Here is a 72,089-nt window from a genome sequence, read left to right as displayed (position 1 = left end):
TGGTGGTGAACCTATGGTACGTGTGCCACAGGTGGCACGCAGAGCCCTCTCTGTGGGCACACGCACCGTCGCCCCAGTCCTAGGCCTTCAGCTGGGTTTTATAAAACCTCTGCCGCCGTCTGCAAAAAAAAAAAAGGGTTCAATCAATCAATTTCAACTTCTCGCAGGGAAAAAAATGATCTCGCAAAGTTGGAATTGATTGATTGAACTTTTTAGTCCCACACAGTCTGCCGTTACCACGGCAGCCATGCCCACCCAATGGACCATGCCCACCCAATTGGCGATACCCAGGTAATTGGCCACACCCACCCAATTGGCCACGCCCACCCGCACCCGACGATACATAAGTGGGTTTTAGGTTGCAGATTGGGCACTTGGTCTCTAAAAGGTTCGCCATCACTGACTTAGACCAAACTGGCTCTATCTCCTCAAATCCATTCGTGAGCCTCACAAGCCTTCTCTGAATCGACTCCCATTTCTTTAAATCCTCACTCTCTTTTCCAGATTGGTAACTTTTCCCTTGTCTAAAGTTTGCTCTTCTTTTCCAGCTAGATCCTAATATCAATCTTGTTAGGAGATTTTTATTCCAAGTAAAGGGAAGAGGAAGGAAGAATTAAATTAAATCAAATGATTTATTTGACAATAATCGTAGGCTGCCCCCATTGTGAATTAACAACCCGATTAGGCTAATTCTCCTAGCATGGGGCTGCAGCTTTTTTTTTTTTTTTTTTCAATTTTTGAGAAACCTGCAAAGTTAAAAAAAAGAAGAGAGATGCATTTTAATAGACCCTTTTTCACTCCAGAATAAACTTGGGAAGAGATATTAGCGCTGCAGTTAATACGCTTTGCCAAAATTGGCAAACAGATACACAACACATTCATACACAGGCTTCCCCAGCTTTCCTGTTCTTGTTCATAATTGTATTAACAGTAGTGTTTGATTTACAACCATTATTGGAAACTAATCAAAAGTAACTAATCAAGGAGAGAAGCAACCTGGAACTAAGGAGGAATTTCCTGACAGTGAGAACAATTAACCAGTGGAACAACCTGCCTCCAGAAGCGGTGAATGCTCCAACACTGGAAGTTTTTAAGAAGAGACTGGACAGCCATTTGTCCGAAATGGTATAGGGTTTCCTGCCTGAGCAGGGGGTTGGACTAGATCAGTGGTTCTTAACCTGGGCGATATGCCCCCCCCCCAGGGGGCGATTTCATTTTTCAGGGGGGTGATGGAACGAAAAGGGGGCGATATGGGGGCGATGGAGCGAGAAGTTTTGGGGACACTTTTGAGACTTTTTCGTACAGTGAATCGCTGTATATCTGTCGTACAAAAACATCAGATCGCTCGCTATTAGTGGATTGAATTGTGTTTTCAAATGTTCGTCCAGCTAGCTTCAGTACAGAACGCCGTACATATGTGAAGACGCATCGCTTATCTTCATGCGCGTTGTGCAGCAGCCTCTACCCATACAGTGGCACGCCATTGGCCAGAATATGGGAGATATGGGAAAAAGACTGGAAATAAATTATTTGCATCGATATGTCCTGATGACAATTTTAAAGAAAACAAAACAAGTGTTTGCATAAATTGAAGAATTATTTCCTATGTTGCGATTGAGAGGTTATGTTGGGGGAGGGGGGCGATGACAACTTCCTCATTGGCTCAAGGGGGCGATTCGTTCAAAAAGGTTAAGAACCACTGGACTAGATGACCCCCAAGGTCCCTTCCAACTCTGTCATTCTGTTGTTGCTGTTATATTTAATGACCATTTCAACGGCACTACAAAAAGTGGCTTAGGACCACTTTTTGTACACTTACGACCGTGATCCCCAGGGTCACATGATCCAAATCCAGACCCTTGGCTACTGATACATATTTATGACGGTGGCAGCGTCCCGGGGTCACGTGACTCCCCTTTTGCGAACTGACAGTAAAGTCCGCGGGGAAGCCAAATTCACTTAACAACCGTAGCAAGAATGGTCATAAAGTGGAGCGAAACTTAATAAGCCACTCACTTAGCAAGAGAAATTTTGAGCTCAATTGTGGTTGAAGATTATCTGTCATTTGCCTCTCCCTCACCCCCCCCCCATAGTAACTCTTACCCATTTCAGTTACATGTGTTCAGGAAGCAATTAACAAGATCCTACAAGAAAAGCATCTCAGTATTGTTGGCCTCCTTCCCAAATATCTCACTTTACTTTCCCAATGAAAAGGCTCTGATGCTCGTTCCTTTTCTGGGCTCCTTCCGAAGCAAAAGGAAAAGCTGTGCTAGTCTGAACAGGGACCTGGGTTTGGCTTGAAGTGACCCCAATGACATCTTCTGCTTGCGGAACTGTTTTCATTCTGGGGGAAAAAAATCTCGTTTGGTGTCATGTGGTCAAGGTGTCTCAGGACAGTGATGGTAACCCTTGTAGAACATAGAAAAACAGTCACCGGGAGACGGTGAGTTCTAGTCCCGCCTTAGACATGAAAGCTGGCTGGCTGACTTTGGGCCAATCACTAAGAGACAGTGAGTTCTACTCCCGCCTTAGGCATGAAAGCTGGCTGGGTGACTTTGGGCCAATCACTAGGAGACAGTGAGTTCTACTCCCGCCTTAGGCATGAAAGCTGGCTGGCTGACTTTGGGCCAATCACTAGGAGACAGTGAGTTCTAGTCCCGCCTTAGGCATGAAAGCTGGCTGGATGACTTTGGACCAATCACCAGGAGACTGTGAGTTCTAATCCTGCCTTAGGCATGAAAGATACAGAATAGGAGGTACCTGGCTCAATAGTAGCAACTGTGAGAGGGTTCTAAGTGTCTAGTTTGTTATTGTTGTTGCTGTTCAGTCGCTAAGTCATGTCCAACTCTTCATGACCCCAGGGTCCACAGCAAGCCAGGCCCCCTTGGCCTCCACTGTCTCCCAGAGTTTGCCCAAATTCACGTTCATTGCATCGGTGGCAACCTCTAACCATCTCCTCCTCTGCCCTCCCCTTCTTCTTTTGCCTTCCGTCTTCCCCAGCATCAGGGTCTTCTCCAATAAACCCTCTCTTCTCATTAAATGGTGGCCAAAGTATTTGAGCTTCAGCATCAGCATCTGCCCTTCCAAACAACAGTCAGGATTGATTTCCTTTAGGACCGACTGATTGGATCTCCTTGCCGTCCGAGGGGCTCTCGGGCGTTTTCTCCAGCACCACAGTTGGAAAGTGAGGTGTCCTAGTAAACCATTAGCTAAGTCTGCGGCAGCTGCCAAAAAAGCTAATGCAGCCCTAGGTTGCATCAACAGAAGAATAGTGTCAAGGTCACGTGATGTGGCGCCACCACTTTATACTGTACCGGTGAGATCACCTTTGGAATACTCTGTCCAGTTCTGGTCATCCCGATACAAAAAAGATGTTGAAACCTAAGAAAGAGTGTAGAGAAGGGCAACAAAAGTAATAACAGGTCTGGAGATTAAGCCAGGGGTAGGCGACCTTGGCTCTTTTATGACTCGTGGACTTCAATTCCCAGAATTCCTGAGCCAGCCACGCTAAGGGGAAAGGGAGAGGTTTCCAAGCTGAGCCATGCTGGCTCAGGAATTCTGGGAGTTGAAGTCCACGAGTCATAAAAGAGCCAAATTTGAAGACCCCTGGTTTAAATATTTAAATATTTTTTCTTCACGGTCACGTGATCAAAATTCAGGCATTTGGGCAGGGCTAGGCAACCTTGGCTCTTTTATGACTCGTGGCCTTCAGCTCCCAGAATTCCTAAGCCAGCATGGCTCAGCTTGGAAACCTCTCCCTTTCCCCTCAGCATGGCTGGCTCAGGAATTCTGGGAGTTGAAGTCCACGAGTCATAAAAGAGCCAAGGTTGCCTACCCTGGGTTAAACCATAGGAAGAACAACTAAGAGAACCAAGTGTGTCTAGTCTTTGGCACCACTCCTGTGATCATGTGATCATAACTTGGGCCCTTGGCCACTGGCTTGCATTTAGTACCAGCAATAGCATCTAAACTTATAAACCACTTCACAGTGCTTTACAGCCCTCTCTAAATGGTTTATAGAGTCAGCCTTTTGTCCTCAATAATCTGAGCCCTCATTTTACTGACCTCAGAAGGATGGAAGGCTGAGTCAACTTTGAGCTGGTCACGATCAAACTGCTGGCAGTCGGCAGAATCAGCCTGCAATGCTGCTTTCTAACCACGGTGCCACCACAGCTCTTCATAGCAATAGCACTTATATACCGCTTCACAGCGCTTTACAGCCCTCTCTAAGTGGTTTACATAGTCAGCCTCTTGCCCCCAACAATCTGGGTCCTCATTTTATGACCTCAGAAGAATGGAAGGCTGTATCAACCTTGAGCTGCTGAGACAAACTGTCAAACTGCTGGCAGCCGGCAGTCAGCAGAATTATCCTGCAATACTGCATTCTTTTTTTATATATCAATCTTTTTTATTTATTTTTTTTTCATCAACATATGTTAATTTTTCCAATCAACAGTTGTCTGGAGTTTGCTAAGCTAATACATGTTCAATTCCTAATCCTTCATTCTTTTCTCTAACCAAGAATAAAATAAATTCCAAATTTGATAGTAGTCTGTATCTTCTTTGTCTTTCAGCCTCATAGTTAGTCTGTCCATCTCTGCACATTCCAATATTTTTGTGATTATTTCTTCCTCTGATGGCAATCCTTCATTCTTTCAGTGCAATACTGCATTCTAACCACTGTGGCACCAAGGCTGTTTTACAACCAGTTGCAGATTTGCAATCTTTTGGGCCAATTTCCAGCATCAAAACATCCATTAGGGTAAACTGGATTCACTTAATGACTGCAGGATTCACTTAACAACCATTGTAGAAATGGTCATAAAATCAGGTCTGACTTGCCTCATGACCACAACCACTTAACAAACAGAAATTCCAATCTCGGTTGTCCTTGTAAGACAGTCAAGGTCTATATGTATTCAATTGTATGTTTACAGGAATTTGGTAAATGTTTATTTTCAGCGCTAAGGCTGAATTAAGTACAAAGGAGGAGGAGGAGGAGGAGGAGGAGGCACAACCATGACAAATGAGGGTGCTGATTGCTGTAAAATAAATGATGCTGCAGAAGGAATTCAGAATAAAAAAAAACGATGCTCCAGTTAGGATTCTTGTACCAACTTCGCCCCCATGTGGTAAAAAGTAATTTCAATTTACAAACTGCTGATGTTGTTTTTTCCCCCCATACTAGAGGCTTTTCATTTGCATGCACGTCCCAAAGGAAAAGGGGGAAAGAAAAAGTGTAGCAAAAGGGGGGAAAAAGAAAGAAAAGGCATTGACTTCTGACTCCCTTTGGTGCAGTAGCAGATAATAACACCAAACCTCAACTTTTTACTTTTGTGTAATAATACAAACTAGCCATTTCTATAACAACGAACCTATGTAATCGGCAAAACCCCAAATCAAAATTTCATTTTTCCCCCCACCTCAAGCACAAAGTCCAAAAGGAGAAACAAAGTTAATTGTGTTCTTTTCTTTAATCAAAGCAGTCAATTTGGCCATCTCTGCTAACTCCCATCAACTTTCGCAGCCATTCATCATCCATGGTGGAAATCAAAGCCTCCTTCCATTTTTGTGTATATAGTTAATCTTGCTGCCGTCAACATATATAACACCAAAGTCCCCAAAGGTGCTTCTCTAAGAGGCAGCTGGACAGTTTTTACCTTGAAGACATTTCACTTCCCATCCAAGAAGCTTCTTCGGTTCTAACTGGATAGTAGGGAATGGAAGGATTTATACTCCTTGCAGACAGCTGGTCATTTGCATTCTTTTAGAGAGGCCATTTGGAGGATTACCTGTATCCCCAGGATCACCTGAGTAGTGCAAATGGGTGTGGAGCCTTCCTGGCTGCAGGATATTTTTCTGCCCTGGGTCCCTAAAATGAAAAGGTGGTGAAGATGACCATGATGATGGAACACATATAAAAAAACAAGGAGCTTTCACAGATTAATAGAGTTGGAAAGAATTTTGTTGGTCTTCTACTTCAACCCACTGCTCAAGCAGGTGACCTTAAACCATTCCAGAGCACCACAACTGCTGGAGGCAAAGCCGTTCCAGTGATTAATTGTCAGGAAATTCCTCCTTAGTTCTAGGTTGCTTCTCCCTTTGATTAGTTTCTATCTATTGCTTCTTGTCCTGCCTTCAGGTGCTTTGGAGAATAGCTTGACTCCTCCTTTTTTGTGGCAGCCCCTCAGATATTTCATTAGACTAGATATACCCAGTTTCTGCAACTGTTCTTCATATGTATTAGCTTGCAGTTTTGATTGACTTGTTGTTAGTTGTGAAGTCATGTCGGACCCATCACGACCCCATGGACAATGTTCCTCCAGGCCTTCCTGTCCTCTAGCATCTTCTGGAGTCCATTTAAGCTCACGTCTATTGCTTCAGTGACTCCATCCAGCCACCTCATTCTCTATCGTCCCCTTCTTCTATTGCCCTCAATGTTTCCCAACATTAGGCTCTTCTCCAGCGAGTTCTTCCTTCTCATTAGGTGACCAAAGTTCTTGAGTTTCAACTTCAGGATCTGGCCTTCTAAGGAGCAGTCGGGGTTGATCTCCTCTAGAACTGAACGGTTTGAACGCCTTGCAGTCCAGGGGACTCACAGGAGTCTTCTCCAGCACCATAGTTCAAAGGCCTCAATTCTTTGGCGCTCAGCCTTTCTTATGGTCCAACTTTCACAGCCATACATTGCAACTGGGAAAACCATGGCTTTGACTATACGTGCTTTTGTTGGCAGGGTGATGTCTCTGCTTTTTAGTATGCTGTCTAGATTTGCCATAGCTTTCCTCCCCAGGAGCAAGCGTCTCTTAATTTATTGGTTACAGTCCCCATCTGTGGTGATCTTGGAGCCCAGGAAGATTGACTATCATTGTTATTATCTTGACATTTTTGACCATGGTCTGGGGACCCTCTTCTTTGGGCCCATCATCAAAACAGATAAGAAGAACAATGCTACAGATTCTCCAAAGCCAATCTTCTCTTGATTAAACTGTTCAGGTGAACTTTGCAAAGTCTTAGATGCAAATGAAAATGAAGGTGTAAAACAAAATCCTGAATGTTTTAGTGCTTTCTGGGAATTAAAAAAAAAATCTACATATTGATGGGATATGCTCCTGGCCTGCAGGATGAAAAAACGAGCAAGGAACTCATCAAAATGAAAGAACGATGCAAAAGGGAGGAACTGCAGATCTTTTAGAAACGAATGCGGAAATTAAATTGGAATTTATTGGCAGAGGAATGCTTAATATTTTGCTCTCTTAAGGATCATTTTAAAATTAAGCTTTCTGCCATTGAGGTCAGCAAGGGATATGGTGGTAACATACGTGTGTGTGTGTGTGTGTGTGTGTGTGTGTGTGTGTGTGTTCTTATTAAAAGAATGTCTCCAAATTTGGGGGCCTTTTTTCAGTTTTTGAGATTTTTAAAAATAAAATGGATCCTTCTTATTTGAAAGGAAAGAAAAAGAAGGATCATTCTGATGTTATTCAGTGATCTGTGACTGAACTTCTGTATGGGTAGTCCTTGACTTACAACCTCAATGGAGCCCCAAATTTCTGTTGTTAAGTGAGACATTTGAATTTTGCCCCAGTTTACAACATTTCTTGCCACAATTGTCACTACCATTGTTAAGCTAGTTACATGGCTGTTAAGTGAATCTGGCTTCCCCATTGACTTTGCTTGTCAGAAGGTTGCAAAAAGGGACACAGCACCCGTCATAAATATGAGTCAGTTGCCAAAAGTCTGAATTTTGATCACGAGACCACGGAGATGCTGCAACGGCCGTTAAGCGTGAAAAACGGTCATAGGTCATTTTTTTCAAGTGCTATTGTAACTTCAAACGGTCACTAAGCTGAGGACGACCTGTGGGCAAGGAAGAATATTTAGAAAAAAGGAACATGTCGTGTGCTAGATCAGTCTACTACTCAACCCCAAATTTACATAAACAAATGGACTTCGCTACGGCGGTTTGCCATCCTCGGAATATCCAGAGTGTTTTCCTCCAAGTGCTGGCTCAGCTGAGGTGTCTGCGGAGATTCTCAGTCATCCAAGTCGTACCTGTCTCAAAGGTGCTTTTTCAAACGGCAACCGGACTGTTTTTTCCTTGAGGAAGAAGAAGAGATTTTGCTTCTCAGCCAAGAAGCTTCATTAGTTCTGATGGCTGACTGGGTGGGGGGTCGAGGGGGAATGGAAGGATAAGTACTGACAGTTGAGATGCGATAGTGGAAGCTGCTCACATCGGACGTTTTTGCTTTGACAATAGATGGAGATGCAACCACTTTCTTCTTATGGTTTACTCCTAGAGTTAGAGTTAGATGATGCTAGTGGGAGGAATGGGCATGAGAGTTTAGCTAGACCTAAAAATACTGGACCTAGTTTGTGAACCAAGGTTATTGAAATAAGAGATGATAAGAAATGGCTGGCTGAAGAACTGGAGGGGAAGCCTGCATTTCAAACTAATTGGAGAATGTGATTTATGACTGTGAATTGCAGGAGGGAATTGTGCTTTGATACTATGTGCTCAGGGGAGGGGAGAGGAACCCAGCCACATAAGTCACTTTTTTCAGCACCGTCATAACTTCAAACGTATCCTCGACTTATGACCAGCTACTTAGTTTAGTGACCGTTTGACGTTCCGATGGATCTCAAAAAGAGGACTTATGACCAGATCAAAAATTGTGAGTCAGCCCCCACGATCACATAACCACACATTAGCCACTCAGCAACAGTGGTAACTCTGAGAGGGATCTCAGATTCCTAGTGGACAATTGCTTAAAGATGAGCCAGCCATGTGCTGCGGCTGCCAAAAAAGCCAACACAGTGCTGGGCTGTATTAACAGAGGGATAGAATCAAGATCACATGAAGTGTTAATACCACTTTACAATCCCTTGGTAAGGCCACACTTGGAATACTGCATCCAGTTTTGGTCACCACGATGTAAAAAAGATGTTGAGACTCTAGAAAGAGTACAGAGAAGAGCAACAAAGATGATTAGGGGACTGGAGGCTAAAACATATAAGGAACGGTTGCTGGAATTAGGTATGTCTAGTTTAATGAAGAGAAGGACGAGGGGGGACATGATAGCAGTGTTCCAATATCTCAGGGGCTGCCCCAAAGAAGAGGGAGTCAAGCTATTCTCCAAAGCGCCTGAAGGCAGGACAAGAAGCAACGGATGGAAACTAATCAAGGAGAGAAGCAACCTAGAACTAAGGAGAAACTTCCTGACAGTTAGAACAATTAACCAGTGGAACAACCTGCCTCCAGAAGCGGTGAATGCTCCAACACTGGAAGTTTTTAAGAAGAGACTGGACAGCCATTTGTCCGAAATGGTGTAGGGTTTCCTGCCTGAGCAGAGGGTTGGACTAGATGACCTCCAAGGTCCCTTCCAACTTTATTATTATGATTATGATTATGATTATTATTACACCCCATTTGCAGTGCCGTGATCACATGACCGCATTTTTTGATAGTTTTGCTGAAAACCAGCAGTTACTTTTATTTTTTTGGGCGAAACTGCATCCACGGCAAAGCACTGGTTTGCTTAACAACTGTGGTGTTCGCTTAATGACCGTGGGTTCATTTAACAACCATGATGATTTGCTTAATGACCACCACGAAACAGTAATAAAATTGTTCACATGAACCACCCGTTTTTACAACCATTACGACTTACGGCCATAATGGGCGGTTAGTAACACCCTTGCAGAAAAAAAGAGAACAACTGAAGGAAGTAAATCAAAACCATAAAGTTATGGTTGCTACTCTATGCAATTCTAGTCTGACATCCAAATTAGAAAGAGTTGTTCAAAAGCATATTTACATTTTAAGGCATGGCTGAATTCAGCATAACCCAGAGGTACAAAGTACAGTCCTAATATTATGACATTGGTTATTCCTAAATATCTATATCAGTTTAATAGCTCCATAGTTGATAAATATTTATCTGCTGTCTGCTCCAGATACAGCTGAGGTTTTGCTGTTCAACGTGAAGATGTAATCTGGAAAGAAGAGCATTTCAACTAGAGGAAGTTTATATTCTAATTCAGTGGTTCTCCGCCTGTGGGTCGGGACCCCATTTGGGGTCGAACGACCATTTCACGGGGGTCGCCAAATAACGCAGTCCGCCATTTTTTCCCCCTTTTCCTTAGCTGTGCTATTCCCTTTTATTCTATTGGCTTTTGAAAGCCAATAGAATAGACTCTCTTGAATAGAGTCTAATTCTATTGGCTTTCAAAAGCCAATAGGAATTGTCCAGGCTGTCTCTGCCTGCTGAGCCTGCCAAAAGTCCCATTCTGCAAACGGTGCTGCACCAGTTGAGTAGTCCTCGACTTACAACCGGTTGAGTAGTCCTCGACTTACGACTGGCTGGGGGGTCGCGGCATTAAAAAGGTTGAGAACCACTGTTCTAATTACTTGCTTTGGATATAGCCTTCATTACAGCCAGGCTAAATTTCCCTTAGGATCTTATTATAAATCAATGTTCCAATTTATCCTTCGCAAAATGTTTCATGAATTGCACTGGTGTATTTTACACGATCTCTTTTATACCACCAAACATGTTTTCTTTGCCATGAATATGGAAACAGCTTCTGGAATCAGACAGATTTGAGGTCTATGAAACTCCACTGTTTGTGAACCTGGAAGTATCAGACGCAAAGGTATTTTCAGGCCTTAGAAATAATTCTTGTATCTGTGTTTCAGATACAGCAGGAATAGCATAAATCCAAGAATAGGGATATGTGGATCAGATGAAATCCAATACACAGGGGGATTGTTGTACTTCTATCAAATCTCTGCCTTTTCACTTTAAAAAAAACACTGCAGAAATCTCTTCGTATGTTGTTATATCCTTTTTACCTACCCATTTCTGTACACAGCCCTCTTAAATAAATGGAGTTTTGCCCATCGTATCCCCTACTACAGCTAGTCCTTGACTTACAACCACAATAGAGCCCCAAATTTATGTTGTTAAGCGAGACATTTGTGAAGTGAGTTTCGCCCCATTTTACAACCTTCCTTGCCACAGTTGCTAAGTGGTTGTTCAGTTAGTAACACAATGTGGTTAAGTGAATCTGGCTTAGCCATTGACTTTGCTGATCAGAAAGTCATAAAAGGGATCATATGATCCCGGGACACTGCAACTGTCATAAGTATTAGTCATTTGCCAAACATCTGAATTTTGATCATGTGGCCATGGGGATGCTGCAAAAGGCTGTAATTTTGATTGGTCACTAAGCGAACTGTTGTAAGTTGAGGACTACCTGTGTATACTATTAATATTTTTTTACAGCACTTAGCTCTAATATAGGGGAATCTCCCTCCCATCCCAACTTTTTCAAAGCAGCTTTCCCAACTGAATGCACTTTTGTGTTATTTATTATGATTTAATTTATTTATCCAATTTATTTGCTGTCCGTCTCACTGTCAATCCACTTTGGGAGGCTTGCAACCTCATAAAACAGCAATATAAAAAGATTAGGAGGTTAAATCTTGGAAAGCAAGAATGGCGCCCTCTAGAGGCGGATCCCAGCATTTCATTGTGAAAAAACTTTAAAAAGTAAGATTTCTCCTTCATGTCAATAAAGTGAGTCCACTTGACACACGGGCCAAAGAATTGAGGCCTTTGAACTCTGGGGCTGGAGAAGACTCCTGCGAGTCCCCTGGAATGCAAGGCGATCAAACCGGTCAGTCCTAGAGGAGATCAACCCCAACTGCTCTTTGGAAGGCCAGATCCTGAAGTTGAAACTCACGTACTTTGGCCAGCTAAGGAGAAGGAAGGACTCACGGGAGAAGAGCCTAATGCTGGGAAAGATGGAGGGCAAGAGAAGAAGGGGACGATAGAGAATGAGGTGGCTGGATGGAGTCCCTGAAGCAGTAGGCGTAAGCTTAAATGGACTCCAGAAGATGGTAGAGGACAGGAAGGCCTGGAGGAACGTTGTCCATGGGGTCGCGATGGGTCGGACACGACTTCGCAACTAACAACAAGTCAATCAAAACTGCAAGCTTACACATATGAAGAACAGTTGCAGAAACTGGGTATGTCTAGTCTAATAAAATATCTGAGGGGCTGCCACAAAAAAGGAGGGGTCAAGCTATTCTATTGACCCCTTATTGGTTTAATCATTTCTGCAGGATAATTCGGAGTTGCTGCGGTGGAAATTGTATCATCTATTCGTATTCGTGGGAATCTTCCAGGTAGTAGGTCCCACTGAAAGATTAAAAAACACTGTCAATCTTGAACCAGCAGGTTTGGTCCACTTCTGCCTGCGAAAAACTCAGCACCTCTGGGCTCCGGGCACCTTGGTGCTCTCTGAGCTTGGTTTTCTTGCAGACGTTTCATTACAGAACTAGGTAACATCATCAGTGCATTACTCGGCCGGCCGGCCAGCCAGCCAGCCAACTAGCCAGCCAACTAAACAGAAATTAATTCAGAAAATTTAATTGATGCAACATGCTCCAAGTTGACTTGAATTTCCAAACCGTTTCACCTCAACCAGTTGTCTGATGGGTAATCTGACCTGAACCGATGATTCAGAGCTAAACCAATCAATCCACAGCTCCTTTTGGTTTGCACATCACTTTTAAGGTACGTTTGCTTTAATTGTGAGTTATTAAACACACCAAGTTTGCAGGACAGACTTCATTTTGGAGCAGGGATAGGAAACCAAGGAATGTACAGTTCTTGATGGGAGCAGAGAGGGGGCAAAGTATACCCAGGGCTTCCCCTTCCCTTGTGAGTTTTGTTTCTTTTTCTAAGACTTTTCCTAATGGCTTACTTTCCCACTGCCTATGTCAACATGTCACAAAACCATGTACTTATTTTGGGTAGTATGGGTCAAAGGGGACTTCCTGGATCACCGAAAGGAGTGTGAGATCTGCAGAGCTGGCTCAATGGGGTCATTTTCTCCATAAATGAACTCCAGCTCTGTCCATCTAAAGCCAATTGAATGGGGCCGATAGTAATAATAATAATAATGATGATGATGATAAAGTTGGAAGGGACCTTGGAGGTCATCTAGTCCAACCCCCCTGCTCAGGCAGGAAATCCTATACCATTTCAGACAAATGGCTGTCCAGTCTCTTCTTAAAAACTTCCAGTGTTGGAGCATTCACCGCTTCTGGAGGCAGGTTGTTCCACTGGTTAATTGTTCTGAATGTCAGGAAGTTTCTCCTTAGTTCTAGGTTGCTTCTCTCTTTGGTTAGTTTCCATCCGTTGCTTCTTGTCCTGCCTTCAGATGCTTTGGAGAATAGCTTGACTCCCTCTTCTTTAGGGCAGCCCCTGAGATACTGGAACACAGCTATCATGTCCCCCCTCGTCCTTCTCTTCATTAAACTAGACATACAGCAACCGTTCTTCATGTGTTTTAGCCTCCAGTCCCCTAATCATCTTTGTTGCTCTTCTCTGTACTCTTTCTAGAGTCTCAACATCTTTTTTACATCATGGTGACCAAAACTGGATGCAGTATTCCAAGTGTGGCCTTACCAAGGCATTGTAAAGTGGTATTAATACTTCACGTGATCTTGATTCTATCCCTTTTTTTTTCAAAAAGCAGTTGGACTCATGTTTCTCCTAAAAGACCTTTTGCTTCTCATCCAAGAAGCTGAAGCAGGAAAAACGAAGTCTAGCTGCCTTTTGAAAAAAGCACCTTTGGGACTAACCCATGACCTGAATGGCTGAGAATCTCCACAGACAACGGGGGTGATATAAATAACACACCAGAAGATCTCTGAAATTTTGTGATCACTCCACCAAGCAGAAAGGTTTGAAAAAGCCTGCATCCAGTTTTGGTCACCACGATGTAAAAAAGATGCTGAGACTCTAGAAAGAGTGCAGAGAAGAGCAGCAAAGAGGATCAGGGGACTGGAGACTAAAACATATAAGGAACGATGGCTGGAATTGGGTATGACTAGTTTAATGAAGAGAAGGACGAGGGGGAACATGACAGCAAGTGTTCCAATATCTCAGGGGCTGCCCCAAAGAAGAGGGAGTCAAGCACCTGAAGGCAGGACAAGAAGCAACAGTTGAAAACTAAACAAAGAGAGAGGCAACCTGGGATTAAGGAGAAATTTTCTGACAGTGAGAACAATTAACCAGTGGAACAGCCTGCCTCCAGAAGTGGTGAATGCTCCAACACTGGAAGCTTTTAAGAAGAGACTGGACAGGCATTTGTCAAAATGGTATAGTTTCCTGCCTGAGCAGGGGGTTGAACTAGATGACCTCCAAGGTCCCTTCCAACTTTATCATTATCATTACTACTACTACTACTACTACTACTACTACTACTACTACTACTACTATAGGGTTTCCTGCCTGAGCAGAGGGTTGGACTAGATGACCTCCAAGGTCCCTTCCAACTTTATTATTATTGTTTCTGAGGGGAAGAGTGCCAGACTGAAGATTTTTGGAAAGGGTGTGGGGAAGTTGTTTTGTCTTATTTCTCTACAGGAGACCTAGCCATTTTACATTTTATCGGCTCCTTTGGCTGTCCCTGTCTGGCCCATTTTGGATTGCTTTAATTTTGAAAGCGGTTGCCTTTTTTTTTTTTTCAATTTACGTATGTCCATGCGTGCATGCCTATGCACTTTCACAGCCCTGTTGGTTCAACCCTCCACAACAATCCCAATTTCTCATGTGATCCCTTGAGAAAATTAATTGCCCATCCCTGATCTACAGCAACAATCTGGGTACTGATGTTAATTGAATCCTTCAGGCTGTGGATCAGGCTTCGCTTCCACAGACCAGTTTTGAAAAGGATCAGATGTCCGTTAAAACTGAGCCAGAACAGGATTCTGGGAAATGACCATTTCTCTCAATAAAGGAGAATATTTGTAGGGTTGAATTCTGGAGACCTTGGTGCTCTCCGAGCTTGGTTGTTTTCTTGCAGATGTTTCATTTACCCAAATTAGGCAACATCATCAGCGCTAGTGACAATTTCTCTATGCACGCACACAAAATCCACATTTTAAATTTAAAAAAAAACCATGATCTATATTGTTTCTAAGCTGGCAAGAGAAATTACCTACATGATTACAGGTAGTTCCCAATTTACAGCCATTGATTTAGTGACCAAAGTTACGGCACTAAAAAAAAACACCTTATGAACATTTCTTGCACTTATGACAAAAACAGCATCTTCAGTCACTTTATCAAAACCTGGGCACTTGGTAATGGGATCGTGGGATTGCCATTTGCGATCTTCCCAGTCAGCTTCTGACAGTCAACAGGGGAAAGCCATACTCATTAATGACATGAAAATAGAATAGAATTAGGAATAGAAGCTGGAAAGGACCTTGGAGATCTTCTAGTCCAGCCCCCTGCTCAAGCACCAGAGCCAATACTATCTCATACGACTGTCCAATCTCTTCTTAAAAACTTCCAGTGATGGAGCGCCCACGATTTCTAGAGGCAAGCTGTTCCACTGGTTAATTGTCGTGTTAGGAAGTTTCTCCTTAATTCCAGGTTGCTTCTCTCTTTGATCAGTTTCCAATCATTGTTTCTCGCCCTTCCCTCTGGTGCTTTGGAGAATAATTTGACCCCCTCTTCTTTGTGGCAGCCCCTCAAATACTGGAATACTGCTATCATATCTCCCCTATTTTTTTTTCTTTAGACTAGCCAAACCCAAGTCCCGCAGCCGTTCTTCGTTATGTTTTAGTCTCCAGGCCTTGGATCATCTTCTCTGAACTTTTTCCAAAGTCCCAACATCTTTTTTGTTGTACGGTGACCAAAATCTGTTGCAGTTAAATGATGGTTGCATTAACAACCATGTTGCTTAGCAACAAGAAATTCTGATTCTAATTGTGGTGGTTCAGTCGAGGAATGCCTGTATTCCTCTGTAGCCTTAACTGATCCATTATAGCCAATCCTAGTATTTTCATACATTTGCTCAAAGACTGTTCCAAAAGCAAATCCTCTGATCCACTAATTCAGAGGAACATACTACAAATACCAAGCAAGTGACAGGTCTAAGTGACAGGTCAGCTAACCATCAGTTCAGGTCAAAGTTGATTTCAGCCAAAAGACCAGCATAAAGGAAAACAATTAACAAACTGAACTAGCCACTGTATTTTTTTCCTCCTTTCCCCCATTCCTGATAGGACTTACCCAGCAGAATGTGAATCGATGGAGGCCAGTTTACCTATTTGATGGACAGAATGATAAGAGAAAATATAAATGCCTAAACAGGTATTCCTCGACTTACGATCACGATTGAGCCCAAAATTTCGACTGCTAAGTGAAAGAGTTGAGTTTTGCGCCGTTTTTTTGACCTTTCTTGCCACAGTTGGTAAGTTAATCACTGCAGTTGTTAAGCTAGTAACGTGGCTGTTAAGTGAATGTGGCTTCCCCATCGATTTTCCTTGTCAGGAGGTCGCACAAGGTGGTCACATGACCCCAGGACACTGCAACCATCGTTAAGTACATGCCAGTTGGCCAGTGTCTTGAACTTTATATCACATGACCAGGGGGATGCTGCAACTGTCCCAAGTGTTAAAAACAGTCACGTCATTTTTTCCCCCTGCCGTTGCAACTTTGGTCACTAAACGAACTGTTGTAAGTTGAAGACTACCTATATTACTTTATCTCTATTAGTCAAATAGGACTCTACAGGTAGTCCTTGACTTACAACCAGAGTGGAGCTAAACATTTCTGTTAAGTGAGACATTTTATTAGGTGAATTTTGTCCTATTTTACAACCTTTCTTTGTCCACAGTTATTCAGCGAATCACTGCCGTTGATAAGTTAGTAACTTGGTTCTTAAGTGACTCTGGTTTCCCCAATGACTTTGTCGGGTCACAAAAGTTGATCACATGACCTTGGGGACACAGCAATGGTCATCAATATGAACGGACTCCTAAGCCATCTGAATTTTGATCACAATTATGGGAATGCTGCAAAGGCCGTTAACTGTGGAAAATGTACAAGAAAAAGTGATGTCGCTTTTTTCAGTGCCGTTGTTAACTTTGAACGGTCACTAAATGAATGAACTGCTGTTAAGCCGAGGACTACCTGTACTTAGTCCAGGGGTAGGCAACCTTGGCTCTTTTATGACTCATGGACTTCAACTCCCAGAATTCCTGAGCCAGCCCTGATGAGGGGAAAGGGAGAGGCTTCCAAGCTGAGCCATGCTGGCTCAGGAATTCTGGGAGTTGAAGTCCACGAGTCATAAAAGAGCCAAGGTTGCCTACCCCTGACTTAGTTCTTCTTAGCATGCTTACCCAGTGGTTAAATTGGCACAACCACTTACCTCTAGCAACAGACAACTTCCTCATCTGAAAAGGAAGTTTGGACCTTGCTCCACAAAAGACAGAAGATCCCGTCCCCCTTAATCTTATTCATGGATGCTTAACACTGCCCTCTCTTTTCGGAGCAAGGCATCGAGGACAGCATAACCAAACCAAGATTTGAGTCCTTCTAACGTTGGGCACCAGCCTTAGCGTGAAGCTCTCTATTGTCTTTGTAACCCAGTTTAGTGAAGAAGGGAAGTGGTGTGAAGAACTGGCAGTAGCCTGAAGGCTAGAGGGAGGGCGAGGGGAGAAATAAAAGAACGTCACACTTGCTAAGTAGGTATTATTTATTAAGGCTTGTATTCTCCTAGAGGAAAAAGTTAATCTGATGCTGTTCCATTACTCCTTACATCAGAAGTAACAGACAAAGCTATATGTTCTAAATACAAGTCTAAATGATACAGCTTAAAACTTTCATTTAAATTGGAGGTCCTCTTGCGTAAATATTGTTTTTCAGAAGATATCTGCTTTCTAATATAAGTAAAAGATTCTCTACAATTAAACACGTGCAGATTCAATGTGCTAGAGCAACAGGCATGAGCACCAAGAATTCATGCTAAATTTTTTTTTTTTTTGAAAACTCCGGTTGGTGGCCACTTCTTCCGACAGCTTCCTCATTCCACAAAAACATGACAGAAGATTCATTTCTTAAAACAGTTGTTTTTACTCATCCAACAGAAAAAATAGGCACACGCACACACAATCAATTTTAAACATCTGAAGCATAATCCATCATATGAGTCTGAACTAAGATTCGAGATTAAAGCTCACCATTATTAATATAAAATCCCAAAGTGACTTCCTCAAGGGAGTGAGTGGTGGGGGGAAACGGAGGGGGGGGGATCGATTAAAAGTAATGAATTTAATAATATTAAAAAACGGGGGAAAATTAAAAGCCACATTTCGCCCAAGCCCCTGAAATTTAAATGGTTAAAAGCTACAGATAAAGCAAAAAAAATTATGGTAGGAAACTTGTCAGCTTTTTTTTTTTTTGCAAGATATGATACAAAGCAGATGTTCACTAATGTTCACCAATTATAGACAAAATAATTTAAGATGTAAAGTACAATCCATGAGGAATATTTCTCATGCAATATCCACACAAAAAATAATAATAACTGCAAATGATGAAAATGTACAATTGTGTTTGTGTGAAATCCCATCTATACTTCTTGCATGCGAAATTACCCCTGTGAATTAATGCCTTTTTGATTTTCTGTAAGGCAGGCAGAAGTATACTTTCAAAATTTTTTCAAAAATAATGAATGTGATAGATAAAATTGAACTTCATAAAATAACCTGAGCTTGCTAAATTAAATGCCAATGTTTTGTGACACAGGTTATTTCTCAAAAAATAAAAATAAAAACCCCAACCGATATTTGTGTTTCTACTTGCCATAGGAATCAAACCGACTGTGGGAATGGTGAGACAAGGGGATCTGTGGTACGTAAATATAAAAGCAATGACTTTTCAAATTAGAAACATAATTTGTGCTGCAATTAAAAGTCTTTGGAAAAAACGCTAAATATTTTCAAAATCTTCAATTGCAGATGAACTTGTTTAACCAACTTAAATTTTTTAAAAAAAAAACAAGAAACATCTTTATTAATGGATTCTACAGCATTTTACATAGAAAAAGATTACAACTTAATGCATATTCAGCTGGGCAAACAAAAAACAAAAACAAAACCCAACCCCTCCCACTACAGTGTACTTAAAAAGATGCAAGATTTGAATTTCCCCTGCAAAAAAGAGATATTGGAGCTGAAAGCTTTATAATCTCCTGATGCCAGAATACACAGCACCAAGGCATTTTAAAAAAAAGATTCAATTTTTCATAATCAAATTTAGTATCAGTTCTAGTATATATATATATATATATGTATATATATATAGCAAACCATATATGCTTATTCTTATTGTTTATTTTGATTCTGACGTTCCTGCAAAGAGAAAAACAGGAAATTAGAATGTGAAAACCCATTAAAACCTCTTTACCCGTCCTAATTTTTTTTTACAAGCCACATCATGCTAAAGCAATGGGACACCCAATCTTTTTAAAATTTTAATTTTGTTGCGTGTACACTGTGGCCTGCATATGATGTAACAAGGGTGGCTTATAATAAAACACAACAAGGAAACCGCTTTCATGCCATGCTATATATATTAAACATATCACAATATAGCTTTTCGTGATAATAATTTCAACTCCTAAACCTAAACTAAGATACCTAAAGGTAATGTTTTCTGTAAAATTAGATAATACTCCAAATATAGAGAAGTACATTTCTTTGTAAATTACAACACCTTAAAAACCAGGCTTAAGAGGGGTATACTTTATAGTTTCTAGAACTCTATAGAAAATGATGTAATCCATGATACATTTAACTATCTCTGCTGGGGGTATCTTCACAGCACGCCAAAAAATAGATATGAATGGATTATATAATGCGGAAACATTTCAAGAGTATGAGGAACTTTAATCTGAAGTGTAGCCATCTTCTCCATCAGAAAAAGGTACCATAAAGTACATAGTTTCAGCACAGACATACAAGCCTGTTACTTCAAGGGCAGAAAAACATTTATGGTTTGGCCCAAAGGTGCTTTTTCAACTGGATTTTGTTTTTTCCTTGAAGACCTTTCGCTTCTCATCCAAGAAGCTTCTTCAGTTCTCTGTTCAGTCCAACTGACAAAGCTTCTTGGATGAGAAGCGAAACATCTTCAAGGAAAAAACTAAGCCCAGTTGCCTTTGGAAAAAACACCATGACCTGGATGACTGAGAATCTCCATAGACATTTTGTGACTTGGGACTTTCTTCCGTGAAAACTCTCTGAATCACAATTTTAAAAATGGTGGCTCCAGTATCCTGAACAAGTGATGGCTTCTGTTTGGATATGATCTTCAACAAGATAGTATATATCATCTATTTCCCATTCAACATCCTCTCATTCCTATTGATTTCATGTTTACAAAGGGTTTAAATTAATAGTGTTTGGCTCCTCAATTCCATTTTTTAAATGTTTATAAAGGCCTAAAACCTTCGTTGAGTGAAAATCCTTTGGCTGATCAACAGGATAATATATATATATCCTAAACAAGGTAAATCATGCAAATATTTTCAAGGGTACTTTAGACCTGCATGTCTTCAAGAATAGTCTCAGCCATTTGCTGGTTCTGCATCGCTTCTGAAACTGAATGGGACCTTTAAAACAGGGAAATACAGTACTGGAAATATGTAATCTTCCAAGTTTGCTCAGGCTGATGATCACTCCTTAGAAACAATACTACGGGTACTGCAGCCACACACTTTACCGCCTAAGGCATGTTTGCACTAAAAAATAGACTACCTGGAAGCTTTTACATTACAATAACTCCAAAGCCACAATCCATGGTTGTCTTTTAAGGTGAAAGTAGCAGAAAATGGTATACAGAAAGCAAGTTTATTTTGCACCAAGAAACCTGTTTTTTCCCTGTAGGTATCGGTTATATGCATTAATTTATGTGCCAGTCTAAATCTAATTGCTCTGTTGTATTCTGTAAATTATTGGCAAATATTTGATAGTTACTGGTATAGCTGAAATAACGTTTTTTGGGGGGTAAAATAAAACCTATTAAATAATGCCATACAAATACAGTAACCTATTGTGCCTTTATTGCAATGCAAGGTAAGATCATTTTGTTCTATGCTTCAGTGTAAACAGTTTAAGCTGGTTCAAGCTCACTGAAATTCTATGAGCAAATATTCAGTTGAGGACATTATCTTCTGTTCCTAAGGGAATTGCGAAGTAAAGGTTCCACCTGAAATTTCAGGTAAATCAATTAAGCTTACAAAAAGGACAGAGATACTCTGGTCTTACATTATTCCTGAGTAGAACCACCATCCTTATGATGTTTCTGAATTTATCTACAGCTCACAAAGTAACGTCATCTTCAACTGGACTCCACTCCTAATGACGTATACTGCCATTATTTCTGCCACTTTCTCAGGGTGATCTGAAACTACAGGTAGTCCTCAACTTACAACAGTTCATTTAGTGACCATTCGAAGTTACAATGGCACCAGGAAAAAAAATGATTTATGCCTGTTTTTCACACAACCGTTGCAGCATCCCCATGGTTACATGATCAAAATTTGGATGCTGGGCAACCGATTCATATTTATTTATTTATTTATGAGACTTATATACCGCTTTAAGTGCAAGCACTCTCTAAGCGGTGTACATCAGTAAGCAATGTGTATGTATGTATATATATATAATATATATATATATATATATATAATATATTATATATATATATATATTTATATTTATATTTATATTTATATTTATATTTACATTGCCCCCAACAATCTGGGTCCTCATTTTACCTACCCCGGAAGGATGGAAGGCTAAGTCAACCTTGAGCCGGTGAGATTTGAACCGCTGACCTGCTGAACACAGTCAGCTAAATTGGCCTGCAGTACTGCACTCTAATTGCTGCGCCACCTCGGCTCTCTCTTATTCACGACGGTTGCCGTGTCCTGGGGTCATGTGATCCCCTTTTGCGACCGCCTGACAAGCAAAGTCAACAGGGAAGCCGGATTCACGTAATAAGCCTGCTACTAACAGCTGCAGTGATTCGCTTAACAACTGTGGCAAGAAAGGTTGTAAAATAGGGCAAAATTCACTCAACCACACCCTTGCTTAGCAAGGTAAATTTTGGGCTCAACTATGATTGTAAGTCAGGAAGTATCTGTAGTTTGCCTTTGCTTTTTAATCTGTATTTGTCAGACAGCATATATCCTCAACTTTCCAGTTAGTGTCCTATTCAAATAGGAAGCTAAGTCAGCCACACTTGATTAGATGCTGCAATCGACCTGGGCACTGCGTAGAATAAAGAGCTCTTAAAACCAGCAACTATAAGCCTGACACCAATGGAAAACTGCAGCTGAGATACAATCTTGTGCAGTAGAACCAACCATTGTTAGCAGCAGCTGATAAAAAGAAGTTAATTCTGTAAGCCTAATGGGCCCCTAACTCTGTGGCTGGTTAATATAAATATACAGAAACATCCACCAGATCTCACTTTTAGCAATGAACTCAGTGTCATAGTAACTCTAGTTTACTCACACCTCTAGCTTTTGTGCTTATTTTATCCTTCGTTTTTATTTTATGCCAGGTTCCTGAAAACTCATGAGATCTACCATAATGTGCATTTGCATTTTTTTTTCTTAATAATTATAAATCTCATGTTGCAGCATTTTGGAGAAACTAATTTAATCAGGCTACGCTTCTATTTTGTGCTATGGCTTAGTTGTTAATGCCCTTAAGAGATGTTTGATAAATCTCATTTACAGGTGAACTTTATAATCTTTGCCATAATGCTTAATTGAAGATGTACTATCACAGATTTTCCCCAACCTTTCAGGGTTGGTGGCCTGGAGCCGGGGGGGGGGGCAGGGGGGGAGGGAGGAGTAGTTATGGTTTTGTGGACATGAGCACTTGCACAAGTGGGACCGCAAATGAGTGCACCAGTCACACGAGTATGGCCGTAAACACCTGCAACACTCGCCCGAGTGGGGCAGCAAACGCCAGCAATATTCGCGAGAGTGGGGACGCAAACTCCTGTGACACTCGCATGAGTGGGGCCACAAACACCCATGGCGACGCCTGCACGAGTGGGACTGTGAACATGCATGCGCCAGCCAGCCATACTTGCGGCCCCATGGTCAATTGGCCGCAGCCACAGTTTTGGGACCCCTGTACTATCCTATTGTATTAATACTCTCCCAATCAATTAATTTTACAAATATTAAAATAGCTCCTGTAATTGAGAATTACACTATTTTTTTTTCTAAATATGAGTAGTGTGCAAAATTTCAAATTCAAAATACTCTGTCGATATTTAATCAACTGTTCTGTGTTTGAAACAGGCTTGCTCAATAATTCTGAAAGCACAATGGGCTTGAAACACCTAAAAAAAAAAAGTTGAAACAGACCACTTTGAACATCAAATAATTGCTTTTAGACAAAATGTGGCATTCTGGATTTGTAAGGTTCTGCATGCCTGTGCTAAATAGATACCAACATCCAATTTGTATAAAAGGCTTTCATTTCCACATGGATACTTCTCAAGCCCTTTCTTCAATTAGCAACCAGAATATCCCACATAAGGAACGAAAAACTGCCAATCTTGAGTTTCTTTCTTGCACTCCTCTTTAAAGCAGAAAACATCTTCCTCGTGCATGGATGAGCAATTTATGTTTCACATAGATAGCCCTCGACTTACAACAGTTCATTTAGTGATTGTTGTTACAATGGCACTGAAAAAAGTGATTTAAGACCATTTTTCACACTTATGACCATTGCACAATCCCATGGTCACATGATCAAAATTCAGTCATCTGGCGACTGACTCATTTTTATGACAGTTGCAGTGTTCCAGGGCATGTGATCCCCTTTCTGACATGCAAAATCAATGGAAAGGCCAGATTCATTTAATATCCATGTTACTGGAGTGATTCACTTAGCAACTGCGACAAGGTTGTAAAACAAGGCAAAGCTCACTTAGCAACAGAAATTTGGGGCTCAATTGTGGTCGTAAGTCGAGGACTACCTGTATTTTCCAAGCCCTGTACCAGCCTACATCCATTACAGCACTGAAAACTAAGCCATATTTAACAGAGCAGACACATTTCAAACCTTTTGGCCTATTACAATAAAGCAGATTGAAAAAAAAAAAAAAGCTGTAGGGTTGAAGCCTTGTGGGTTAAATCTGAAGAATGCGCAATATCTATCTTCGAAATAAGTTTTTTGTTTTTTGTTTTTTTAAAGTCCCTTTGCAAACACTCAATTCCCATTCACCTCCAGGGTGGACTTCCCCCAACTGAATTAAAATGTTCTAAAGCCAGTTTACCTTTCGTACCACTTCTTCCTCCTCCTGGCGCTTTTCGTAATGGGAAAAGTCATCAAAGATGGAGGTTGTGTGCTTGTACATAGCAATAATTTTAAGCACTTGCTTCGCTTTTTCTAAGGGCACCTCCTGAGTGTCACGGGAGTTTGTCACTGGCTTGTTGTCATTGTTCTCCAGCCTGATGTGTCGAAGCTGGTTGTTGGGAACATCTTTCACAAAGATCCACTTGACGTCAAACTTCCCCTTCCATTTGTCCTGGGACCAGACACCGGCACTGGTGCCGTAGTCCACCGACGACTTCATTTCTGCTACCCCACAAAAATGTCCGCTGCCGTTGACGCTGAAGAGTAAATAGACCGGGCCTTTACTATTCATAGAGCGGAAAGCGCTGTCCAAACGTTTGTTGCCGTGCTCTGTGCTACACCAAATGGAGTACTTGATGGAACGGTGGATATCGTCCTCCGAGTAACTCTTGATGATGAACACGCGCCCATTTCTGAGGTTCCACTCAAAATCCTTAGGGTTGTAACTGTGAGCGGCTTTCAGTTTTTCAAGGACAGGGTGGGATTCGCCACCGCCGCCAGGGATGGCGTTCGCTGGGGTATTCCCGGGCGGGTTGCTTTCGTTACTGGTTCCTACGCTTTGGCCAAAAGCTGCATTGCGGTTGCGAGGGGCCACCCATCGGTTTTGAGGGGGCGGCGGCTGAGGGTTCTGGTAGGGCAGCTGGGTCAGTGGGGGTGGCTGGGCGGGAATAGGCTGGATAATCTGTGGCTGCGGGATAGACTGAGGAGAAGGCATCTGCTGTTGAGGAGTTGGGATTTTGGGCATGGGGCCTTTATTGTCCCAAGTACCTATGTCCATGTTATGTTTAATAGGCGGTGGAGGCAGAGCTCCTCCTATTACAGGACCGCTTTTCGCTTTCATTTTGGGCTGAGGCTTCGCAGGTTTGCTAGCAATAGCGGCCCAAGAGGTTGGCTTCGACACGGGCAGGTTGAGGTTTGATCCACTGTTGCCAGACAACGCATTCGCCATCCCGACGCTGTTGACCACCGAGCCTACTGTTTTCACAGCGGAGGTGTTGACGTCCCCAATCTTCAGTCCGACCATTCCCTGTTCAATGCTATTCATCCCGGGTGCTTTATTTAAGGTATCGTTATGAAATCCAGTCTGCCCGTCCACGATGGTACCCCCGAGGGAGCTGGGTGGGTAACTGTAGCTGCTTCCATAAGCCGAGTTCTGGGTCTGCTGCCCCTGAGAGCCGCTCGTTCCCCATGCTGAGAAAGGAGGGTTTTCGGGGAAAAAATTAAACCGGTGTGGGTAAATGTTGTTCCCCAATCCGCCAGGCTGTCCGAACACAGCATCGTGCATGAAGTGGTGATCGCCGTTACTCAGCTGTCCATAGGTGGTAAGGTATGGGATAGGAGGGTCTCCTCCGGTTGACCAGGGGGCTTCACTCAGAGAGTAGGGAAAGCTAATAGAAGGTGGATAATAACTGGACAGGTAGGGATCAGTCATTGATGGATAGCTGTTGCTCTGTTAAATGACAAAAACAGCAATTTCAGATTGAGCAGTTTATTACAACATTATTTAAACTAGAAAAATAGTCAGGAAAGTTCAAATCCACTCTACAGTATAAAAGACTGTGAGGTTCTTGGGTTTTCTCTGAGCTTGGTGGTTTTCTAAGAGACCAAACTAGATAACATCGTCAGTGCTAGAAGGCAGTGGGGTTTGCGCTGAGGATGTTACCTACTTCGGTAATGAAAACGTCCCTAAGAAAACCACCAAGCACAGAAAGCACCAAGGACCCCAGAGTTCAATCCTGAGCTACAAATATTCTCTTTTATTGATAAACGACTGCAAAGGCCTTAAACTTGAAAACGTTCTCTTGCTTCTTAACCCTTTCAAAGTTAAGGCAGGGCAATTCATTCATATGGTTTCTCACCAACTGCTTCAAGGATTAATCACAAGACACAGAGCAATTTGATAGACATGTTTTGTTCGAAAATATGCAGTTTGGATAAGTGAGAAGTTATTTTTAAACTTCTTTCACAGTACACTAATATTATAATGCTAGAGCTAAATTAATCTGACTGCTTTTGAACTGCTCTCAAACAACATATGATTATGCCGTTATATTAAACCTTGGTAAAATCAAATATTTGTAGATTCTTTGACCGAAGCATGTAGTGATTTGAAACAAGGTAGATTCCTCTGTACAAATTATGCATTTTTAAAAAAAACACCTGAGGACTAAATGCAGACTCCAGAGAGTGTTCTCATCTACCCCAAATTAAGGAATATAATAAAAGTTACACATTTTATTCATTAATCTGTCGTGTTACTGATTTTCCCATAATTATACGAATTCTGGCCTTTCAAAATCATTGTTACTACATTGTCTCTTTGTTTCCCGTTTTGTTTGTGCGCATAATCATTAATTTTCTTTACATTCCACACTCATTCTTGATTCAACTTACCTATTTAAAATTACATTGCTTAACTGTCCATTCTGCTAGCTATTTTTGAAAATATCCTTCTACTTAGTGGAGGGGTAGGCAACCCAAAACACTTAAAGAGCCACTTGGACCCGTTTCCCACCAAAAACAAAACACTGGGAGCCGCAAAACCCTTTTGATATCTAAAATGAAGATAACACTGCATATATCCTTTTTTACCTTTATTATAGGTGTGTGTGTGTTTGTGTGTGTGTGTTTGTGTGTATGTATGTGTGTGTATATATGTATATGTATATATGTATGTATGTGTGTATATATATATATATATATATACACACACACACATACACACACACAGGTAAAAAAAGGATATATGCAGTGTTATCTTCATTTTAGATGTCAAAAGGGTCTCTCTCTCTCTCTGTCTCTCTCTCCCTCCCTCTCTATCTGCCCTTGGTCTCCACTCCTCTTCCCCCGCTCTCTTTCTTTCTCTCTCTCTGTCCCTCCCTCTCTCTCTCTTTCTCCCCCCCCCCTCCTATCTGCTGCTCACCTGGCAAGCTTCAAGCTATTGTCCAACAAGCAACCTCGTCTCTTTTATGACTCATGGACTTCAACTCCCAGAATTCCTGAGTCAGCCTAGCTGGGCTAGCTAGCTCTCTCCTGCCCTTCCTGCTTCCTGCTTCCTGCAGAGACGCAGCAAAGGGAGGAGCTCCGCCCAGTAAGCTTTTCAGCTCCTCGGAGAATACTGTGAGTGCACTCTCTTTTACACAAAACCACACACACACACACACACACACAGAGAGAGAGAGAGAGAGAGAGAGAGAGAGAGAAGCAGGGAAGCGCAATTCCTCTCTCTGTCTCTGTCTCTCTCTGCAAAGGCAGAGGAGGCTGGGAGCAACAGGGGAAGGCTCAAAGAGCCGCATGCGGCTCCGGAGCCGCAGGTTGCCGACCTGTGACTTAGTGATTCCAGTTCAGTTCATTTCTAGGCTGATGCAGCAGCATCATTTTTTTTCTCAATATTTTCTGCAAATCTACCTTTTTTGCATGCTACATTGGTTCATTTTCTGTCAACGCTCATCAAACTTTCACTTTGTTTTCAAACTCTGCACCATATGAACCAGGAATCTTCATATTATATCATGTAGCCAGTGCTACGTTCACTTAACGTCTCTGAAAGTTCATCATTTCTGTTTACCTTTTTCTACAGCTTGAAATGTTCCCTAGTACAATGCCCTTGTATATGCTTTAGAGGATTGGCCTAACCTACACCAGAGCAGTACATGGAATTTATTTATTCTGTGAGTGGATGCTGCTCTATCACTATTGACTACACATTAATTTTTCAGAAGACTAGTATATCCTTCGAATTGGTGTACACACTCAAATCTTTCAAAATTATTTGAATGATGTTAACCCATTCTGTGAAACTGAAGCCCATTTTAGTCAATTACTGACTACAGCAAATGTAGAAGTCAGCCATAAGGCAAGATACACGATAAAAATACAGAGTTCTTATCAATAAGAAGAACCTATCACATCTGGCAGAAGAGGCATATTATAAATGCCATCTGCCAAAGAGGTAAATTTGGCGGAACTCAAAGAGGTGGGCCTTTTCTGCAATGGTGCCCACCTTATGGAATATCACAGCTCCATGCCATAAACCTGGTTGTGTCATCAGGCCTGGGGGCCTGAAGGGACTGGTGAGGTTCCATTGTTGTTAATATCTGCTGCTCTTTTTTAACCTTTGAATAACAATTTTTAATTTTGTGTTATCTGTACCGTTTTATGGTTTTTATTGTAGGCTGCCCAGAGTCAAGTTTTTCATGAAGTGGGTGGCCATATAAATATGATCGATAAGTAAATCAATACAATTTGAAATAGGAAGTCCTGAAGCTGGATTAGAGTAGAAAAATACTTCTTTATAATACATAATTTAATAAAAATTGGAAATATCAATTTAAGCCCAATCGAATCAATTCAATTTAATATTCTAACAATTTTAACCCACAAGAAAATAGTTTTACTTTGCAAAATGAGTACTGTATAAAGAAGTCATAACATTCAGGGCTAATGTGGGTTTACTTAAGCCAGTATTATTAGAAATTCAATGAGAATACTATGAATTAAACTACAAGTATATGAATTATAAGTGCCTTTGATTGTATCTGTGCTAGAAAAAATTTCCTTTTAAATAAATTTCATTGCTTCCAACTGACATATGCTTAAAATCCCTTTTAAAAAATCCAATCACTTTTCAGACATAGACTAACCTGATTTGACTGTCCAGAAAGATAAGGCTCAAAATCATTGTCATGCACTGTATCCTTCTGATGAAGAGAACCATTTTGCACTGAAACAAAAGAGCTGCAATTATAACATGCATACTTTGAAGTTTCGATAAAGATCTGTTTTCTAAAGCATGACAGCATACACAAATAGAACTGTGTTTATTCCACAGCATTATCTATTTAGAGAAGGGGAAAAGGTCAGATTTCAACATGATGAAAAACACTTCCACATGCCCTCAAGATATCATTGTTCTTTATAAAACTATCTAAATGACAGTTACTGAATACCTCACAAACAGGTTTTTCAACAACCAGCAACACAGTTTTGTTAAGATCAAGAGTAAGGACTCATAGAACGGAATTAAAATATACTTGTCCACAAAAGGAAAGCTGAAGCATTTAGTGTAAGCAGGAAGACAAATCTGGGAGGCCTCCAAGTCAGCAAGACATGCCAGAAAAAGATCAATAACATACTGAATGAATGGCCTTTATAAAGCTCAACCCTTGAAGGTATAACATGAATTCAGTATAGCATTTGTTAGTGGCAAGTTAGATTGATCTAAATAAGCATACTTCTTTGCTTATGCATCTCACTAATAGTATTTAGTAACTTGTGGTGGTTTCTGCAACCCATTGAATTTCACTCTAATAAGCTTTTTACATGTTCCTCAGTGTGATAATTCATTAGCACAGACAGGATTTTACAAAACACAAGTTGCCAATCATGGACTACATTGTCATAATAAATAATGAAGACGAATGCTAGATATGTTCTAAGGCATGCTCTTATTTCACCCAAAACCGCAATGTGTTTTTTTTAAAAAAACTTTCATTTCATTTTTTAATTTAAATTGGTTGTTTTAATAGTTTTAATGTATTTTTATTGCTGTATTATGCATACCACCCAGTGTCATCATATGAGACGGGCAGTTATGGGAATGCAATTAAATAGATTTACATATGTACAGACACATATACAGAAATTATACAGAAATTCCACTGCAACGATACAGAAAGTGCTAACCAAGAAAAGAAAAAACAGACAGCCATTAATAGAAATGCATATGTAGACTGTGATCATCAGAAAAGTATGAGTTATATATATTATATTGATCATGAACATTTATATACAGATAGTCCTCGACTTACAACCATTCATTTAGTGACCAAAGCTAATAATGGCACTGAAAAAGTGAGTTATGACCATTTTCACAATTATGACTGTGGCAGCATCCCTGTGGTCTTTGAAGAAGATGGGCTCCAGCACGAATCCAAAAGCTTGGAAGGCAAAACCTCTGGACCGGATAACCAACCCAGATTGGATCCTGGTTCATATTTATGACAGTTACAGTGTCCTGAGGTCATGTGATCCCCTTTTGCAACCTTCTGATAAGCAAAGTCAACAGGGAAGCCAAGTTCACTTAACAACTATGGCAAGACGGGTCACAAAAGGGGGCAAAACTCACTTAACCACTGTTTTGCTTAGCAACAGAATGTTGGGCTCAATTGTGGTCGTAAGTTGAGAACTGACTGTAGATGTATATGCTACAAATGCATAAGGCTAAAAATTCTTGAAAAGTTACAATTCCCTGTTATCTATAAATGTAAACACATTATAGAATCTCTTTCATAATAAGGAACATTTCTTTGAACATGTAAATGTTGTTACCTTATTTTTGCATTTTGATGCTAAAACATCAGGATTAATTTGCTATTGCTAAGAATAAGAGGTGCTAATTATATTCAAATTCACAGCATTTTGAGCGGGATTGGTAGTTTTGCCATTAATCCATTATCTTTCGTGAACTCCCCCATCAAATATTGCTATTTCAGATATAATCTCTACATCTTTGCACTCCCAAAGAAGTTCAAATTTTGGAAGAAGTGCTGTAAAAATAGCTTCAGTGGAAAAAGAGGAATGATGTGTCAAGTCTCATGATTTATAATCCCATAATGTTCTAATGACAGGGGTTGTACTGGCAGTACAAAATTATCATCCTCTTGGAAATTTATTACTTTTTAGTTTTGATTTTTCTTAAGGGGAAAAACTCTTCTGAAGAGAATTTTCTGACTTTTACAAAGGAAACGGTATAAGAAACAAAAGCCTGCAGAGAACATTGTTTTAATAATTTTGAAGTTTTAAGTTTGTTATAACTTGCTTTGTGAGCTTTTTAGTCTGAAAAGCATAGAAATTAATACATTTTAAGATTTAAGATGAAATCCTAGATAAAAATCCAGTGAGCTGCACAGATACTTATAAGACTGAATTTATATATAGGAATAAACATCAGAGTTATAAAGAAATAACAAAAACACAGGCTTTTCATTTTTTTAATGTATCGCTTACAACCAAACATTTGCATGCAAACATTCAGATAAATCTATCTTTAAGATCAGAACTTGTCTTACCTTTATTATCCTGCCCTTTCGCTCTCTGTCATGCCATAGCACAAGGTACAATAAAAGAGACAAAACAAATGTCATTTGTTAAGATCCCAGAATAAAGCATACTAGCTATTGAAAATGTATAACAGTGATACAATACTGTATTATGTATTCGAGACAATTACTTAGGTAATTCTCAACCACAAGATTTTCTCTGGCTTGAACTTTACTTTCTGCAAGTGTTATGTCTTTGGTTAAATATAACATGACCTCCAAAATATTTGCGCTAAATCCGCTTACAAATAGTTAATAAGGTATCATGGCCTTTCAGGAGTTTCAAAACAAACAATAGCCACATGTTATTGCATTAATAATATAATGCAATAATGATTATTAAGGAGTCAGTATTTTTTTAAAGGCAAATATTGGTACTTTGAAATAAAAGGATGGAGAGTAAGAAATTCACAGACCACAGAAAAAACATGTAGCTTTTCAAAATAAATATTACCATGTACACAATTGATATGCAATATCTTTTGAATCTGAAATGCCCAAATCTCTTTTGCATCTGAAGCAGTGTTTTGAGCAGTTGTTTTGAACATGAAATACTTCCAAAAGGGTTTGAATTCAAAACTTTTCACAAATCCTTAAAATGTATTTTAAGTTAACAGATAAACATATAAAAGAAAAAGAAATGACTTCTTGGAGGAGCTAGAAAAGGCAGCAAACCCTCCAAGCCTTAAAATATTATCCAATGTGCAAGAAAGTCCTGAGAAATGTCTCTCAGCACAATGAAAGGGCAGTATGTAAAGAAGCAAGAAATGACTGGGAAATAAACTTAAGTAACATATATGTAGCCTTAGGTAAGCCATTATGTCTCAGATTCAGATCCCTTAACATGTGAATAATACTATTTATCTATTTTACAGCACTAGTAGAATGATAAAAAAATACTATTTAAATTCTACAAACAAACAGCAAGAGCAGGCAATTATAAGAGCAAAGACATACTTTTGCAGTTATGCGCAATAGTGCTTTTGTGAGTTTTCATTTTTTTAATTCTTCTTGGGATACAAAATTAGATGGGGATATTCACTCCCATGTAAAAGCCAAACTCCTAGAATGAGATTGATCTTTAAAACTGAAAGTGGGATGGCCTGGTTCTACCTATGAAGACCAGAACAGTTGACACAAGAAGGAATGATTATAGAAAAATTATTAAACCTACGCATAAGGATTGATGCTCAAATAGAAGCATGAAGCAACTCACTGATATCAAGTACAGTCAAAGAAAATAAAAGTAGGGCCTAGCAGAGAAACAGGAAGCTGAAGCTAGCAAGAACATTCCTGAGGAAATAGTAGCTTAAAGCTGTTCAGGATACAGAAATTTAATATCCAGGGATCTGGTCTTCAGTAACTATCTAAAAATGGCTTTGGATGGCGTGCTCTGATCTAACCCAAGTCCAAACTGAGATCCGCCATCCAAGGTAGGCTGAAAGATGTGGCTGATTCCGGTTCTCTTGGACTCAAGAGCTCTGAAGGAGGGTCGTCCCCTCTTTTTTATATTCTGACATTTAAGTGGGCCCTCAAAGCACCAGGCAGTCCTCCAAAGCAGTCTCTAGCAGCCCCGAAGGCGGCTCTGCACGGGAGAGCCAGCAGCAGCCAAAAATCGAAGATAGGGGCTGGGCCACCTTTTAGTGGCCAAGGCCCGTACTTAACAAAGGCCTGAAGGAAGGAAGGAGGAAGGAGGGAGGGAAGGAGAGACGGGAAAGCCAAGCCAAAGAGCAGAGAAAAAGAGGGCTTCTTCTTTGAACCCCTGGCTGAGTCCATTGCTTCCCCCGGACGGGTTGGACTACATCTCCCATCGTCCTTCCTTGCGAAGCCTGGCTTCGATCAAGGCGGGTGGGAGGAAGCAAGAGCGCATTCCCCGCATCCATGAAAAAGCGCGTTGTGCCCGAAGGAGGATTGGTCGAGAGCCAGGAAGGCAGAGCTGGAGACGAGTCTGGGGGGGCGGGGGGGGAAGAAAGAGAAGGGGAGCTGGAAAAAGGAGGATGCGGCCTGGCCTTCCTTCTCCCCCCCCCCCTCCGATCGACTTACCTGGGGGTCAACGCTAGTGGCAGACATCTCTCATGCGCCCTGAAATAAAGGGGAGGGGGGCTGGGAGGTGGGAAGGGGAGTGGAGGGGCGGGGCGAGGCACGAGCGCCCGCGCGCTCCCTCCCCCGCTCCTCCCACCCTCCAAAAAGAGGCCTACGCGCACGCGCGAGGTGCGTGGGAGGGGGAGTGAGAAAGGGGAGCGGGGGGGGTTAGGTCAAGGGAAGGAGGGGAGAGGGCCGCGCGCACGCGCGCTGGCTCGTCCGTGCGCGCGCTCGTTTCTTCCCTCACATCGTTCGCCTCCACACACACAAGGAGAGATGGAGGGGGGGGGAGAAAAAAGGCCCGCCGCCGCCGCTGCTGTTGCGCGCTCGCCGGTCCTTCCTCTCGCTTCCCCGGCTCTTGGCCTCGAGCCTTCTGGAATCCCTGCCGCCGCCGCTTCCTCCCTCTCCTTCCCTTGAAAAACGGAGAGGCCAGAAGGCAAAGGAGACTCTCGGGCAGCCGGAGGAGCCTTCGAACTCCAATGGCGGCGGAGACCGGGCTCCGATGACGTCAACGCCTCGGCTGCGCGGAGCATGCCGGGAAGGGGGGGAAGCAAAGGGCCACCGCGCGCTCGCCGGCGGAGAGGGAGGGGGAGAGGAAGGCATCACCTGCCGGGCATGCGCATGAGCGAGACGGCCGTTGCGCCAAGGGGTGTCTAACGCCGCCCCGCCTTTGGTTTGCTTAGTTTTTAAGTTCCCGCCCAATCCTCCGTGAAAGACGGGTGATTGGCAGGCCAATGGGTGGGATCAGGAAAGAGTCGGAGCCAATCGGAAAGACAGAAAAGCTGAGGGGGGGGAATATCATGGCCGATCTCTATCTCCCAAAATAGCCCCCCCCAAAGTCTAACTCCCACGTTCTTTTGAGGATGGGCGTAGGGAATAGCCGCTTTTCCTCATGAGGCTGCTTCGTTTTAGATTGTCGCGTGGCAGGTAGACGTTCAGCAGGTGTGTCCCGGACATGCGGCCAAATGCTACCTGTTGAACTTCAGGGCTTCTCTAGCCCCGAGGAGCTAGGCCTTATTAAGGAGGAACAGGCGGTGGTTGAGTTCACACAAAGAGCCCAAACCATGGTTTGTGTAACTCTGGATTATTGGGATCGAGTAACATCCTCTTCTGAAGAACATTAATGAGTTCCCTAATGAACATAATCATAAATTTTGTTCTGGGTTCTACTGAATATAATAAACACAACAATACCTTGTACTAAAGTATGGTTTGCTTAATCATGGTTCACAATCAACCACAACTTGAGTCAAAAGCTAATGCTAAAGCTACCATTCACCTTGCTATCACACTGACAGCTGGATCCAGGTGGTCAAATAAGTCCGAATCCAAAAGTTGCAGGGTTCAGCATGTGTGATTGGACTTACACCTGAAGCAAAATCTTGATTTATTGAAAAGGGTTGGCTGAATTTGCTAAGCCCAATACACGCTGCAGTAACCACAATGTACAAATACTGTACACCAAACCACTTTATAGCCCAGCATGCTGCATGAACCCAATCAAAAATACTTTGGGATAAAGATAGGTAGACTGCAAAACACATCACAGGTGTAGGGAGGGTAATGGGAATATGGGGGGAAATTTTCAAAAAAAAACTATCTTCAGAGGCCAATTACATGTAGTCCTCAACTTACAACCACAACTGAGCCCAACATTTCCATTGCTAAGTGAGTTTTGCCCCATTTTATGAACTTTTTTGCCATAGTTAAGTGAATCATGGTCATTAAGTGAATCCAGCTTTTCCAACTGACCCTGCTTGTCAGAAGCTGGCTGGGAAGATTACAAATGCTGATCACATGATCACCAACACGCTGGCCCAAAGCAATAGTTTGAAAAACCCTGGTTCACTCGGTTAAACTTAATAGGCTAAATCTGCACATTAATTGGGGGATCACAGTTCAGCAAATAAATTGAACAAGCCAAGAGATGTTTCTGATTCCAAGGCATCTTAGAGCATCAGGTTACTTCACGCAGAAGTGCTGATAATATGTACAGGACTATCCTAATCCTCCAAAATGTTTGGCCTTGTCATCTGTTGGATATGAACATAGTTTTAACATGTGCAGTGAATGACAGGAAAATGGAAGGTAGTTTAGATGTATAACTCAATAGTGAGTTGCTGTTGAATCTAGAGTTAGTTACTCCAAGGAGAGTTGCAATATATGCTTTTTCTCTATATGTACAATTTCAGCCAAAGCAATATATGCTTTTTCTCTATATGTACAATTAATTCACAGAAGCCTTATTATATCCTGCTGGGTTAAAAAGACCTATTGCAGTGATGGCAAACCTTTTAGAGACCGAGTGCCCAAACCACAACCCAAAACCCACTTATTTATCGCAAAGTGCCAGGGCCGCATCAGCATTGTGGTGCCCTCAGGTGGGGGTAGGGAGGTGCATCTGAGTGCTGCCTCTGGCATGCAAAAACTGGGCGCGCAAAAATGGGCCACCGTGCTGCAAGGCGCAAAAACGGCCGCTGCCACGCCACGGGGTGCAGATACAAGGCACTGCACCACGCAAGAATGGGGCAGGGCTAAAGTATCATGCAAGCACTAGCCCCGCCCCATTTGCAGCACGTGCGTGCACACGGCCCCATGCGTGCATGCACGCATGTAAAATGCTTCCTCCTCCCTTTTCTTCCAGTCCGCCAATCGACAATGGTTGGTGACCTCTGCTCTACCACCTCTACTCAAGCTTGCTAGTCGGCCGCTTCACCTCCTTTGTGCTGGGCAGGGCTCCTGCTCCAGGCGGCAGTGGCACGCATGCCAACAGAGAGGGCTCTGCAGAGCAGGGATGCAGTGGGGGGTGGTTTTTGGGCACTCGGTCTCTAAAAGGTTCACCATCACTGGACTAGATAGTCACTTGTCTGAAGTGGTATAGGTTCTCCTTGAGCTGGGGGCTGGACTAGAAGACCTCCAAGGTCTGTTCTATTCTATTCTATTCTATTCTATTCTATTCTATTCTATTCTATTCTATTCTATTCTATTCCATTCCATTCCATTCCATTCCATATTCCATTCCGTATTCCATTCCATTCTATTCTATTCTTAAAAAAGTGACATATGACAGTTTTTCACATGGCTTTCGCAGCGTCCCCATGGTCGTATGATCAAAATTTGGCCGCTTGGTAACTGACATGCATTTATGATGGCTGCAGTGTCCCAGGGTCATGTGATCACCTTTTGCAACCTGACAAGCAAAGTCGGGGTGCCAGATTCACTTTACAACCATCTTACTGATTGAACAACTGTAGTGATTCACTTAACGGTGGCAAGAAAAATCATAAAATGGGGTAAAACTCAACTGTCTTGCTTAGCAATGGAAATTTGGGGCTCAACTGAACTGTAAGCCAAGGACTAGCTGTATTGCATTGTTGTAACCTGGCCTACTCTTGTCGATGTGTGACATGAGCAGATCAGACAATGTAGAGCAACATCAGCAAATATTTTAGGAAGGATTCTAGTACGGTAGGAGGAAAAAAGTCCTTGATATTTTTGTACTAAACCAATACTTGTGGAAAGAAAGTTATGACTAGCTGCCAATGTTCTGAGGTTTGAGCTAGCTGCTAGACCAGTGATGGCAAACCTTTTAGAGACTGAGTGCCCAAACTGCAATCCAAAACCCACTTATGCATCGTTGAGTGCCGGGTGGGCGTGGCCCAGTGGGTGGGCGTGGCCCATTGGGTGGGTGTGGCTGCGATGGTAAGGCAGACTGGATGGGACTAAAAAATTCAATCAATTCCAATTTTGCAAGATCTTTTTTTTTCCCACAAGAAGTTGAAATGGATTGAATGATTGAACCTTTTTTTTTTTTTTTGCACAGTGGCGGAGGCCTAAAGCGAAAAGATTTTATAAAACCCAGCTGAAGGCCTAGGACTGGGGTGACGGCGTGCGTGCCCACAGAGAGGGCTCTGAGTGCCGCCTCTGGCACCCGTGCCATAGGTTCGCCACCACTGTGCTAGACCCTTCAGTCAGGCATAGCTTTGGTGTTCTTTTTAATCTTATTTAGTAAGCAAATACTAGTTGTACAGTTTCTAAAAGTATCCTGAAAATAGTCATAATATACTCTGGAAAATAGTCATAGTATACTCTGTCCTTTATGTCAAAATCATTTTACGCTGCAAAATACTCGCCTCTTGGCCCAAGTTACGCTTAGAGACAAAATGCTTTCATTATACAAAACTGACAAAATATCCAGGACAAACATAACAAAATATCCATAACAAGATATTTGGCACCTGACTTGATATCATGAATTATTTGGGCAATAGATAATGAGTTGCTCCTTGAGTTTGTGCATCTTGATTGGCTAAGATTTCTTCCACTGGCCCTTTATTATATGTCATTTGCTGCTGTTCCCTCACTTCAAATGAACGTTGGCCTTTGACTGGGGAACGGAACTAAATTCAGCATTTGACAAATGAAAGATCAATTTTTGAAGCAGTAATTCAGCAACAGAAATACAGAGTTATTTAACAATATATTGTCATCTATTTCCCTTTCATACTGGGGCCATTTCAGAGTGGCTACATTGAGTTAAGCAAGATTAGAACAACATAAATTCTATGGCAGAATTAAGGTAGCTATTTGATTACTCTAACCCAGCGTTTCTCAACGTTTGTGTGACGGCGACCCCCGTCACATAAACGTGCCGCACATGCGCAGCGCCCCATGCGCATCGTGTGTGTGCGGCGGCACCCCATGTGCAATGAGCATGCACGGTGGCGCCCCATGTGCGGCGCGCATGCGCGGCGGCGCCCCCTGAGGGGGGAAAATGGCGGATCGCATTGTTTGGCGACCCCCGTAAAATGGTCGATCGACCCCAAATGGGGTCGCGACCCATAGGTTGAGAACCGCTGCTCTAACCTCTAAACACAGCATAATATCTATAAATCAGGCTGAAAAGTGGTTGCAGCTTTAAATAGCTCATTGGTTATACGAGTTAAGTAATTACCAGGGTGGGGTTAAGAACTTAAAGGCAGTGAGAAGACAGTGTTCTAGTAGTTGTGTTTCTAGTTTGTGGCTGAAGAAGGTTTGGTTGTTATTTTGTTTGTACGTTCAGTTCCAGTTAGGTAAGTACAAGAATAATAGCACTATGTTCTGAATTATTTGTGTTGCTGGTTTTAAGATTGAGACATAGTTCGCTTGTTCCATAGGCTGCTACACACTTAGCTTCCATGTGGGTTTGTTTTTTTTCTTGAGATAATTTACATCTTGTGCTACTGTGCATTTTGTTTCACAAGATACAATTGGCTAGCTTTGTACAATGAGCTTAACTAGTTTATAAGACAAGCAAACTTAAGCCAATCCACGCTAGACTTAATAATTTATTGAAATACAATTCCTCTATGTAAATTGTGGTTTATTTGGTAAACCACAAGCTATGGCTTGTTGCAGCATATGTTTTTAGGCAATGGAAGGAATATTTTGGATTCTGTTTTTTGAAGGTGATGGCCTTGTTATCAGATTTATTTTTTGTATGAGGTAAAATTTAAAAAAAAATGTGTTGAGTCTGACTGCTATTCATTAAATGGATGTAGCTCTACAATCTTGCCATCAATACAAAAAATATTTGTCATTAGTGTAGCTGTTTTAGGTGTGTTGCATTATTAACCATGATATTGTGGATTGTCTGTCAAAAAGCACATTTCTTTAAATAGGGATGGGGTGCTTTCCCCTACCTTTTTCTTTTGGCATGTGGAACCAGAGTGGATTGGAGCTGAAATATTCAATGGCAATACTTTCTAAACTGTTCTGTACATTTCATGCTTTTATAAATGGAATAACCGCTAAGCATGATTACTCAGGAAATGACTCACCCAGTGACTGTCCTTTTTTTTCTGCCTGGAATTAACTATGTGCACGAAGAATGGAAAGTCTAAAAATGGGTTCTTTATGATAAGTTTCTCTGTTACTTTTGAAGATGGTGAATTTGTCTCCAAAGGTACCCACTCGGAAATTGATTTTATGCTTGATTTTTAAAACTTCTCTTTTTCTTCCTTCCCTCTCCAGGCCCAAGAAGAACTGGGCAGAAGGGCAGTCATTGTCCCAAGCCCAACAAATCAGCACACTCTAGAAAATCCAGCATCCTTTTTGCATCTGCTGTTCAGAAATCTATTTGGCCTCTTTCAGAGTTTTCTAGCATTTACAGCTGGTAGAGTCACAGAGTGATTAGAGATGCAGGCTGATACGGTGTCAAAACACTTCATTGCCTCGGGTGTCCAGCTTGTTGCTGATGTTTTGACTTGTCTCCTGTCCAGCAGCTGGGAAATGGGAGATAGCTTTTTTCCAGAGGAAACCCAGGATGAGGGAAGCAGCTCGTCTTCAGAGGACACGCAGTGGACCTCGTGGCGTTGGTCAAGATCCAGCATGAAGTCGGAGATAAAGCGCCTTCAGACATTTCAGCTCTGGCCCGCGAGCGTTCCTGTTTCTCCAGCTGAACTGGCAGCTGCTGGTTTTTATTTTGTCGGTCCTGCTGACACTGTCCAGTGTTTCTGCTGTGGCGGGTCGTTGTATAATTGGGTAGCTGAAGAGGATCCTATGGTAGAGCACAAGAAATTCTTCCCATCGTGCCTGTATATCCAGGAGAAAATCGTAGGAAATTGCCCACAGGTGCCTTGGAGCGAAGAACACCTGGACTGTGTAGATGGCCAATTCCTTGGCATGCTGCAAAGTTTAAATGTGGAGGAGAACCCTGTAGGTGGCCAGCCAGAATACCCCTACATGGAGACAGAAGGAGATCGGTTGGTGTCGTTTGAAAATTGGCCATCTTATTCTCCGGTGTCTCCTGAATTGTTGGCCAGAGCTGGCTTTTTCTATACAGGTATGTGAGGAAATGAGAATTGCTTTTGCTGGGCAAGACCCAGGTTCCATCTACATTAATGTATGGCTTGTTATTCCTGGAAGCCTACACCTATCTCGTGAAACTGGTGGCCTTAAGTCTATTTTGTATTTCTGTATTATTTATTTGTATCCCACCTTTATATATATATATATATATATATATATATTTTACAAATAATTCAAGGTGATGAATATATTTAACATAACTTTCTCCTCCGATTTTCCCCACAAGAAGAACCCTGTGAGGTGGGATGGGCTGAAATAAGGATTGGCTCAAAGCCACCTAGTTGGTGGGACTTGAACACACTCCTACTTTCTAGCCTGCTGCCTTAACCACTGGACCAAATTGGCTCTATTCTGCCTTTATTATAGAAATTAAATGTCAATTTTGTGTAACTCAGGGAGGCATAACTAATGTTCCCGCCTCCTCTTTACTCACAGCACCAACCCTGTGAAGTGGACTGGGTTAAGGATAACTGGTACAAAAGTCCCCCAGTCAGTTTTTGTGCCTAAAACAGGTCAAGAATGCACAATCTTCTAGTTTCTGGTCTGGCACTTTAACCACTCAATTAACCTGGCTGTCGAAGGAAGAGGCGTAAGACCTGGAATGTGTAATTTGGTTTCCTTAAATCTAGAATCATTTTATTCCGTATAGTTTGTTTAATAATTTGTTGCAAGCTATGGAAGCTTTGGCCAGGAAACGCTGTCTCTAAACCAGGGGTCCCCCTATCTTGGCCACTTTAAGACCTGTGGACTTCAACTCCCAGAATTCCCCAGCCAGGAATTCTGGGAGTGGAAGTCCACAGGTCTTAAAGTGGCCCAGGTTGGGGACCCCTGCTCTAAACAACATAGTTACTACACTTCTCAAATCTTCAGTATCTCCCAGGAGCATAAAATGTTCCCTCCTTTTGTCTGAACTGGGTAAAAATAAAACATGTGAACCCCTTTAATGCTACTATAAAGAGGAGACCTCTCTCAATTCCAGTCAGTTTACACTGGCAGGGGTTCTCAACCTTGGTAACTTTAAGACTTGTGGACTTCAACTCCCAGAATTCCTCAGCCAGCTTTGCTGGCTGAGGAACTCTGGGAGTTGAAGTCCACAAGTCTTAAAGTTGCCAAGGTTGAGAACCCCTGAAGTAAAGGTGTTGCCATTAAACAGGAGAATTTACAGCTGTTAGATGCATCTACAGCAGCCTACAAATGGTAAAAGAACAAAGTGTGTAGTGTGCAATATGTGTGTGTGTGTGTGTGTGTGTATGGGAATTTTGGGTACTTTGAGCCTAAGCTATGGAGACTTTAACAAGTAGTGCTCGACTTATGACTACAGCTGACACCAACATTTCTGTTACTAAGCAGGATGTTAAGTGAGTTTTGCCCCATTTTACGACCTTGCCACAGTTAAGTGAAATCAGTTGTTAGTAACAGGGTTGTTAACGTGAAACTGGCTTCCCCATTGACTTTGCTTGTCAGAAAGTCACAGGATCCAGGGACACTATGACCGTCGTAAATATGAGCCAATTGCCAAGCAGTTGAATTACGATCACGTGAGCCTGGGGATGCTATGACGGTGGCAAGTGTGAAAAAACAGTCATAAGTTGCTTTTTTCAGTGCTGTAACTTTGAATGGTCACTAAATAAATGGTTGTAAGGCAAAGACTACCTATACACACTTTCAAGAATCCTTTCTTCCAGAGGAGAGCAATAGCTCTCCCCATTCTAAGTATTTAGAATAGAATAGATCTGAAAGGGACCTTGGAGGTCTTCTAGTCCAGCCCCCTGCTTAAGCAGGAGAACCTATAACATTTTAGACAAGTGACTGTCTAGCCCAGGGGTAGGCAACCTTGGCTTTTTTATGACTCATGGACTTCAACTCCCAGAATTCCTGAGCCAGCCATGCTGAGGGGAAAGGGAGAGGTTTCCAAGCTGAGCCATGCTGGCTCAGGAATTCTGGGAATTGAAGTCCACAAGTCATAAAAGAGCCAAGGTTGCCTACTCCTGGTCTAGCTTCTTCTTAAAAGTCTCCAGTGATGGAGGGCCCACGATTTCTGGAGGCAAGCAATAACACACAGCCAGAGCTGCAGAAGTAGAGCTGAATACTCCATTTGTAAAGTTGCCCATTTCGACAAGGGACTCTGGGCAGTGGACAATAACATAGCTTGCCCTGCTTGCTAGAAAGGCAAGAAGGATTTTTCTGTGGAAGCGAGTTCACGGCTGCGGAATTTCCCCTAACCTGCTTGAACGCTTAGGTCAGGGGTAGGCAACCTTGGCTCTTTTATTGTTGAGTCCGTCGCGAAATGGTAAGACACGAGAAGCAGTTGTAGTTCTCAGGAAACCTTTATTCTTCAGTTCAGCTTACATTGGAATATGGCGGCAAAAGCCCAAAACTCGCGGCCTCCTTTTATAGGACTTTCCCGGGTCAACGTGTTACTTTTCGCGTGCCAGTACTTGCGCATGCGCACAAGCACTGGCAACAGCCTGTCTGGTCCCGGGCAGCTTGCACCTGCCCGGGACCGCCTGCAATGCCCCGAGCCTGCTTGCAAGGCTCAGGACATAACATTTATGACTCGTGGACTTCAACTCCCAGAATTCTTGAGCCAGCATGGCTCAGCTTGGAAACCTCTCCCTGTCCCCTCAGCGTGGCTGGCTCAGGAATTCTGGTAGTTGAAGTCCACGAGTCATAAAAGAGCCAAGTTTGAAGACCCCTGGTTTAAATATTTAAATATTTTTTCCTCACAGTCACGTGATCAAAATTCAGGCATTTGGGCAGGGGTAGGCAACCTTGGCTCTTTTATGACTCATGGACTTCAACTCCCAGAATTCCTGAGCCAGCATGGCTCAGCTTGGAAACCTCTCCCTTTCCCCTCAGCATGGCTGGCTCAGGAATTCTGGGAGTTGAAGTCCACGAGTCATAAAAGAGCCAAGGTTGCCTGCCCCTGGCTTAGGTGAAACGGTTTGATAATGGTGTGCAGGCTTCTAAATGGCTCTTGAAATCTCAAACTAAAATGGGGGACAATTCAGGCTTTAGTGCACTGGGAAGGGAATTCAATCTGTCTGGCTTACTTCTGTGCTCTTTCCCCACCATTTCCATTTTGGAAAGTTTTAATTCTGCACGACTGTCTAGGCTAGGGGTGGGAGACGATGGGCCTTTTATGACTTGTGGACTTCAACTTGAAGTTCACAGGTCATAAAAGAGACCATCATTCCCACCCCTGGTATAGGCAGTAGGCTTCTGTTGTCCTGAGTGAAGAGTCAACCTGGCCTTGTCACCCCTTGATGAATATAAAATAAGGAGGACTTTGAGTGGATCCCCTGAATTCTGTACTAGTTCTTGATTTCATTTGCTTGTTACTTTTACTGGACCTATCCAGAAAAATCATATCCATCAAAAGCTGTAGCAGTGGTCCCTGCCATAATAGCTTTAATTCTGAGGGGGGGGGGGTCCTGGCATCTCCAAGCATCTAGCAATGTTTTTTTGTTTGGTTCTGTTGCTCTTGACCAACATGTGATCTTCTGTCATGGATGTTTTCAGGCCAGCAAGATCATGTGCGGTGTTTCTACTGTGATGGTACACTGAGGAACTGGGAACAAGGAGATGACCCCTGGATAGAGCATGCTAGGTGGTTTCCAAGGTGATAAATTCTGATGTGCAATTTTTTTCTTCCATCCTCCATGTCTTGTAGGAACTGGCATGGGCAGGTTTTTTTTGACCCTGATGTTCAAATTATCTCTTGGATGTTACTGATAATAGGGAGGGGGAAGCTCTCTCTCCTTGGACTGAAAGATTGTGTCAGCCATGGCCATTCCCCATCATTCAGTTAAAACTGAAGAAGCTTCTTGGATGAGAAGCAAAATGTTTTTAAGGAAAAAAACCTCCGAGAAAGACCAGTTGCCTTTTGGGAAAGCACCTTTGGGACAGCCATGACCTGGATGACAGAATCTCCATGTTGTTGTTAGTTCCAAAGTCATGTCCGATCCATCACGACCCCATGGACAATGTTCCTCCAGGCCTTCCTGTCCTCTACCATCTTCTGAAGTCCATTTAAGCTCATGCCTACTGCTTCAGTGACTCCATCCAGCCACCTCCTTCTCTGTCATCCCCTTCTTCTATTGCTCTCAATCTTTCCCAGCATGAGGCTCTTCTCCAGTGAGTCCTTCCTTCTCCTTAGGTGGCCAAAGTACTTGAGTTTCAACTTCAGCATCTGGTCTTCTAAAGAGCAGTCGGGGTTGATCTCCTCTAGGACTGACCGGTTTGATCGCCTTGCAGTCCAGGGGACTCGTAGAAGTCTTCTCCATCACCATAATTCAAAGGCCTCAATTCCTAGACACTCAGCCTTTCTTATGGTCCAACTTTCACAGCCATACATTGCAAGTGGGAAAACCATGACCTGGACTATACACACTTTTGTTGGCAGGGTGATGTCTCTGCTTTTTAGTATGCTGTCTAGATTTGCCATAGAATCTCTACAGATGGATCCAATGGAAGATCACTTTTTATATTAAGAAACAAACAATATTTACAACTAACCTTTTCTCCATCTTCTTCCTTACCCCTCCTTCCACAGATGTGCATTTCTCCTCCAGTCCAGAGGGAGAGAGTTCATAAGTCACACCCAACAATCTAATGTAATGTTGGTGAGTATGCGTGCATCTTCTGTAGGACTATAGCTTAAATAATACCCAATGCTGTTAAATGTCTGGATATGTAACAGAGGCTTTCTTATCCATTATGTTATTGTGGGTAAAGTGGCTGACCTGGCATGTATATCAAACACTCAGATGGCTTGGAGGGGTTTTTTCCTCTCTGAGACATACCCAGTGGGTTTGGGGCTTGGCCCCAGGTGTGATCCCAGGGATAGGGTGGCAATTTGTCATCTAGGAAGTTTCGGAAGCTTTACAGTGCAGCTAACTGGATGTAAGATCCTGGGGCTAAAGTTGGGTTCCAGGGAACTATTTGACTAGCGCAGGGGTAGGCAACCTTGGCTCTTTTATGACTTCAACTCCCAGAATTCCTGGGCCAGCCATGCTGAGGGGAAAGGGAGAGGTTTCCAAGCTGAGCCATGTTGGCTCTGGAATTCTGGGAGTTGAAGTCCATGAGTCATAAAGTGGCCTAGGCCTAGGGCAAAAGAGCAACCTTGGCTCTTTTATGACTTGTGGACTTCAACTCCCAGAATTCCTGAGCCAGCCCTGCTGAGGGGAAAGGGGAGAGGGAGAGGTTTCCAAGCTGAGCCATGTTGGCTCAGGAATTCTGGGAGTTGAAGTCCATGAGTCATAAAGTGGCCTAGGCCTAGGGCAAAAGAGCAACCTTGGCTCTTTTATGACTTATGGACTTCAACTCCCAGAATTCCTGAGCCAGCCCTGCTGAGGGGAAAGGGAGAGGCTTCCAAGCTGAGCCATGCTGGCTCAGGAATTCTGGGAGTTGAAGTCCATGAGTCATGAAGGGGCCAAGGTTGCCTACCCCTGGACTAAAGGCTGCTATTATGTCCTCCTTGTTGCACAGTGAGATCCTTGACCAAACTGCTTGAATCCATCAGTAAGCTGGCAGTGGAATCCCCAAGAGTGATAATACTGGAGACTTTAATTGGATTCATGTCTGATATGTCTCGGGTTCATGACCTTTATGACAGCCATATACCTGATTAAGTTACTCAGGGCCCAACACCCACAGGTGCTAGGCCTGCTTTTTAAAAAAAACAACAACTCCAAGAAGCTGCAACGTGATCAGAAGGTGAAGGATATGACGATCACTTCTTTGTCATTTTCAGATCACTCTCTAATTGCTGTTTGGGTTGTTGATGCTTCCCTCCCATGTAGGGTGGTAATGACTGTTTAATTCAGTGTTTCTCAACCTTGACAATTTTAAGGCATGTGGACTTCAACTCCCAGAATTCCACAGCCAGCAATGCTGGATGTGGAATTCTGGGAGTTGAAGTCCACATGCCTTAAAATTGTCAAGGTTGAGAAACACTGGTTTAATTGGTCTGTTCTGGTTGACTAATATTCTGGATGGCTTCCAAAACTTTTCAGCCTGTGGATATGGACAATTTGTTTCAAGGTCTTTGTCCCCGCTCCTGAAGAGAGGCAGAATAAGGATCTCCGATTGGATTATTCATATATGACCTTTGGGATTCCCCGGTTTTCTGATGAGTTTCAGGAGATTTTTTTTTTTAAAAAAAGAGACCCTTTGAGCACCATTTGAGGAAAACACACTATAATCTGACTATACATGTAACAGGTCATATTAGGAATTACATAGGAGCAAAATGCATTTCTTCCATCCATAGTTTATTAATGGCTCTGTTGAAAGTGACTTATTCTTTACTTAAGGAAGGGAAGGGCCACAACACTATTGACAGGGCCATTATGACAAATGTTTTGGGGCAGGGGAAGGCAACCTTGGCTCTTCTATGACTAGTGGACTTCAACTCCCAGAATTCCTGAGCCAGCATGGCTCAGCTTGGAAACTCTCCCTTTCCCCTCAGCGTGGCTGGCTCAGGAATTCTGGGAGTTGAAGTCCACAAGTCATAAAAGAGCCAAGGTTGCCCACCCCTGATCTGGGGATTGGTCACAGAGTTGCTCATCAGATAAAGTACACACAGTCCTTGACTTACAGTCTTTTGTTTATAGTGATCATTCAAAGTTACAACGGCTGTCAATGCTGCAAATATTGTATATTCTTGCTTTGACAATATGCAGAACTGTCTGGTATTTGGGGGGTTAATACAGAGCAGAAGGGGGTGGGGGTAAACCACGGGGAAAGAGGAAGGAAACTTTTGACCTTCACACTCATTGGATAATGTGATATATGACAGCTAATTTAGGGAGGGAACATGCTGATAAATCAACTGCTCAGAGGAAGAGAACTTAGAACTTAGCATAAAAAGCCTCCGTTATGCCTGTGCCGACATTTTGTAACAATAAATGACTTTTAGGAAAATCAGTGCCTGGAAGTTCTTTGAAGTGTTTCATTAGGCGGAACCATAACAACATGCTAAAATCTCAATCCTTTTCAAACGACCTGGGGTCCCGAACCCCATCTACTGCCTCTACGCTTGAGAGGAGCTGGTAAAGATTTGGGGAAGATATCATTATGGAGAACAAAAGATTGCCTGAGGCCAGCCCCCTGGCTGCAACAGTTTCCCCAGGGGGGGAAGCCACAGCCGGCAAGCCAGGGGAGAGAGGAATCTGGCAGATTTCCCAGCTGAGAGCAAAGGCTTCAAAAGCAGAATGGAGATATAACAGAGTTGTGGGTGAGTCACTGGAAAGATTTCAAAACTCAGAGAGGAAACCCAGAAATCAATTCCTACAGAGAGAAGCCTACAGCCCCTCCCTCGCAGATCAATTAGCTTTTCAACCCCTGGGATCCCCTGCCAGAGCCTCTAGGCCCACAGAGAGAAGAAGCCCCAGCCTGGGGTCCCTACAGCAAGGTGAAATTGAGCAACCCCCACAGACGAGTGATCAGTCATCTCTCAGCCTACATCAACTAATAGAGGCCTTGCAGCAGCTTGGGGTAGTGCAAAAGCCAGGAGAGCTGCAGCCGGTGAGCTTGCAGATGAGGGAGGCCCAGCATGTCCAGCAGCCATTGAGGGGCCTACTGCAGCAGAGGGCGTCACCACCCCCTGCAGTCCAACAGCAGAGAAGACCACTACAACCCCCACTTGCACAGCCACCATTGGGAGACCTGCAGCAGCAGGGGGCACCACCAGCCCCCGCTGGCCAGCAGCAGAGAGCCCAGCAGCCATTGGATCAGCAGGCCGGATGGGGCCAACAGCAACTGGGGGCACCACAAGCGCGGAGACTAGACCAGCAACCAGGGTGGGGCCAGCAGCCACAGCCTCAGTGGAGGCCACAGCAGCCTGTGTTCACACCACCCTTCAAAGCAACCTTTGATGGGGACCCAGAGAAGCTGCTTTTTTTCCTCAACCAAGTGCGTTCTCACTTGAATCGCTGGGCCTATCTCTACCCGGAACCAGGGGCCATGGTCAGTGTCATTACGTCCAACCTAGAGGGAGAAGCATCTGAATGGCTGGACAATCTATATAGCAAGCAAGCCCCCGAATTGGAAGATCCCCACCTCTTTCTCTTAAGTCTGAGAGAACGATTTGAGGACCCATCCATTGGCCTCAAAGCAGCAGGACAAATTCACAAAATAAAACAAGCCGGGAGGCCTGCCCTGGAGTACGTGCGAGAATTCCGCAAGATAGCAGATCGAATAGAGGGGTGGCCTGAGCAGTGTCTCCTCCATCACTTCATCGAGGGATTAGACGATCACCTTGCTCAGGCCTGCATCTATCGAGAAGTACCTGATCGGCTACAGGAATGGTACCAGACGGCTGTGAAGCTGGATGTTAAACTCTCTCGCTATAAGAAGCCTCCCTCTCCTGAAATTGAACCGAAACCAGAACGACCCAGACGAGAACCAACCCCCTGGAGACCCCCAACAACTACGTCTATGGACAGACCTAGACCACCTGCAGGGCCGCCGCTTGTGTGCTTCCGGTGTGGACAAGGAGGACATCGAGCGGCCAACTGTCCAGTCCCCTACCCCCGACTGCAGAACAGACCAGAACCAGCAATGCGAAAGAAACCTGCTCAGCGGCTAACAAGAGAAAAATCCAACCGACTCACGCAGGAACCTGTCGCCCAGATTACATCCCCCACACAGGAGGACGCCGGGACTCCGGGTGGACCCGCCCCTGCTCTACCCTTCTTTGACAGCGACGATGAAGGAGAGAACGACCTGATGGTGAGTCGACAAATCTCACCTTTTTCACTGGCCGCCAAACTTATAATCCCTAAGTCTGGGGCACTTGAACGTACTAATTGATTCGGGATGCACCCGCTGCATTATTAGTCTGGCGTTTGCCATGAAAATGGGCATACGGGCAAAACAGCTTTCCAAACCGGTGAGGTTTGAGCAAGCCGATGATCCTAGGGCTAGCCTGGTTAGACAAATGGAAGCCGTTTATCTGGTGGGAGAAAGGAATGAGAACTGTGAGACTACCTATAGGGTTGCAAGATCCCATTTTTGTTCTTTTGCAGTAACACAGCTCTAACTGCCACATCGCTGGCATCGGCTTGAATCACAAAGGGTCCCCCTGGGCAGGGGTGCTTTAGAACCGGTTCAGCAGCAAATAGTCTCTTTAAATTCTCAAAAGCTGTTTGACAGCCCATTGTCCATGCTAGTGGTTGGCCCGGTTGTGGCTTCCCTCCTCCTTTGCCTGTTTTGAGTAGTTCTGAAAGAGGTAGGGCAATCTCGGCAAAAGAGGGGATGAATTGACGATAAAAGTTGGCAAAACCCAGAAAGCTCTGGAGCTGTTTGCGAGTCTTTGGGGGCTGCCAATCGATTATAGCTTTCACCTTGGCTGGATCCATTTCAATACCCTCGTTGGAAATTCTGTAGCCAAGATAGCCTAATCGGGTTTGGTGAAATTGACATTTCGACAATTTGGCATAAAGCTTGGCATTCAATAGTTTCTTTAACACTTCTCTCACCAGCTTTATGTGATCAGTCATATTCATGCTGTATATCAGGATATCATCACCAAAACCCCTTTGTACAAGTGATCATGTAGGACAGTGGTTCTCAACCTTTTTAATGCCGCGACCCTCAACCGGTCGTAAATCGAGGACTACTCAACCGGTTGTAAGTTGAGGACTACTCAACTGGTGCAGCACCGTTTGTAGAATGGGACTTTTGGCGGGCTCAGCAGGGCAGAGACAACCTGGACAATTCCTATTGGCTTTTGAAAGCCAATAGAATTAGACTCTATTCAAGAGAGTCTATTCTATTGGCTTTCAAAAGCCAATAGAATAAAAGGGAGTAGCACAGCTAAGGAAAAGGGGGAAAAAATGGCGGACTGCGTTGTTTGGCGACCCCTGTGAAATGGTCGTTCGACCCCAAATGGGGTCCCAACCCACAGGTTGAGAACCGCTGATGTAGGACCTCATTAATCAACTGAATAAATACACCAATGGGGCCGCTGAAGCCGCTAACAAAATGGTGGAGCAATATCTTAGATGCTACGTTTCTTACCAACAGACGAACTGGAGTGATCTCCCTTTTGCGGAGGTGGCGTACAATAATTCTGTGCACAGCAGCACCGGCTACACGCCTTTCAGAGTGGCCATAGGAAAAGAATTCAGCTCAATACCTGAATATCCTCAGTTGCCCTCCGCTTCCCAGACCCTTGATCAGTGGGTGAGGGGTTGGGAAGAAGTTTGGAGAAACACAAAAACTGCTTTAAAAAAGACTTTTGAAACCTATAAAAAGCAGGCTGATAAAAAAGAGGGCTCCCCAAAGAACATTCCAAGTTGGGGAAAAGGTCTATCTGTCAACTAAATATCTACGCCTCAAATTGCCCAGAAAGAAATTGGGACTCAAATTCTTGGGGCCTTTCCCCATAGTAAGGATCATCAGCCCAGTCACAGTAGAACTAAAACTCCCTAGACTTTTAGGGAAAATTCACCCAGTTTTCCATTGTAGCTTGTTGAAGCCTTATCGGGGCTCCACTTTAAGACCTCCTCCGAAGAAGGCGCCTGGGCCCCTCGTAGTCGCGGGACAGACCCACTATGAAGTGAAACGTATTCTTGATTCTAGAATCTTTAGAGGGAAATTGCAGTACCTAGTACAATGGAAGGGATACCCGTTGTCTGAAGCCAGCTGGGCGAAATCGAGTGAAGTGAAAGCTGACAGATTGGTCAAAAGGTTTCATGTGAAACACCCCAACAAAACGAAAGATAACCCTTAACATATGCTTTTGCTTACTTTACAGGATCTGTCCTTCTTGTAAGGGGGGCCGGATGTCAATGCTGCAAATACTGTATATTCTTGCTTTGACAATATGCAGAACTGTCTGGTATTTTGGGGGTTAATACAGAGCAGAAGAGGGTGGGGGTAAAGCCCGGGAAAGAAAGAGGAAGGAAACCTTTGACCTTCACACTAATTGGATAATGTGATATATGACAGCTAATTTAGGGAGGGAACATGCTGATAAATTAACTGTTCAGAGGAAAAGAACTTAGATTTTAGCATAAAAAGCCTCCGTTGTGCCTGTGCCGACATTTTGTAACAATAAATGACTTTTAGGAAAATCAATGCCTGGAAGTTCTTCGAAGTGTTTCGTTAGCCGGAACCATAACAGGTTACCTACCCCTGATCTAGGGATCGGTCACAGAGTTGCTCATCAGATAAAGTACACACAGTCCTTGACTTACAGTCTTTTGTTTATAGTGATCATTCAAAGTTACAACGGCACTGGAAAAAAAATGACTTGTGACTATTTTTCACACAACTGTTCAGCATCCCCAGGGTTACGTGATCAAAATTCAGGCGCTTGGTTGGCGGAAATGGCAAAGATTTCGGCTTTCCTAAAAGAGCAATCGCAAGAGAAATTTTTTGCTGTATGGGAAAAATGGATAAACTTTATACAATACAAATTGGATATAAAAAAATATCATTTAGCTTTTTTATAACTTGCATATAAATTTTGATATTTTATAGATTGTATTTTTTCTCTTTTTTCTTTTTTCTTCTTATGTCTCTTCTTTTTTTTCTTTTTTAAACACTTTTTCTTTTTAAGGTTTATATCTCTTTTTTTATTATATATATCTTATTGTTAATTATTTTATAATTTGTTTAATTTTTTTTAGGATTTTAAAAATTATTAATTAAGCCTATATTCAGCTCTGGGAAGCTTGGGGGGGGGATGGAGGGGGTGGTTCGGGAAGGGTTGGGTGAGGGTTGTTTTGTTTTTTTTGTTGTTGTTGTTTCTTGTTTTTTGTAAAAGCTTTTAAAAATTTTTCAATAAAAAAAAAAAAATTCAGGCGCTTGGCAACTGGCTCATATTTATGACGGTCGCAGTGTCCTGGGGTCATGTGATCCCCTTTTGCGTCCTCCTGACAAGCAAAGTCAACGGGGAAGTCAGATTCGTTTAACAACCATGTTACTGACTTAACAACTGCAGCGATTCACTTAACAACTGTGATAAGAAAGGTCATAAAATGGGGCAAAACTCACTTAACAGCTGTCTTGCTTAGCAATGGAAGTGGGCTCAATTGTCGTAATTTAAGGGCTTAATAATAATAAAGTTGGATGGTCATCTAGGTTGCTTCTCTCCTTGATTAGGCAGGTTGTTCCACTGGTTAATTGTTCTAACTAATAATAATAATAATAATAATAATAATAATAATAATAGTAGTAGTAGTAGTAAAGTTGGAAGGGACCTTGGAGGTCATCTAGTCCAACCCCCTGCTCAGGCAGGAAACCCTACACCATTTCGGACAAATGGCTGTCCAGTCTCTTCTTAAAAACTTCCAGTGTTGGAGCATTCACAGCTTCTGGAGGCAGGTTGTTCCACTGATTAATTGTTCTCACTGTCAGGAAGTTTCTCCTTAGTTCTGGGTTGCTTCTCTCCTTGATTAGTTTCCGCCCGTTGCTTCTTGTCCTGCCTTCAGGCATTTTGGAGAATAGCTTGACTCCCTCTTTGGGGAAGCCCCTGAGATACTGGAAGACTGCTATCATGTCCCCCCTCGTCCTTCTCTTCATTAAACTAGACATACCCAATTCCAGCAACCATTCCTTATATGTTTTAGCCACCAGTCTCCTAATCATCTTTGTTGCTCTTCTCTGCACTCTTTCTAGAGTCTCAACATCTTTTTTACATCGCGGTGACCAAAACTGGATGCCGTATTCCAAGTGTGGCCTTACCAAGGCATTGTAAAGTGGTATTAATACTTCAGTGATCTTGATTCTATCCCTCTGTTAATGCAGCCTAGCACTGTGTTGGCTTTTTTGGCAGCTGCAGCACACTACTGCCTCATATTTAAGTGATTGTCCACTAGGACTTGTTTTACCTTTGCTGTTACATTTACCTTGTTTTGTTTTTAGGTATTGGCTTTTAATCTGTATTTATGCCATTCAGAATCTGGGAGTTTGCTGGCTGCATACATTAGAAATTAATACAGACTTCTCCTATTTTGTCTTGGTTTTCAGGAAGACAACTTGCATTGGTCTGAAGACTATTCCGAAAGCTCTCATGGTAGGTGATAAAAAAGAAGTTTTTATGTCTTGCTTAACTTGGATAACATTATTGTTAGTGCTGACTTCTTAGGCAGCCATGTCTTTTAACTTGAGCAGAACGCCCAGTGTTATTTGCACATTATCCCACAATTCTACATTTTAGACTTACCCTCTAAGGCAGTGGTTCTCAACCTTTTTAATGCCGCGACCCCCAACCAGTCGTAAGTCGAGGACTACTCAACCGGTCGTAAGTCGAGGACTACTCAACTGGTGCAGCGCCGTTTGCAGAATGGGACTTTTGGCGGGCTCAGCAGGGCAGAGACAGCCTGGACCATTCCTATTGGCTTTTGAAAGCCAATAGAATTAGACTCTATTCAAGAGAGTCTATTCTATTGGCTTTCAAAAGCCAATAGAATAAAAGGGAGTAGCACAGCTAAGGAAAAGGGGGAAAAAAATGGCGGACTGCGTTGTTTGGCGACCCCCGTGAAATGGTCGTTCGACCCCAAATGGGGTCCTGACCCACAGGTTGAGAACCACTGCACTAAGGGTACCATATGGATTACTTCTTTCCACCCTATTACAATGTGGAGTTTTAGTAACAGCAATAGTATATTAGAGATACAGGTGGCCCTTGACTTAACAACCATTTGTCTGGTGCCTTTCAAACAGCACTGGGAAAAAAAATGACTTAAAACTGGTTCTCACATTAAAACTGAGCCGAGGTGGCGCAGCAGTTAGAGTGCAGTACTGCAGGCCACTTTAGATGACTGTGTTCAGCAGGTCAGCGGTTCAAATCTCACCGGCTCAAGGTTGACTCAGCCTTCCATCCTTCTGGGGTAGGTAAAATGAGGACCCAGATTGTTGGGGGCAATGTATATATATATATATATACATTGCTTACTGGTGTACACCGCTTAGAGCAGTGGTTCTCAGCCTGTGGGTCGGGACCCCATTTGGGGTTGAACGACCATTTCATGGGGGTCGCCAAACAATGCAGTCCGCCATTTTTTCCCCCTTTTCCTTAGCTGTTCCACTCCCTTTTATTCTATTGGCTTTTGAAAGCCAATAGAATAGACTCTCTTGAATAGAGTCTAATTCTATTGGCTTTCAAAAGCCAATAGGAATGGTCCAGGCTGTCTCTGCCCTGCTGAGCCCGCCAAAAGTCCCATTCTGCAAACGGTGCTGCACCAGTTGAGTAGTCCTCGACTTACGACCGGTTGAGTAGTCCTCAACTTACGACCGGTTGGGGGTCGCGGCATTAAAAAGGTTGAGAACCACTGGCTTAGAGAGTGCTTGCACTTAAAGCGGTATATAAGTCTCATAAATAAATAAAATAAATAAATAAATAAAACTATCGCAGTATCCCTACAGTTTATGTGACCAAAATTCAGCCACTTAATGATGGTTAGAGCATCCCAGGGTCATGTGAATATCGTTTACGCGGACATTTTCCAGCAAGTCAAGTCAATGTGGGAAGCCTGATTTGATTGACGACCCTGGCAAAAACGGTCATACAATTGCTCACTTAACAACCCCCTTGCTTAATGATGGAAATTCTGGTCCCAGTTGTGGTTACAAATCGAGGACTACCTGTATAGAAAGAATAACTCTCACCTTTAAGAAGTTGCAATGCAATCTATTATCAGGAAACATTGCATGCAAATATTAGCGCTCAAGGAAAGGAACGTTTCTGGGTAGCGCAGCACAAAGATAGGTATGAAAGCTGAAGGAGATAAGATGGCAGAACTAAATATTGTGAGTAGGCAAGAATATCAATCGCCAAAAGTGGAAAGCGCATTGATAGCTAGAAGCAAATTATCCTCCTTAGTTGGCTTGTTTGGCTATATAGAACTTGCTATTTATTTGCAATGGGAGCCAGTTTGCCCACACCTGATCACTGCGATGCAAAATACCCTCTTGGTGAGTTTTTCTCCATCCTGGTGATGTGCCCAAGGCTGAATGCCAAGCGATGGAGACTCTTATCCAGCTGCGTTTGAACAAGGCCCATATTTGCTTCGGGCAGGATGGAATCAAAGCAGCAGCCATACAGAAGACACAAGACATGTGGCTGACCCCCATCTGCTCTGACCTTACGATAATATTTGTAATGGTCAGCTTGTTTATTGAGTTGTTTCTCCTTGGAAACCACTTCTGGACTTTGTGCCTTAGGTGGGAAAAAAAATGAAACTTGGGCTGCGTTGTGATAGAAATGACTAGCATACATTATTATGTAAAAGCAAAACGTCGAGGCTGTATGTTACTACCTTATTCTACTGTGTTCAAAAGAGCGACAAGTCAATGCTTTTCTTTCTTTTTCCCCTTTTACTCTACACTTTTTTCTCTTCTCCTTTTTTTCTCCCTTACTCTCCCCTTACAATAATAATAACAACAACAACAACAACAACAACAATAATAATAATAATAATAAAGTTGGAAGGGACCTTGGAGGTCATCTAATCCAACCCCCTGCTCAGGCAGGAAACCCTATACCATTTCGGACAGATGGCTTTCCAGTCTCTTCTTAAAGACTTCCAGTGTTGGAGCATTCACCGCTTCTGGAGGCAGGTTGTTCCACTGGTTAATTGTTCTAACTGTCAAGAAGTTTCTCCTTAGTTCTAGGTTGCTTCTCTCGTTGATTAGTTTCAACCAACTGCTTCTTGTCCTGCCTTCAGACGTTTTGGAGAATAGCTTGACTCCCTCTTCTTTGGGGCAGCCCCTGAGATATTGGAACACTGCTATCATGTCCCCCCTCATCCTTCTCTTCATTAAACTAGACATACCCAATTCCAGCAGCCATTCCTTATATACTTTCATTTTTCTTTGTATTTTATATTTTGATAAACTAATAAGAATTTAAATACTAAAAAAAAGAATGCTTATTGAGGTGAAGATGAGGGCAATGTGGGACAGCTGAGTATAATGGGATGCTGAAGCTTGGAGAAATAAGCTTTAAGGCCATCAATGGAGCACCATCCTTGTTCTTTTTGGTAAGCCACAGTAGCATATATGCTTGAAAAATCTTCCTCCCGAGGGTGGCATTAAGCAGACTTCAGTGTCTTTGTGTTTTCTGTGACTTCCCTAGAGATCAGCAACCCACAATTTTTGAACACTAAGTCGCCTCTGATTTAAATGCAGTTGTTGACCTGACCCCCCCCCGTCCTTTTTTTTTATCCTGGTTTCAATCATGCGGGGTGATTGTAATTCTTGACACGGTGCTAAAAGCCTCATGCAAACTGAAGCCTCCCCAAAGATGAGTAACTAGTGATTTCCAGAGCATGTTTGTTACGTAAAAGGTGTAAGTAGAATGCCAGCCTGGAGTCCTTCTAACAAGTGTTGATGCTTTCCTGATCAATCAGGCCTGTTCAAAAAAAAAAAACTTGCACAAAGAGGTGTAATTCTTCTCTTAATAAGTCAGTATTCTCTGCAGGTTAAAAAGATTTTCACCATGGCCACTACTGAACTCCATTCTTTCCATCTGTATTATGTCATTTAGCTTATCTGTGAGCAAAATCTGGAAAATTCTCTCTTTACTGGTGAGACAAAACGAAGCTTCCCATTTTTGTTTGACGCTGAATAAAAGTGTAGGTCTTCTTCCTCAAACAATCCATTGGTCTTTTTTTTTTTTTTTAAAGGCAACTGGATTGTTTGAGGAAGAAGACATTTGAGAAGCAGATGAGAACCAAAACATTTTCTTTCCTCAAAAAACAGTCCAATTGCCTTTAAAAAAACCTCACCTTTGAGATAACTATGATCTTGAATGACAGAGAATCTCCATAGACAAAAATGTAGGTAAATCTCCCCCCCCATTCACAGATTATTTTTCTTAAATTTATAAGCCACCCATCTTGCCTTCTAAATTAAGAGTACAGAGAAGAGCAACAAAGATGATTAGGGGACTGGAGGCTAAAACATATAAAGAACGGTTGCTAGAATTGGGTATGTCTAGTTTAACGAAGAGAAGGATGAGGGGGGACATGATAGCAGTGTTCCAATATCTCAGGGGCTGCCCCAAAGAAGAGGGAGTCAAGCTATTTTCCAAAGCGCCTGAAGGCAGGACAAGAAGCAACGGGTGGAAACTAACCAAAGAGAGAAGCAACCAAGAACTAAGGAGAAACTTCCTGACAGTTAGAACAATTAACCAGTGGAACAACCTGCCTCCAGAAGTGGCGAATGCGCCAACACTGGAGGTTTTTAAGAAGAGACTGGGCAGCCATTTGTCCGAAATGGTATAGGGTTTCCTGCCTGAGCAAGGGGTTGGACTAGATGACCTCCAAGGTCCCTTCCAACTTTATTATATTATATATTATATAATTATATATTATATCCTTCTAAACATTGTCTTTTAATGCATTCTCCTGTTGCCCACATATTCATACAGAGTCTCTGGAAAGAGAACCAGATCCTTGGAGGGTGAGAAGAGAGACACAAGCAGAACGCTCCCATGAGCCAGGTAAAGATTCAGGCAGGTGGAGAGCAATTGCAAAGAAAAAGTTACAAGCTGTGTGTTTAGCTATTATTTGCTACTAGTATTGATTAGAAACATAGAAAACCGATGGCAGAAAAAGACATAGCGGTCCATCGAGTCTGTCCTTTGAGTTTTTAAAATTATCTTTTATTTTTTATTTTTTTATTTTTATTTTCATCCGATGATGGACATGTGTTTGTCCCAAGCACGTTTAAACTCAGTAACTGGTGACTGACCTATCTCCGCTCTAACCATCATTAAGTGGCTGAATTTTGGTCACATAAACTGTAGGGATACTGCGATAGTTTTAATGTGAGAACCAGTGCTGTTTGAAAGGCACCAGACAAATGGTTGTTAAGTCAAGGGCCACCTGTATCTCTAATATACTGTTGCTGTTACTAAAAATCCACATTGTAATAGGGTGGAAAGAAGTAATCCATATTCTTTCTGCGAACTAACATTTTCTAACATGACTTTTGAAGTTCCCCCCTTGTCAGTGTGAGGCTATGCTCCGGGGTTCCTGATTTTTGCTTAATAGTGAAAATACTGCCTTACAGAACCTCACTCACATCCCCTCGATTTATTTAAAGGTTTCAATCATGTCCCCCCATTTCTCTTCTGTCCTCCAAGCTGTACATACTCAGTTCTTCCAATTTCTCCTGACATATTTTTGTCCCTCAGACCGTGCACTATTTTTGTTGCCCATCTCTGGACTCCCTCAACCTTATTATCTTTTTTTAAGTAGGTGTCCAGAACTGGACACAGTATTCCAGATGGGGTCTGCCCAAAGCCCTATACCAGTGGTGGCGAACCTATGGCACGCGTGCCAGAGGCGGCACGTGGAGCCCTCTCTGTGGGCACGCGCCATCGCCGCAGCACACATGGTCTCTAAAAGTTCACCATCACTGGCCTAAGGCCAGCCAGCCAGCCTGGAGCCGCCACTGGGGAGCCCACCATCCCACCCGCCAGAGACCCCCTGGATCTCCCCCAACCCTGCCCTGCTCCCACAGGTGTCCCTCCCCATAAGCAACATCAAGGTGGCCATGCTCACTCCGGCCATGCCCATCCCAATCTGCCATGACTACTGCAGCCACACCCATCCAGTGGCCACGCCCACCCAGTCTGCCAAGCCCACTGTAGCTGCACCCAGTGAGTGGGCCACACCCACCCGGCACCTGGCGATACGTAAGTGGGTTTTGGGTTGCAGTTTGGGCACTAAAAGGTTTGCCATCACTGCCCTATACGGGAGAGGTCTTCAAACTTGGCCCTTTTATGACTTGTGGGTTTCAACTCCCAGAATTCCACCTGGCTGAGGAATTCTGGGAGTTGAAGTCCACAAGTCATAAAAGGGCCAAGTTTGAAGACCCCTACTATACAGTATACCAGTAGTGGGATTAGGACCTCCTTTATCCTCCTAATGATCCCTCTAGTGGTGCATCTCATAATTTTGTTTACCTTCACAGCTGCCTGGCCACACTGTTTACTCATTTTGCAGTCATCTGCACACCTAAATCCTTTCCTTCTCTTGTTCTGTCTAACACTGTATCTCTACTACCATACTCTGCCAGAGGACTCTTTTTCCCTGAGTGCACCATCTATTGCTACTGCTAGCAAGAGTGGTCACGACTTTGTGTGCTTCCATAATCCAGACCAATCTGAAAGCACCTTTTCTCCTCTGTGTCACCACAGAGGTGGTGTACGTGCATTAGAGTTAAGCTGAATAATTTCTGTCTTAGCTTCTGACTGCAAAACCACAACAAAATTGGGAGGACTTTTGTTGTTTAGAGTTCTTCCTTTGGCCTTCTTCCTGGAGTCTGTATTCTTGTAAAGGAAATATTAACTTGATAGCTTTACTTCCATTCAGTAACAAAGCCAGAAGGAGCAGGAGTGATGTTAATGATGTGTCAATGCTGCAAATACTGTATATTCTTGCTTTGACAATATGCAAAACTGTCTGGTATTTACTGGGTTAATACATAGCTTAGAGTGGGGGGGGAAAGCCCGGGAAAGAAAGAGGAAGTAAACTTTTGACCTTCACACTAATTGGATAATGTGACTTGTGACTGCAAGATAAGGGAGGGGTTTAGCAAGAAAAGTTTGATGCCAGCAAGAGGAAGTCAGATTCTGGCATCAAAACGTCCATGATGGTGACCGGCAATTTGTAGCTCTGTAATAAAGACTTTAGGAAACATGCCTGAAAGTTCATTGAAGTGCTTCATTAGTCGGAACCCCGACATGATGATGATGATGATGATGACAATGATAAATAAATAATAATAAAGTTGGAAGGGACCTTGGAGGTCATCTAGTTCAACCCCCTGCTCAGGCAGGAAACCCTATACCATTTCAGACAAATGGCTGTCCAGTCTCTTCTTAAAAACTTCCAGTGTTGGAGCATTCACTGCTTTTGGAGTCAGGTTGTTCCACTGGTTAATTGTTCTAGCTGCCAGAAAGTTTCTCCTTAGTTCTAGGTTGCTTCTCTCCTTGATTAGTGTCCATCTGTTGCTTCTTGTCCTGCCTTCAGGTGCTTTGGAGAATAGCTTGACTCCCTCTTCTTTGGGGCAGCCCCTGAGATATTAGAACACTGCTATCCTGTCCCCCCTCGTCCTTCTCTTCGTTAAACTAGACATACTCAATTCCAGCAACCGTTCCTGATATGTTTTAGCCTCCAGTCCCCTGATCATCTTTGTTGGTCTTCCTATTCTTTTCTTTTCTCTTCTTCTATTGCTTGGACCAGCTAATTTTTACCTCTTCTGGGAAACATGAGAACAAGCACTGTTCTTACATAAAACAATTCTTCTGCAAAGCATTCTTCTTTAGCATCACGCTTCCTGATATGCTGGCTGGGGAATTCTGGAAACTGAAGTCCACATATCTTAAAAGTTGCTGAGTTGGAGAAACGCTGCAACGTAATAATGGCTTTCATTATTCCTAGACAACATGGTCAATAATAAAATTGCAGTCCATCTTACCTAAATGACATTTGGTGGATGAAGTTGGCATGTGCTATTTTGGTGAAACTAGTTGTTAGGATTTTTTTTGTGCAACCACCATTGTTTTTTCCACCATCAAAATGGGATGTGTCTGCTTGGCTGCATGCACAAATGATATCCCAATATATTGCCCATAAGTTAAAAGTGGAGCTCATTCATAATGCGTTATGGACCAAACTTCACAATCTTTTATTGTGGATTGCAAGGCCAGAGAATACAACTTCCAACTGTCTCCTACATGATGTCACCTCTCTTTTTTCAGAATCCACCACGAGCATGGAAGAAAAACTGCGCCAGCTTCAGGAGGAACGGATGTGCAAAGTGTGCATGGACAAAGATGTGTCCATTGTGCTGGTTCCTTGTGGCCACTTAGTGGTGTGTGCTGAATGTGCCCCTAATCTGAGCCGCTGCCCCATCTGCAGAGGGGACATCCGGGACAGTATGAAGGCCTTCCTGTCCTGACCTGAAAGGTGAGCAAAGCATTGAATCCTTAACAGAAGAGAGGTGGGCATCGTTTACTTGATTGCTGGTCTAGGGTTAAATCTTGTTGATCTGTGCTCCTTCTAATGGTATAAAGCACTGGGCCCTCTAAGAAGTGGGCTACGGGGGCCCACGTGGTTAGAATGCTGAGTCGGAAGACCATTGAGAGGTTGACAGCTCGGCAGTTCAAAACCTGAGCCAGCCGTGTGCTGCAGCTGCCAAAAAAGCCAACACAGTACTGGGCTGCATTAACAAGGATAAAATCAAGATCACGTGAAGTATTAAGACCACTTTACAATGCCTTGGAAAGGCCACACTTGGAATACTGCACCCAGTTTTGATCACCACGATGTAAAAAAGATGCTGTGACTCTAGAAACTAGAGTACAGAGAAGAGCAACAAAGATGATCAGGGGACTGGAGGCGAAAACATATAAGGAACGGTTGCTGGAATTGGGTATGTCTAGTTTAATGAAGAGAAGGACGAGGGGGGACATGATAGCAGTGTTCCAGTATCTTGGGGGCTGCCACAAAGAAGAGGGAGTCATTCTCCAAGGCACCTGAAGGCAGGACAAGACGCAACAGATGGAAACTTATCAAAGAGAGAAGCAAGCTAGAACTAAGGAGAAACTTCCTGACAGTTAGAACAATTAACCAGTGGAACAACCTGCCTCCAGAAGCGGTGAATGCTCCAACAAGTTTTTAAGAAGAGACTGGACAGCCATTTGTCTGAAATGGTATAGGGTTTCCTGCCTGAGCAGGGGGTTGGACTAAATGACCTTCAAGGTCTTTTCCAACTTTATTATTATTATTATTATTATTATGGATCATCGCAGAGTCAGCCAGATGTTCAGACTGGATTTGGCATTTTGTCTACCTATCGAGTCCTTACCCAGGACCTGGGATAGGCAGATGTGGATGTTTGATGGTATTACAGATATCGTCGCAGGATGGAAGCAGTTCCTAATAAGGCTGCCTTTTGCAATTGACTATAGCGAATTTGTCAATGCCAATGGTGTTCAAGTGGTGCTCCAGTTGTTTTGGGATTGCACCCAAGGCGCTGCTGCTTCTTCTTCTTCTTCTTCTTCTTCTTCTTCTTCTTCTTCTTCTTCTTCTTCTTCTTCTTCTTCTTCTTCTTCTTCTTCTTCTTCTTCTTCTTCTTCTTCTTCTTCTTCTTCTTATTCTTCTTCTTCTTCTTATTCTTCTTCTTCTTATTCTTCTTCTTCTTCTTCTTCTTCTTCTTCTTCTTCTTCTTCTTCTTCTTCTTCTTCTTCTTCTTCTTCTTCTTCTTCTTCTTCTTCTTCTTCTTCTTCTTCTTCTTCTTCTTCTTCTTCTTCTTCTTCTTCTTATTATTATTATTATTATTATTATTATTATTATTATTATTATTATTAGTGGCCTTACCAATGCATTGTAAAGTGGTTCATGGTGGAGAGTTCAGCTTTCCTTTCTGTTACCATTTGGCCCCTTAACTGGGTAACTCAGAGATGGTTATCCCAGTCTACTCCTGCCTCCTCCAAGCTAATTTACAGCTAGCTGACTGAGATTCATCTGTTTTAGCCAGTAGATGCCCAGCTGCTGGCTAAGCTTTCATTGCTTTATCCCATTGCCTTGATGATGAGATAGCCACAGGGAAATTAGGCAGACGTAGTCCCAATTATCTGCAGTCATTCATTCCCTCCAATGTAGGTAGTCCTCAACTTATCATCGCAATTGAGCCCAACATTTAGGTTGCTAAGCGAAACAGTTAAGTGAGTTTGGCTCCATTTTACGACCTCATGCCACAGAGGGGAAGCAAATCCCTGCAGTTGTTAAGTCAGTCGGGCGGTTGTTCAATGAATCGGTCTCCCCCTTTGACTTTGCTTTGCCGGAAGGTCGCAGAAGGGGATCACATGACCCCCCTCCAGGACACAGCAACGGTCATAAATACGAGTCCGTTGTCAAGGGTCTGAATTTTGATCCCATGACCCTAGGGGAGGTGCTGGGACAGTCGTAAGGGTGAAAAATGATCCTAAGACTCTTTTTTCGGTGATGTCGTAACTTTGAACGTTCACTAAAAAATAATAATAATAATAATAATAACCCCCAGTGAGGCACTACCTTGACGTGGTTGTGGGGCTTGTGTACTCTGAGGAAGATGAGAGCTATGCCAGAGGTTCAACCATACTGGACAGGTCTCATCAGAGGAGTCAGACAAAGAGTGTCTCTCCCATAAAAAATATGGTGAGACGTAAATTTCAGAATGCCATACCGGCTCGGACGTCGCCCGGGTTAACAAGGTCCGCACTAGATATTGGAGTTCCTGGATATCTGGTGAAAAATGGGTTACAGGACTCAGGACTGTTGGCTGAGCAACCAGGGCCAGCAGCTGCAGAACTACTGGAAGAAAAGGTGTTTACCCGTCGCAGATACACAGTGATGGAAAACAAAGAAATAATGATCTGTTACTACAGATCAAGTCCAACAAGACGAGGATATCTAAAACGAATGCACGAATTCTGGAAAGAACAACATCCAGAATCAGAAATAACAGAACAGAGACTAGCAGATCAACGCCGATTTATAACACGAAATAAAGTATTTACAGAAACAGAATTGGACGAACTGCAAAGGTTTACCCAGGGCAAAGAAATCAAAGCCTTACAAGAAGTAATTCAGAATGTAGAGGCAAACCAGGGGGAGTTGGCAGTGAAAGAATCCAGTAGAGATATACAACTGTTCTCATTTGGAAACCAGGCACCTCTTCCTCAGGAAGAACAAAACCCTCTAACTAAAGAAATAAAAGAATTGAAACAAAGAATAATTGAGTATCTAGAACAGCACAAAAACAACAGAATAAGGCTGCCTGCATTGAAGCTTGTTCCAAAGAAACAGCTAGCACAAGCATTAAAAGATGCAAATACTGCAATAGCAAGTATAAGCACCAATTCACTGCAAGAAACAAACCAACTAATGTACAGCACAGCTGCAGTTATAACAGAATACCTGGGATGTAAAATCAACAAAAAAGAAAAACAAACAAACAGTGCACCACAAAAATGGAAGGTTAGACTAGAAAATAAGATCAGCAAGTTAAGATCACATGCAAGCAAGCTAGAACAGATGAAAGAAAAGAAGCTGAAACAAGAAGACCAAAGAATACCTAATCAAGAAATACCACTTAGAAACAAGGAAGATCAAGGAAGCACTGGAAATAATAAAGCAACAAATAACAGCTATAGCCAGGAAAATCAGTAGATATGAAGCTCGAATTGCAAACTATAGGCAGAACCTCCAATTTCAATCCAATCAGAAACGTTTCTACCAATCCATCAATGGAGAAACTGCAAGGAATCAGTCAGTACCTGACAAGGAAGAAACAGTGCAGTTCTGGAAGCAGATATGGGATAACCCAAAGAAATACAACAAGGATGCGGCTTGGTTAAAAGAGGTGGATGCAAATAAAACAGAAGTTGAAATGAAAGAACTAGTAATAACAACAAAAATGGTAGAAAAAAGAGCAAAGAAAATCAAAAATTGGTCAGCACCAGGTGAAGATGAACTGCATGGGTTTTGGTTGAAACATCTAACTGTTATACACCCACTCATTGCCAAGCAGTTCAACAATATACTACAAGGAGGAGAAATTGAAAAGTGGCTAACAACTGGGAAAACCTACCTAATAATGAAAAATCCAGCAAAAGGGGCAACACCAGGTAACTACAGGCCAATTACCTGCTTACCAACAACATTCAAATTACTAACTGGTGTGGTAGCTGATGCAGTACAACAGCATCTAGTTGAAAACAATCTCTTTCCACCTGAGCAGAAAGGAAACCGCCCCAATAGCAGAGGAACAAAAGATCAACTCCTAATAGACAAAATGATCTTGGAAAACTGCAAGAGAAGGAAGACCAACCTGAATGTGGCATGGATTGACTACAAAAAGGCATTTGACTCTCTGCCACATGATTGGATAATCAAGTGCCTAGAAATAACAGGAGTCAGTAGAAACATCAGAAAATTTGTGCAAAGATCGATGGCACAATGGAAGACACAGTTGCAGATCAATGGTGAGAAGCTGGGAGAGGTTAATATCAAGAGAGGAATATTTCAAGGAGATTCATTATCACCATTACTATTTGTTATTGCACTGTTTCCTCTGTCAACAATACTGAATAACTCAGGACATGGCTATCAAACATCAAAAACATCTGCCAGACTATCCCACCTCCTTTACATGGATGATCTGAAGCTGTATGGAAAAACATCATCTGAAATAGAATCGCTGCTCAACACTGTCCGTATATATAGCCAAGATATTGTAATGGAGTTTGGCTTGGACAAATGTGCCACACTTACTATCAAACAAGGAAAAATAGTGAAAACTGAAGGAATCAAGATGCCCCATGAAAATAACATTAAGAGTCTGGATGAGGAAGATACTACAAATACTTGGGTATCCTTCAAGCTGACAACATCAAGCACACTGAAGTCAAGAAAAAGATTAGAGGTGAATACATCAAGAGAGTGAAGAAGATCTTAAAATCCAAACTCAATGGAGGAAATACCATAAAGGCAATCAACACTTGGGCAATCCCAGTCATTAGGTACACAGCTGGAATAGTGGACTGGACTCAAGCAGAACTAAAAGCAATGGATAGGCAGACCAGAAAAATAATGACAATGAATCACGCCCTTCATCCACGCAGTGACATTGATAGACTTTATCTACCAAGGCAAATAGGTGGGCGTGGAATGCTACAAGTACATCAGATGGTTGAAGAAGAAAAAATGGCTTTGGAAGAATATCTGAAGAACAATGATGAAGATGCACTGAAATTAGTATATCAGGAAGGCTTACTGACTACTGGAGAGACCAAACTGGCCTACAAGAAAGACCAAATGAAGAACAGAATAGAGGCATGGGAAGACAAAGCACTACATGGCCAATACATTGAAAAAAATAGCTGGGAAAGCAGATAATAATAAAACCTGGCAATGGCTAAGAGCAGGAAAATTGAAGAAAGAGACCGAGGGACTAATTCTGGCTGCACAAGACCAAGCCTTAAGGACAAATGCATACAAAGTCAAAATTGAGAAGACAGCAACAGACAGTAAGTGCCGCCTATGCAAAGAAGCTGAAGAAACAGTGGACCACCTGGTAAGCTGTTGCAAGAAGATTGCACAGACTGACTACAAGCAGCGGCATGACAAAGTAGCAACAATGGTGCATTGGAAGATCTGCAAAAAATATCATTTGCCTGTAAGCAAAAACTGGTGGGATCATAAAATAGAGAAAGTCATAGAAAATGATAAAATTAAACTGCTCTGGGACTTCAGAATTCAAACAGACAAGCACCTGCAACATAACACCCCAGACTTAACAATTGTCGATAAGAAAGACAAAAAAGTCTGGATAGTGGACGTGGCAGTGCCTGGAGACAGCAGAATAGACGAGAAAGAACTGGAGAAGATAACAAAATACAAAGACCTACAAATAGAAATAGAAAGACTGTGGCAAAAGCAAGCAAGGGTAGTACCAATAGTAATAGGCTCCTTGGGTGCAATCCCAAAACAACTGGAGCACCACTTGAACACCATTGGCATTGACAAATTTGCTATTAGTCAATTGCAAAAGGCGGCCTTATTAGGAACTGCTTCCATCCTGCGACGATACCTGTAATACCATCAAACATCCACATCTGCCTATCCCAGGTCCTGGGTAAGGACTCGATAGGTAGACAAAATACCAAATCCAGTCTGAACATCTGGCTGACTGTGCGATGATTGAGAATAATAATAATAATAATAATATGTGCGATGATCCATAATAATAATAATAATTTATTAAACGTATGCTGGGTGATTCAATAACTCTGGGCAACTCGAACTAATCAAACAATAGTGAACGATAGGCTTATTCACAAAGCCACTAGCACTGTGCATATTGCAACATTATTTGGAAGATATGCTTTGGAAAATAGGAGTGCAGTAATTCTCTACTATTCATTGAAGCTGCTTTTTTTTCCAGGCTTCGATGCAATAATGAGGGGAAAAAAGTTGTGACGGTTTCAAAACTCACATTAACTTCAATGAATTGATCTATTAAAGCAGCCTCATTTTTAGAGTCCCCAGAAATCTGAATCCCTTTCAAAGCATGTCCAACTTTAAAAGTAATATTGCTGTAACTGTGCAAAGCACCTGTCATTAAAACGTGCAAATGTTCGTCATCCATGCATACACACTCTAGGAACAAGATGAAAGTGAATCATCCATCATTTTCTATGCTGGCTCAGGAATTCTGGGAGTTGAAGTCCACAAGTCATAAAGGAGCCATCTTTCCCAACCTCAGGAGAAGAATATAAATACTTACTTTTTTGTGTCTGCCATATCTATATCTCTTTCAGCTGAATTAAGATAAATTACAGAATCTGATCCTTGGATCTTTCAGCAATAGTTTAATACCCTCCATTTAATATTAGCTCATTATAAATAGTAGTAAATTCTGTAGAAGTCAGGTGAAAATAACCTGCCAGAGTGATCCACACATGGCTCCTAATCCTGTGAAACGAACACCTGAATTAGTGTACACCTCTTTCCTTCTAACTTTTCACTCAGTTTTGGCAGCCTGTACATACAGAGGGTTACCATAGCAACTAACTTCTGTAAGATACAAATAAATAAATGTTTGAAAGATATTATCACCGTTCTCCTTAGCTATTTTAAAGGTTTGATCTAACCGTGCTTAATAATCTTATTATACAGTAGTAGTTGTAAAGCCTAACTTGACTTAGAGTTTGTTAACTGAAATCAAAAGTATATATGAAACACCACTAAGTGTAACCATTGTTGATTGAAAGACAATTATTAATGTTATTCATTTTAATAATTTATTGTGACTAGAAGTAGAAAGAAGATTTCTACAAATAATTAAAAAGATAACTTCATCTTTGAGAATTGGATTTTTGTTATCCATTTCATATTAAGAATCAATCTATGTAAGAATAATAATATATTTTCCTTCTATATTATGGTTTTCTATTAAAGTTTTTCATCAATATTATTTAAGTAATTCTGAATTAAAGTTGTTGCATGCAGTTGAAAGCCAGAGTTTATAGAATACCATGAAAGTGTTCCTACACTTCCTACACTTTCTTGTCTATTCTAGTCCTCACTGCAGAGACACTGACCATTCCAAACACAAATCTTTCAAACATCTGATTGCATTTTTTTCCAAAAGACTTATTTGCTCACATTTATATTTTGCATATATATTTCTCTAAAATTTGGACTTCCATATAATAAATAGTTTAAAAATAATTGTTATTCACGTGTGATGTCTCAATATAGTTTTTCTGTACAATATATGTAACTGTGTTTATTTAAAATCAATATTAATGCCATTCTTGCTTATGATAAATTCCAAAAGAGAGTATTTCAGAATTATATACAAATAACTGCAATAAGATTAAAATTCCATAATGAAATCTTACGTACATTTTCTCCAAAATACGACCACCAAATGCAGTAAGGATTACTCCCTAATAAGTATGTGAAGGATTAATCCATTGGTTTCCTTTAAAAAAAAAACTCTAATTGCATGGTGGCAATTGGAAGCTCAACATACTCCCTATGCTGGGAAAAGCAGGGAGGAAATTTTGCCAATGATGAACACATTTATCTTTTCTTTCTCTTAAAAAGTAAGGACAGAGGTCTATCTTTATATAGCTGTGCTTCCAATTTAGAAATTTTATTCCCAGCATCTTCAGCATCTACTCGTCATACAAATATATGCACCGTATCAGACAACTAAGTTTGGCTTTCTTTCAACTTGACTAATTAGAAGGGGTTAAACAGACATTTAGCATTCTGTCCTTCATAATTATCTGATCTCTGCATCTAAGCTGGGTGCTCATTATGATACCTTGTTATTTTCAGATAGTCCTTAATAAGGTATTAAACTTCTTCAATGACTTTGAACTGATCGGGCATGGGTTGGCAACCTGAGACTCAAGGGTATGTGTGAATGAAGCACTGCTGTCCACAAGTGCCAAAAAATAGCAATTTTCCCTGCCATTTTTAAATGAGTCACAGAAAAAATATTAAATGCATTTAAGATATTACTGTACTGGGGTGGGGGAAGTCCCCTTCCTCAAAAATAAGGAGGGGAGAAAAATGTTCATCCTTTCCATACACATGGAAAGAATTATTACATTATATCCCCATCCTGCCCACATCCCCCCAAATTTAAAGCTCACTCAAAGGTTTTCCACCTGTGTCCTAAAAAGGAGAAACATCTTTCCTTACAGAACATAAAAGCAACTGATATCATTACCACACTATCAACACTTCTAGACTATGGCAGAGAGATAAGTTTCAGCTTGGTTCATTTAGCTGTTCTAACTATATTAGTATTATAGTTAAAAATATCAGCCATACTAAATGTTCTGATCATCAGTCTATTCACATCGCATCAGCTATTATTGGCTAGTTATGCTCTTTGGGAATTTTCATCAGCCAAACAAAAAAGTCATTGTGTAGTATAATCTGACCTTTGGAATTGAAATATATAGATACCAGTCAGGGAAATTTTCAATCTCTCTCAACATTTGATCTTTGATCTCAAGGTTACAATACTTAACAGGGCCATTTTCAAAGGGCAATTGGAATTCATTCCAGCATGCAGTTATATTTGTCAGGGCTTCAACAAAGATTACAGGTTACAGTTTAACGCCAAAAAACATAAGTGTTCTATTTCAGCTATTAATTATTATGTATTTGGTGCTTTACTGCCAATTCCCATTATCTATAGTGTTTACATGGGCTGTTCTTCCTTGTATTTCACCTCATGAATACATACAAATATTCTCATTTTCAAGTCATTGTGTTCATATAATGAAGGAAGATATTTCACTCTACACCCATATTCATACCCTAATTGAGTATATTTTATACTAAGTATATCACCTTATTATATCTTTACCTGCACCATCAGTAATAACAAAAGAACCTCTGTATCTATTGGTTTAAAATAATGCACATACAAGTATATCTCAGAACATTGCTAATCTGAAACTGGTCCTTATCACTTCATCTCTGTTATTTTAGTTACCTAAACAAATCAGACAGCCATTATTCAAATCAGATTAGGAAAATATTTAATATTCTCTTTCTGCCTTTTTAAAAAAATTGACTAATAATTTTAATTTTCATACATATGGCATAAAGCACCTCAAAGAAAAGAATAGCCATACTAAATGTTCTGATTATTAATACTCAAAACATATCATCAAAAAATGGACTTAATAATTGTTACCATATTTACATTAATTATAGATGTTACCTCCAGCTTATAAACAAAAAAGGATTTTTTACCACTGGAAACAGGAATTTCATTTCTGAGAATACATCAGTTTCAATTCTTAAATAATGCTTACTACTTTGGCATCTTTGTCCATCTTTTTCCAGTTTTAGTGATAGAAAAACATTATAGCTTTTCTGGCTTGTGGGTATTTCATCACTAGAGATTTTAAAGAAGAGATTGGACAACCATTTGTCTGAAATGGTGTGGGTTTCTTGCTTGACCAGGAGGTTGGACTAGAGAGTCTAGGACAACACTGGGATGACTTGCCCTGGCCAATTTGTCACAGGACAATTCACCACAGGACAATTCAACATGGGATAACTCAAGAGAGGGACTATCCAGGCATGTTGCACTTGCTCCACTGCTTATTCCAACAGCCCTTGAGAGAGTGGGGACATTTTTTTCCCCAACAGCCTTTGTGAGAGTGGGGACATTTTCCTCTCATAAAATATCATATCATGGCATCTCATAAAAATCAATTTGCATAGATTTCACACACAATAACTATATTTGTAATTAAATACAGACAACTCAGAATACATTTGTTATTTTATGGTATTTCTGTACTATATCAACTAGCTATAGTAACAGCTCAAAATAATACTAACACCAGTACTGCTACTAATAGTAATACTAATAAGAAAATATCAGAAAAAATAACATCAAAAAAATCACCATAAAGACATTGTTTTATGTCTTCTTTAAAAAAGAGATCTGAAGAACTCAAAAGCTTGAAGATGCCTCTGAGCTGTAAATTATAGCTTTAGTATGAATTTATCATTGTTTTTATGAAAAATATCTTAACTTTTTTCAATCCAGAAAAAAGGTATTTATTGTCTGGTTTTTTTTTGTATCTACTATAGCTAATTTTAACAAAATTTGATTGATTATTCCAGTTCTAGTAGAAAAGCAGCACGACTGATAACAGCAAGTTTTCAATTCACAAAGTTATAATGACCTCTAGAGAACCAAAATGCCTAGGCATTTCAAAATGACAGCTGGGCCAGCTTCAAAGCCACCATTTTCTTTTCATACTCAATTCAAAACTTATTTTAATTTCTTGAGCCTAATGGGCCTAAATCACAACCACCCCCAATCATTTCCTTTATGCATAGCACAAAATCTATATAGTGATAAAACTCTGGGATCTCTAATCTTTAACCTCTTAAAATAGTATACCAGGGCAGTGGTGGTGAGCTTATGGCACAGGTGCCAGAGGCGGCACTCAGAGCCCTCTCTGTGGGCACACATGCCATTGCCCCAGCCTTGCCTCTCTCCATGATCCCCTCTTCACCAGCAGTCCTCCTGGAGAAGAGTTGCCCCCCAAGCGTGGCCCACATGGAGCAGTGCGGCTAAGGACACAGCAGCCAGGCAGCGTAGACAAGACTCTGCCCGCACACCCCATCGTGCACAGTTGATGCTGCAGGGCGCAGGCAAGGGCGTGGCTGCCATGGCACTGCTGGGCAATCTGCGGTGGGCCCTGGAGATGGTGAGTGGCTCTGCGGGCAGAT

At 42.0% G+C, this 72,089-nt stretch overlaps 2 protein-coding genes across 3 annotated transcripts; one reads left to right on the top strand and one right to left on the bottom strand.

The window, feature by feature from the left end:
* Positions 1-17,544: 17,544 nt before the first annotated feature.
* YTHDF1 (YTH N6-methyladenosine RNA binding protein 1) lies at positions 17,545-33,963 on the bottom strand. The gene is made up of 5 exons (XM_039358144.1): positions 33,397-33,963; positions 31,324-31,348; positions 28,897-28,976; positions 24,174-25,703; positions 17,545-19,219 (listed from the first exon to the last, which is right to left on the bottom strand). The coding sequence occupies exons 1-5, from the start codon at positions 33,421-33,423 to the stop codon at positions 19,193-19,195; spliced, it is 1,689 nt and encodes a 562-aa protein (XP_039214078.1). The 5' UTR covers positions 33,424-33,963; the 3' UTR covers positions 17,545-19,192.
* A 5,326-nt stretch (positions 33,964-39,289) lies between these two features.
* BIRC7 (baculoviral IAP repeat containing 7) lies at positions 39,290-61,540 on the top strand. 2 transcript variants are annotated; one of them, XM_039358196.1, is made up of 6 exons: positions 39,292-40,258; positions 43,807-43,906; positions 44,840-44,909; positions 53,269-53,314; positions 57,674-57,745; positions 61,016-61,540. In XM_039358196.1, the coding sequence occupies exons 1-6, from the start codon at positions 39,613-39,615 to the stop codon at positions 61,213-61,215; spliced, it is 1,134 nt and encodes a 377-aa protein (XP_039214130.1). In that variant the 5' UTR covers positions 39,292-39,612; the 3' UTR covers positions 61,216-61,540. The 2 variants fall into 2 exon arrangements, with proteins under 2 accessions (XP_039214131.1, XP_039214130.1); XM_039358197.1 differs by lacking the exon at positions 57,674-57,745 and having other exon boundaries at positions 39,290-40,258.
* The last annotated feature ends 10,549 nt before the right edge of the window (positions 61,541-72,089 follow it).

This window comes from Crotalus tigris, unplaced genomic scaffold (genome assembly GCF_016545835.1).
Source record: "Crotalus tigris isolate CLP2741 ecotype Arizona unplaced genomic scaffold, ASM1654583v1 scf7180000019004.2909048, whole genome shotgun sequence".
In the NCBI taxonomy this organism is placed as follows: Eukaryota; Metazoa; Chordata; class Lepidosauria; order Squamata; family Viperidae; genus Crotalus; species Crotalus tigris.
The sequence above is the reverse complement of the archived record's forward strand: the minus strand, read 5'-3'. Positions and strand labels throughout refer to the sequence as shown.

Excerpts from the sequence above, each read along its gene's own strand:
- YTHDF1 (XM_039358144.1), bottom strand. The coding sequence starts at position 33,423 with ATGTCTGCCACTAGCGTTGACCCCCAG. Across the intron at positions 31,349-33,396 it reads CCACTAGCGTTGACCCCCAG|AGAGCGAAAGGGCAGGATAA; the intron begins GTAAGTCGATCG and ends ATGGCATGACAG. Across the intron at positions 25,704-28,896 it reads TTTCTGGACAGTCAAATCAG|AGCAACAGCTATCCATCAAT; the intron begins GTTAGTCTATGT and ends GTCATTTAACAG.
- BIRC7 (XM_039358196.1), top strand. The coding sequence starts at position 39,613 with ATGCAGGCTGATACGGTGTCAAAACACTTCATTGCCTCGGGTGTCCAG. Across the intron at positions 40,259-43,806 it reads AGCTGGCTTTTTCTATACAG|GCCAGCAAGATCATGTGCGG; the intron begins GTATGTGAGGAA and ends GGATGTTTTCAG. Across the intron at positions 43,907-44,839 it reads CATGCTAGGTGGTTTCCAAG|ATGTGCATTTCTCCTCCAGT; the intron begins GTGATAAATTCT and ends CTCCTTCCACAG.